Genomic DNA, 72,089 nt, shown 5'->3' with positions numbered 1-72,089 from the left:
AGCCTCTATTGATTTCGGCTCCTGTCATGATCCTCAGGGGCGTGGGACCTGAGCTTGGAGACTGGTTAGGATTCTCCCTCCCTCTCCCTCCGCCCCTCTCCCCTGCTTTTGTCTCTCTAAAATAAAAATAAAAACTAGCCACAAAAGCACACATACTGTGCCAGTCACTTAGGTGAGGTTCTGAAACAGAGACAGCCAATTCTGTGACGATAAAGTCGGGAGGGTAGCTGCCTTTGGGAAGCCCCCCGGGGGGGGTAGAAATGGCTCACATCTTGGATTGGGTGGTGGTTACCACTATGTAAAAAGTCATCAAGCTGCATGCTTCGGACTTGTGCCTTTTATTGTATCTCATTTATACCTCCAGTGGATCAGACAGATGTGAAGAAACCAGAGGGGTTTTGACTGGGGCAAGAGGGGTGGACTCAGTTCTCTGAAAAATAAAAGACGGGATTGGAGGAGGGGGGTGGAGGTGGTGATTGCCTGGCGGCGCCCCCCCCCCCCCCCCCCCATTTGGTCAATTCCCTCTTACAAAGTCTGTAGAGTCCCGCACTTTTCAGGAGTTCCTGAGCGGGGAGGGGGGACACCCTCTGCCCAGGAGAGCAAAGAAGCTTCTGTTGCTCTCTTAATCTATTTAGTCATTCCCTCATTTATCCACTCAGTGTTCACCAGGGGTTCGTGGGGGGCCTGCTATGTGCCAGGCGCTACGTGACATCCCGAGCACCCAGCGGTGAATGAACAGAGCGACAAAAACATCTGCTGTCATGTTGCTGTCTTCCTGGTGGGGTGGAGATGACGGTTACTTTAAAGTAACAGGTGAAGTATATAGTATGTTAGTTGGAGAAAAATAAAACAGGGAAAGAGGTGAGGACTGAAGGGCAGGTGGCATCTTCAAAGAGGGGGATCCAGGAAGCCCTCCCTGAGAGGGGGACATTTCAGCACAGATCAGGAAGACTCTGGGGGACGGCCCCAAGTGCAAATGTCCTGAGACCGGTGGGTGGTCACGTTTGGCAAGAGGGAAGCAGTGAGGGGTCAGGTTGGCCGGAAGGGGCGATTAAGGGAGAGTCACAGAACTGCAGTCTGGGAGGTGATGGGAGGTGGGGGAGGGAATGAGAGTCAGAACTTGTTCAGACCTGGGCGTTACTGGACAAGAGGAGGAGTTTGGGACCTGGCTGCATATTTGTGAAGGATGACTCAGCAAGTCCCGTAGCTCACTCAGGGCACTGCGCCTCTGCTCTCCCACCTGAGCACCTCTGCGCTGGAGAGAAGGGGAAGGGGCCCGGTGCCCTGGGAGAGGGGGAGGCGCAGCCCCGAGCCCCTCTGGACAGGGCGCGCAGGGCCTTTGGAGAATGCAGCTGCAGACAGGGACTGCTTCCTTGCAATGCCTCTGGAGGCTTTCCAAGGAGGCGAAGCCTGCCCAGCCCGGTTCATTAGAAACTCCTGCCCGGAGCCAGGGAGGGAGAGGTGAGGCAGAGACCGGATCATCCCAGGCAGGGCGGTGCCTCCTCTCGCGCTCCCAGAACTGCTGACCTCATCTCCTCTCCCTGACGTGAGAGCCCACATCTTGGGCCTGGGGGAGGTGCACAGGGCCCTGTTGGGGCATGACCGAGGTGTCCCTCCCTGCCACAAGGCCCTTTCTTCAGGGGAAGGGAAGGAGTGAAAGGAGGAGCCCCACCTCCGTAGGCCTGCTCTCTCACCACCTGCCGTGTGGCTTGTGCACATGGAACTCCAGCTCTGGGCTCTTCTCCTCCCTGTGAAATAAGGGGCTGGCCCAGGGGCTCCTGGTTTTCGTTTAAAATTTTATATTTAAGTAATCTCTACACTCAAGCTGGGGCTCCAACCCACACACCCCGAAGATCAAGAGTCACATGTTCCAACGACTGACCTCCTGATTTTTCTTTCATTCTACAACGGGAGCCAGAGCGAGTGCTGCACCCTGACTTCTCTCTACACGGGGGCCTGGGCCTCGAGGAGCTCAGATCAGGGGGCTCCTAGAGCTCTGCCTCGGGTCACTCCCTGGCTCCTGAATTCTCTCAGGGTGAAGCACAAGCGTGTCCCAGGGAGGCTGGCGTTTTGCCTTGTCCTCATTGCCTATGTCACCTCACCGAGGAAACGTGCCAGGCCTTACGCTGGAAGACACGGTATAGCTCTGCATTCCAGAGACCTGAAGTCACCCCTCCTCCCGCAGACACAGTCACAGGCTCCCTGTGACTTATGGAGCCAAAGCCTGCCTCCATAATCTGGTCTTCGTGACCCCCACAGTCGAGGCACCTCCCCCCTTGCCGCTCCCTTCTCCTGCCCGCACTGACTACTCAGCAGCCACCTCAGTCCTCAGAAGGACCTCACTTTCTAGCCCCAGACCCTCCTTTTGGCTCTGGCTAGAGTGCCCTCACCTCCTAAGGTGCCCTCACCTCCGTCAGCTAGGCCTCTGCTGAGTCCTTCATATGGACCTTTGTATTAGGAAACATTGAGGTTTCCCGAAAGCCCCGCCGGGCGGGCACCCTCGCCTCCTCTGGAGTTGAGGGGAGTCATTGGCCTGGAGTCACAGAGCTGGTGAGCGGCCCGGAAGCCACACCCGGATCCTCTGAGACTCCTGTCCCCCGCCCGGCCTCCCCGAGGACCATGGCTATCTGCCGGCGTGGCCTGGGCCTCCTCCCGGCTGTGGGCCGCGGCTGCCTGGTGCAGGCTCTTTCCTTGCTCCCCCGGGAGCCTTTCCTCTTGTCCAGCTCGGGGCTGGGGGAGCCGGCTCCTCCCGGCAGCTGCCACAGGCCAGGGCTGGCCCTCCCAGGTGCCCCAGCACTCCGTCCTCGAGGCAGGTAGGGCCAACTCCTGCCCAGACAGGCAGCTACCATGACTCACCCACAGCCTGGGCGGTGCCCCACTCGCCTTGAGAAGAGCTGTGGAAAGCAGCTGGGTGGCTGCGAGCTGGCAGAACGGCCCTTCCGCCCCCTCCCCCTGCCTGCCCCGGCCCCAGGAAGGCCCTGGCTCTTCCTGCCTGGACTGGGATGGGGGGTGCTTAAGGAGACAACGCTTCAGACCTCCAGATCTGCTCACCGCCTAGCGTTCTGTCTTCCTCCGTCAGAATCTCCCGGATCCACCATGTGCCCTGAGATCACGAGAAAGATTTCCTCCCGAGACAGGCCTCGGATTCTGGGGAATAGCTTCCTCTCGGATATTCACAATGGCCACTAACGGGTTCGTCCACAGCTGACTGTATGCTTGGCACTATCTAGACAGAAAGCTTCTATTGAATTCCCCGTGATCCTGGGTAGGAGGACACGACCGAGAAAACATTCGTATCCAGTCGTTTAGATGCAGGACTGCGTGTCCCTGGTAGAGAACAGAGCTAACCTGGCTCGCTGTCGGTGACAGAGCGAAGCCTAGTGAACTTGGCGTCTGTCGCCACCAGCTTCCGTGCTATTTCCAAGGCATCAAGCTGCCTTCCAGGAGCAGAGAGGATTCTGTTTCCGTTTCAGAGGAAAGGCTAACGATGCAAGAAGTCACCGATCTACACGGCCCTGAGGTGGCGAGTCCATCCTCGTTAGAAACGGGAGCAAGCCGAGGAGAGGGTCCTGGTGAAACCTGAGATAATTAATGTGGTCAGAAAGAGGCAAGGATCCAAGCAGGCCCAGGTCCGAAAGCAAAGTTGATGCCCTGAACTAAAATGCTAACGGAGGCGAGTTGGGGCCAGTGGCACACAATTTTCTTTTTTTTTTTTTTTTTCAACGTTTATTTATTTTTGGGACAGAGAGAGACAGAGCATGAACGGGGGAGGGGCAGAGAGAGAGGGAGATACAGAATCGGAAACAGTCTCCAGGCTCCGAGCCATCAGCCCAGAGCCCGACGCGGGGCTCGAACTCACGGACCACGAGATCGTGACCTGGCTGAAGTCGGACGCTTAACCGACTGCGCCACCCAGGCGCCCCAATTTTCTAGAGTGGTTTAGTGAACTGGGCAGAGCCTGCTCGTTCCCTACGTTGTATAAGAGCTGATTGTAAATGGCCCAAAAACATCATTTTAGATCACTGGATTGATTGGCTGATGACACAGGGTGAGTCTTTGTCCTGCGGAGACAGACAGCTCAAGGAGAGGAGTTGACCGAGTGGGAGGCAGAGAACAATCCCGATTTTCAGCTCGAGAGACTCTCCGGCCGGCACCAGATCCAGAGATTCCAACCTGGAGAGGGAAAGGGATAGGCCCAAGCTGGCAGAGAATGACTGGAGGCTTCCTGAGGGCCTCGGAGCCCGCAGAAGTCGGCTTCTGTTCTCATGGGCCTCCAACCAGGGGTCATACTGTAAACCGCTCTACCTCGTTCTGGAAGCTCCTTCAGGGAAACAGCCTTAGCAAAGAGAGGCTTCCATGGCACAGCACTGAAGGAAGGTCTAATGGAATTGTTCGTTAATTTTTTTTTTTTTTAATTTTGTTTTCCACGTTTATTTATTTTTGGGACAGAGAGAGACAGAGCATGAACGGGGGAGGGGCAGAGAGAGAGGGAGACACAGAATCGGAAACAGGCTCCAGGCTCTGAGCCATCAGCCCAGAGCCCGACGCGGGGCTCAAACTCACGGACCGCGAGATCATGACCTGAGCTGAAGTCGGCCGCAACCGACTGAGCCACCCAGGTGCCCCTGGTTACTCATATTTTTTTTTATTTTAATTTTTTTTTCAACGTTTATTTATTTTTGGGACAGAGAGAGACAGAGCATGAACGGGGGAGGGGCAGAGAGAGAGGGAGACACAGAATCGGAAACAGGCTCCAGGCTCTGAGCCATCAGCCCAGAGCCCGACGCGGGGCTCGAACTCACGGACCGCGAGATCGCGACCTGGCTGAAGTCGGACGCTTAACCGACTGCGCCACCCAGGCGCCCCTGTTCGTTAATTTTTTACAAAAGCTCCCCGAGTAATTCTTGGCATGTATCTTGGAAAGAATTCAGAGAAGCGAGTGGTACTGTAATAACCAAACACCTTCCAGTCCCATATAATTGTGTGAGCAAAAGGCTTCAAAACTCAGACGTGGATGAAAATGAAAAGCAGGGGGCAGGGCTGGTGGCAACGCCTATCTCAGCCCGGGAACAAATAGTGTTGATCAATGTATATATACGCGAGTATGCATTGTAAAAAATCCATCTCATTAAACAAAATTCAACGCTCCATATTCAAATCGCTACCCAAATTTCTAATGCACGTGGGTGGCTCTGATCAAGGAAGTATCATAACCGCAATGGCATCTCTAGCCAGAGGAAATGACACGTCAAGGTTTATAGTCACAAGAAATTGCAAATTAAAATTGGAGGGGCGCCTGGGTGGCTCAGTCGGTTAAGCGTCCGACTTCGGCTCAGGTCATGATCTCACGGTCTGTGGGTTCGAGCCCCGCGTCGGGCTCTGTGCTGACAGCTCAGAGCCTGGAGCCTGTTTCAGATTCTATGTCTCCCTCTTCCTCTGACCCTCCCCTGTTCATGCTCTCTGTCTCAAAAATAAATAAATGTTAAAAAAAAATTTTTTTTTAAATAAAATAAAATAAAATTGGAGGAGGCACCTGGTGGGCCTCCGTCAGTGCAACTTACAGCTCTTGATCTCGGGGTCGTGAGTTTGAGCCCCATGTGGGGCTTAGAGCTTACTTAAAAGACATCAAAATTGGAATTTAAGTGCATATTTTTGTTTCAAAAAAAGCGCAATAGGGCGACCATGAAAAGACAGTAGGGCATAAAAATGAAGAGCGTGTATGATAAAGTTCTGTGATGAAGGTGAAATGGAAAAAGAGGAGTTGGAGGGAGAGAAAAGAATGATGTAAACGTTCTGGCCGGAACGTGTCCGTGAACTTTTTTCAGAGGATGAAGGTGGGCAGGGCTGCCCCCAAAAGGTGCGTCTGTAGTTCCTCAACAAGTGCCCCAACCCAACAGAGCTGCTTGGAAAGAGGCCAGGCTGTAGATGCCTTTTATTGACCGCCTTTGGGGATATAGGTGAAGATCAAAATTTCAAAACTGGATTCTAATGGTGTTCAGAAAAGAGGAGCCAATGTGCTGCACCCTGCCAACACCTTCCAAGCATACCCTTTGCAACTACTTAAGGTTATAGGGGAAAAAAAGGGAAAAAAAATTGATGTCCGCTTAAAAGTATACATTAATATATACCTGAGGGTGGTGCACCACTTTTCAAACGTCTTTTAGCAGACATGGGAGCAAAAGAGTATGAAGATAAAAGTCTAAATCAGCAGTGACAGCCAAGGTGACCATCCACACTTCACTTTTCACAAGAAACTTACCTACAGGGGGCTGTGAGTTTAAGCCCCAGGCTGGGCATACAGATTACTTAAAAAAAAAAAAAAAAAAGAGAGAGAGAGAGAGAAAAGAAAAGAAAAAGAAAAAGAAAAAGGAAAGGAAAGGAAAGGAAAGGAAAGGAAAGGAAAGGAAAGGAAAGGAAAGGAAAGGAAAGGAAAGAAAAGAAGAAAAGAAAAGAAAAAGAAAGAAAGTGGGCACCTGGGTGGCTCAGACTTTTGGTTTCAGCTCAGGTCATGATCTCAGTTTGTGAGTTTGAGCTCCACATTGGGCTCTGTGCTGACAGCAGGAAGTCTGCTTGGGATTCTGTGTGTCCTTCTCTCTCTGCCTCTCTCCCCAAAATAAATACACATAGGCAGAAAGAGGAAGGAAGGAAGGAAGGAAGGAAGGAAGGAAGGAAGGAAGGAAGGAAGGAAGGAAAAGAAAGAAGAAAAGAAAGAAGAAAGAAAGAAAGAAAGAAAGAAAGAAAGAAAGAAAGAAAGAAAGAAAAAGGGGAAATGTGTGTCTGAATAATTGCAGAAATACAACAGCAAACACAGTTAGGAAAGTGCTGCAGTGAGGGCACCGAGGAGGGAATGGTCAACCTTTCTGCTGGAATTGGTGAAACTTTCTAGAAGTACTCGAATTGAATTAGCGGGCAGACTGGAGGGGAAAGTGGAAGTCATCTGGAAGCACAGGGAAAGTACATGGAAACACGATGGGATAATGTGTCCTGGGAAATGCGTTCATATCTGGAGGGTAGAGGGTTGAGAAGGAGATTGGGGCCGGGATCGAAGTCAAGAGATTAGCTGGGTTAGGTTGGGAAGCAGGAGACAGATCCTGGAGCTCGGTCAGCGTCTTGAAAGGAGGGGGAAAAGGGTGTGGCACATTCAGGAAGAATGATGTGGAGAATGGATTGGAGAGGTTAGACCCAAGGCAAGGAGACTAGAGCAGAGTGTAAGGCAGGAGTTCGGATAAGAGGTGACAAAGGCCCAGTGTAGGCAAAACCAGTGAGGACAGTGAGTAATTGGGCTTGATAAGAGAGCCAAGGAGGCTCTCAGGTGTTCTGCTTACAGTTGCCTTCCATTCCCCAAGAGAGAATCAACTATAGGAGGAAAAGCAGGTTTGGGGCAGCAAAATAGTAGATTCATTGGGAGACATGGTGAGTCAACTCTGATATTTGGGTGGCCGTTGTAACGCATGGATCTCAAATCCCGGGGTACACAGCATAACCAGCGTAACTAGCCACCTCAAGCGTGGGCTCTAGAGCCAGCTAGTAAGCAGATTCAAATACGTGTTCAAGTCAGCTTCCATGGGTTTTTAGGAAGCAGAAGGGATGGCAGGTTCTTAGGCACTAGGGAAGTGTAAGAAAGTCCTTCCGCTTCAGTCTTTTTGAAGGGTCAGCACGGAGGAAGAAGAAGAATTAAAATCGTCAGATTTAGGTAGACCTGCAACACTGACCTTTTGAAAGCACGTTGTTTTTTTTTAATGTTTATTTTTATGTTTGAGAGAGAGTGTGAGCAGGAGAGGGGCGGGGGACAGAGGATCTGAAGCGGTAAGGAGAGAATTACAATTTTGTTTTCAAAAAGCTGAAACTGGGGAGCTTTTGCTGATCTCTTTAGGGGGCAGTAACATTTGATGGAGGAGCCATTTAAATGCTCTGAATCTAGGGGCGCCTGGGTGCCTCAGTCTGTTGAGCGTCTGACTCATGTTCTCTCAGTCATGGGATCGAGTCCGCACTGGGCGTGCAGCCTGCTTAAGACTCGCTTTATCTCTCCCTCTGCCCCCCACCCCCTGTAAACAAACAAACAAACAAACACACATTTTGAATCCAAAATCAGCAGGTAGACAGGGCACCCGGCTGGCTCCTTTGGTGGAGCATGTGACTCTTGATCTCTAGGTGTGGGGCTCAAGCCCCAGGCTGGGCGTAAAGCTTACTTAAAAAATACGTGTAAAATCAGCACATATACCCCAAAACGTATTTATTATTTTATTTATTTATTTGCATAGGTTCAAGATAGACGTGGCCCTGGCAACAGACGTCCGATGAATCAACAGCACGCAAACCACTGCTGAAAGAAAGCGAACACTATCCTGGATTCGGATTCTAATGGCAGTTTAACCGGTCACCTTCCTGTGTTAGGCTCCCGTGTACAAAGGACAAAAATAATTATGCCTTCTGCTTGTAAAGAAACTCTGCTCCCAGCAGGAGAGACACACACTCTTCTCTTCCTTATTCCTATGCCAACACACAGATATAGCCCCCCTCGAAGGTCAAGCAGCTGTGGGGCATCGACGGGCGAGTGGCAACGCTAAGGCCTCGGCAGATAGGCAGATTATTTCTTGCCGTGTTTACGGGTTTCCTAGCAACAGCGACTGCGTGGCTTGTTTCCCTATGTGACAAGCCCTGGAAGAGAGGCCAGGAGACTGTGCCAGAGGGCCATGGGAGTTTACTGGCTCCAGCCTTTGCCTTCCTGGAAAACCTAGCCTGGATACGTGAGGGTACAAACAGCCAGGGGCAGTTTTCTGACATCCAGCTTCCTGTACAGCAGCACTTGCCAACAGGCCGTGACCAAGAAAACTAGGTACCTAAATAGCTATCCTCTCCCCTACGTCGGGTGAGCCTCCTTTGCAGATAGAATGGGCCTGACTGGTTCTGGCCGACGGTTTATTTAAAAAAAAAAAAAAAAAAAAGTGATACGTTTGTCCGGCTCAGGCAGTTCATTGCTGACACATTTCCCTGCAGCATCAGCCTGGAAGGCCGAGGTGGAAGGTTAATCCCTCACACTAGGGAGAAATACATGTTGCATAAAGCCATTAGTCTCGAGTTTGGCCATTGCAGCAACTAGCATGAAGCGTCTTGACTCATCAACCACTCAGCTTCCTTCTCGACCTCTCCATATGGTACTGCTGAGTTCCCGGATGTCCTTTGTGACAATTCCCAATCTTCTTCGCTGGTTCATTTTGCTTTGCCCTTGTATGTCCCGGGGTTCTGTGTTCAACCTTCTTCACATCCAGCTGGAAATGCAGTCTGGAAAAACTCCCTTCGTCCTGGGATTTCAACTATCACTCCTATGGTGACAGCTTCCAAATCTACATCTCTGGCTTGGGGGCACGTCTGACCCTAAGCATTAGTTATTCAAAATGTGGAGTTTCACAGGGCTCCTAGAAAAGTGGTTTTGATTGAAAACGGAGTCCTGTTAAGATGTACAAATCGGGTTTCCCCCCCTAAATTTACATTTCTTTTAGAGCTAGTAACTTAGGGGTGCCTGGGTGGCTTCAGTCGGTTAAGTGTCAGACTCTTGGTTTCGGCTCAGGTCACGATCTATTTCATGAGTTTGAGCCCCGCATGGGCGTCTGTGCTGACAGTGTCCTTGGGATTCTCTATGCCCCTCCCCTACTCACCCTCTGTCTCTGTCAAACTAAATAAATAAGCTTTAAAAAAATAAAATAAAAAAAAAAAACTTTGCAACTTAAAGGGACTGTATGTCAATCATTTAATTTTAACTCAAGTTCCGAGGATTACAAACTAGGACAAAGAAACAGGAGTTTTGCAATCTGGAACCACTATATGCTAAAAAACCAATGGGGGTGGTGGTGATGGGAATGGTGTGGGTGTGGGAGGAAAGCCCCAGATGCAAGGTTTTCCCCCTTTCCCACTATAGCTAATTTCTACTCACCAACTACTTTTGGCCTCATTCTCTTTTGCCAGTGTTGCTCAAACTTTAGCGAGCATGAGCAGTATTTGAGGGGTGCTAACACACAGATTGCTGGGCTCCATCCTGAGTTCAATTCAGTAGGTCTGGAGCAGGGCGTGAGTTTGTATCTCTAACAAGTTCTCAGGCTATTGGTGCTGGAACTGTACTTAGAATCATTGCCCTGTGCCTAGAGTAGCAGTTTAGTGGCAAAGGGCTCCAGCTGGATCCTTTCCTAGATCTGCCGCTCATCAGCTCTGTGACCTTGAGCAGGCTATTATTCCAAAGGGAGACCACAGCTTCAAGTTTCAATGATCTTATTGTTTACTTTCACGTAATGCTGTTCTCGTGCTTATCCATCTTAGCCTGCTAACGTGCCATATATAGAATTCAAAGACAAAAAAGCAGAGCATTGGGCACCTCCAGATTCTGCAAGCAGCAAAAACCCCCAATGAGGCTTAATAGTCTCCTGGGTGACAATACACACCCGGAGTAAAATTAATGTATGATATTGTCCTTCCTGATGTTCAATTATTACGATATTTTTATCTAAAGATAGAATGCAGATTGACAAGAGCCATTTAAAAAGACATTGAACACATTTATCCCATAGGGGCACATCATCAGCCTTAAACCCAACAAGACTTGCCTTGATATATGTAATAGAATCCAAGGACTCCTAACTACCGTACCTAATTTATGAGGTTATTGATGCAACTGTTAGCAATCTGTGGACATGCTAGAAAGGGTTGGAATTGGTACCAGATGAGGACATTCTGCTGTCTGCTCTGAAAAGCACCTCTGCCACCACCCAGCCCCACCAAAGGTCCAATACGTTTCATTAGTTTAGGCTTGCTGCTTGGATTTTGTCACACCTTACCATCCTCCCCCCCGCCCCCGCCCCCACCACTTGTCATTTTATCTCATGACCGGTCTCCGATCTCTTCCTAGACTGAAATCCTAGGCCTTGTATTCCAACTAAACTGTCTTTACTTCCAAATTACTTCAGCTTTTTGTAAAAACTTCCGTATGGCTTACATATTACTCACATAATCTCATTATAAGAGGTGTGAACCTCCAGCATTCACTGCCTGAAGCACTCATCTGGCTCTAAGCTGAAGGAGTGGGTATTCTGCCCGATTAAATTCTTCACATGGGTGTGATGTGCTACCATTCTTCCGGGATTAGCATCAAGGTGAGGAGTCTCCTCTGCTCGGTGAAATCTTACTCTTCCTTCAATAGGCAATTCAGAGATTATCTCCTCTGACCTCTGTCTGCTTCACTAGTATTGCACCCATTCTGGTAACATTCCACATTGCATAGTCTCGTACGGTCACTCCTGAATTCCCAGGGAGTAGCACAGGGCCTAGCACTTAAGAGACTCAGTAAATGCTCTTTAGCTACTAATCGACTTAACTATAATCTATTCTAACTACTGAACTTGCACTTTTTGTACACAGTCTTAAAAAAAATCATGCATGCTTGTCATATGAAATTCAAGGCAGAGAAGCAGTAACTTACACATTCTTCATTTTGCAGGGGTTAGGGCGGTCAAGAACATTTTCATAATTTTGGTGTCTTTATTCGCCCTTTTTCTCACACACACACACAATCTAGAGGCTAATTAGTTTTACTGTGTTTCTAAATCTAGACTAAAACGTTATACTCTTAATGGAGTTGCAATGTTACCACAGTGCAAACCAGCTTTGCAATTAATAAAAAATATTTACTTAGCAACTGTTGAGAGCAGCTTCTAAAAATACCCACCTCCCCTTTTCCAAACCTAAATATCTAATGCAACACTTTATCACCACCATGATTTGTGTTAACTGTCCACTGGCAGAAAACCAAAGTGTGCTGCCTGACACCCCCCAGAAATTGTTTCCAATGGTTATTCAAACTATTTACTTCCCTGAATCAGTAACATTGCAGCCTTAATATGGTCATGTTGAGAATGGACTACATTTTTTTCTACCTAACACATTATACTCCTTATATAAATGTCACTCTCGGGCTTGGTATTACAGTACAGGGCGGGGGGGAAGAAAACCCCTTCAGTGAATGTACTAGCATATTAGAATAACCTACACAAACCTGGCCACATGAATATGCTCCGAAACCGTAAATGAAACATTCCCCCCAAGGAAAAATACCTTGACCAACCATCGAACAGAATGCAATTTTATCAATGCATCCCATTCTTGGATTAGGTATGAATAACTTATCTTACAACACTAGTACTGCATCATTCTGATTTCAAAAAACTGATTTCAATTTCTAGTAAGACTGGCTAATAGCAAAATTGGCTGACATTTTCTTTTATTAGCACACAGATGGGTACTTGGTGGTAACTAGGTAAAAGTTGGCTGATAAATGCATTATATAGAAGAATTCCTCTGGCTTAACAGCAAGTAACACTAGGAAAAGAATGTCTTGGTGTGAGTTCTAGTCTTGGTTGTGGTAATTTCAATACATCTGTACGTCTTTTGGGGCTTCATTTCTTTTTTTTTTTTTTTAATTTTTTCAATGTTTTATTTTTGGCAGAGAGACAGAGCATGAGTGGGGAGGCGCAGAGAGAGAGAGAGAGACACAGAATCTGAAGCAGGCTCCAGGCTCTGAGCTGTCAGCACAGAGCCCGACGCGGGGCTCGAACTCACAGACCATGAGATCATGACCTGAGCCGAAGTCGGACGCTCAACCGACTGAGCCACCCGTGTTGAGCCACCCAGGAGGCCCTTTTGGGGCTTCATTTCAATCATCTTCCAAGAGACTAAAAACAAAAACAGAAACACCAAGATGTAGAATTTGGTCCTAAATGCGGGACTCAAGTATACGAACAGCCAAAATTGAGCTATGTTTATGAGGAACCTTTTATGGCACTGTTTTGCACTTTGAAACTCTTAGACTGCCATCCTATTCGATATGCATTTAAAGATACATAGACTAGGGGCACCTGGGTGGCTCAGTTGGTTAAGTGTCCAACTTCGGCTCAGGTCACGATCTTGTGGCTCATGAGTTCGTGCTCCGTGTCGCGCTCTGTGCTGACGGCTCGGAGCCTGGAGCCTGCTTCGGATTCTGTGTCTCCCCCTCTCTCTCTCTGCCCCTACTCCACTTGCACGGTCTTTTTCTCTCAAAAATAAATAAACATTAAAAAAAAAAAAAGATACATTGACTATGTAAATTAAAGGAGGAAAGCGAAGTTCCTGAGAAACTACGAGAACATAAAGTACCTCCTGCAGCCCTGTGCCTCAGGATCTCCAAAAGTAAACAGGAGACAGGACTTACCTCATGGGAAGCTGTGACAACCAGGCAAATTAGTATCAGAAAGGTGCCTGGCATACAACATTCAATAAATGGTTAATATTACTAACCTCTGGGTTTCAAATGGTGATAAAATTTTAAAAGGGCACCAGGTCTAACCATATAAAAACTAAAGGAAACCAGGTTTAGGTCCTGGCTTTATAAAACCTAACAGCTGTCGCATCTTGGGTAGTCCCACCTTTCTAAATTCTTTTCTATCAGGAACAACAGTAACTGTCATGATTAAGGACTGACATGATGTCTGTTGGACAGCTGTTAAGTTCTAGATGGATTCAAATTCTAATTCTGCAAGATACACTATGAAACCTAGAATTTGTCTTTAAAATGGAGATGATCGCACCACCTTTCCAATGGAGGATCCGGGCCAGGTATTTTTTAGAATGCTCCTTGGCAAGTAACGCGTATTTCTACTTGGTAAGTAATACTTTTGACAACGTAAATGTTCGCACTTATCAAACTTGCACTTGCTCCCTTTAGTAAAATGTTGACTTTTCAAATGCAACATTACTCTTATCAGCATTCTTTTAAGAGCTTTCCTTTCTCCTCCTTTTATACAAATATGGAAACCATGGGTATTTAAGTTACATTGTCATCAGCATTTTCATATAACTGATACACTTTTGGCCAATAAGAACCTTTCAAGTGGCTCCAGTGTCCTGACATGTACTCATCATTTTTTTGTGATTTCCTTTCTTTCTGGCACAAGAATATTCCAGGTTCACCTTGTATTTATTTTCTCTACCCCCAGCCCTGAAGTCAGACACTTCTCCAAGAAGCCGTGGTTCCTTAGTATTTAGAAATCAAGACCTGGGCGCCCAGTGTGCTCACTGCTACCTTAGTAGCATGAGTTCCAGACCCTCAGCGAACACAGCTGGAAAATGAAACCATACACATGCACATAAGCACACACAAACACACACACAACATTAAAGTCATGAAAGAGAAGGGTGAGGAACTGTTCCAAACTTAAAAACATAAGTAAGTACGGTAAATGGCTCTTTTGTTGGACAACACAAATTGTCCTGGACAATTTGAAAGAAGGGTTATGAAAGACACTGGGACTACAGACGGAATTGGACTAGAAAACTGGGTCAATCTTAAAATGTTCTGATTTTGATTAACTGTACCATGATTAATAGTTTATCTTTGTTCTCAGAAAAATTAAAATACTTCCGTAACCTACTCTCAAATGGTTAAAAAGTGTATGTTTAAAGAGCGATGTGCAGGGGCACCTGGGTGGCTCAGTCAGTTGAGTGTCCAACTTCAACTCAGGTCATGATCTTGCAGTTTGTGGATTTGAGTCCCGCATTGGGTTCTCTGCCCCTCCCCCGCTCATGCTTGCTCGCTCTCTCAAAAATAAAGATGAAAAGATAAATAGATGTGCAAACAGATTGAATGGGCAAAATGTAAACAACTGTTGAATCTCCTGAGCATAAGGAAGAATCATTGTACCATTCTTGTAATTTAAGGTGAACTAACTCTATGCCTGATGTGGGACTCCAACTCATGACCCTGAGATCAAGACTGACATGTTCCACTGACTCAGCCCACCAGACACTCCTTAAATATCAAAAGAACAAAGCGTAAGAAGCACCTCGCAGACTGAAGGACGTTATTTCCACAGGTATCGGCTCAGTTCAGAGATGACCTAGCTCTGGCCTTGTTAAAGTTTGAACTAGGAGATTTAGTAGATAAACGTGCACAAGTCACTGTGTCATCGATGAAAAGGGGGATAAATTTTTTATCTTAAGAATAAAGCTAAAACAGTCTATGTAACAGATTTTTTAAAGAAGTAAACTATGCGGGGGGGGGGGGGGCACGTGGGTGGCTCAGTAGGTTGAGCATCTGACTTCAGGTCAATTAACTCACAGTTTGTGAGTTCGAGCCTGCTTCGGGCCCTCTGTTGTCAGCAGACAGGCCACTTCAGATCCTGTCCCCCTCTCTGCACTTGCCCTGCTGGTGCTCTTTCTCAAAAATAAACATCAAAAAACAAAAACAAGTTTTATGTCCAGCATGGGACTTAACTTCACAACCCCAAGATCAAGAGCTTCATGTTCTACCAACTGACCTGACCCGCCCAGGCGGCCCTGTATGAACATCTTTAATGGCATCAAAGAAACGTAGATATAAACACCTAAATTTTGCTATAGGCCAAGGGATTTTTGAGGGTTAATAAATGAAAGTAGTTTCATACAGCTGTTAAATTTCATCCTAATATGGAATCTCTCCCCACTTCTTCCAAATAAGATACCATGCTGGAATGGAAGACTGAGATTTGGACCTGAACCATAAATTCCTCTAAAATGTCTCCTTCAGTAAATAAGATGCTTCAGTATTTTTCAGGATTTTGACAAATAGGGCATACTCTGCAGATTCCACAGTCCTTTTCCCACTGCCACTGGATGATCTAATCCTTTCCACAGCTTTTGGGTCTATGCTAAAATGTAAAACTGTAAAGGTCTCTTCAGTTGGGAGCCTCAGTCACAAGTTTTCCACACTTTTTTGCTTTCTTGGAATGGCCCTGGTCTCCCTACAACAGCTTCAATGGGCCGCCCATACTTTGTGATCCTTCCAAAGGGCACCTGAATTTTATCCGTACCTTTAATGGTCCTGCAGCTACTTCCTACCTTCCATAATTAGTCCCATCTTTATTTCAGATTTTTCATGTGCTGCTCTATTTGTCTACATTTCTTTGCTAAACGCCTTAAAACCCTAAGACAGTTCGATGTCTTGATTAGGTGCTCTCATAACACCCAAATGCTTACTCTTTAGCAATGGTTACAGTGATACAAAATTGCTATTTCTTCTCTTATACTGAGCTGTTAAAAAGGGATGGTCTTGGGGCACCAGGGTAGCTCAGTCGTAGCTCAGTCGGTTAAGTGTCTGACTTCGGTTCAGTCATGTTCTCACTGTCCAGAGTTTGAGCCCCACATCAGGCTCCACACGGACAACTTGGAGCCTGGAGCGTGTTTCAGATTCTGTGTCTCCCCCTGTCTCTGCCCCTCCCCTGCTTGCCCGGTCTCTCTCTCCCTAAAATAAATAAACATTTAAAACAAGGCTGGGGGTGGGGGGGGGGGGGGATGGTCTTGGTCACTTCTGAATTCCCTGTAGCTGGCATAGTCCCGGACAGTCTAAAATCGACTTGGAATGTGTGCTACAATGCCAAAACAGTTCATTTTTTCAAACCCTTCTGTATCCAAATATTCACCTATAAAAACAAACATGGCTGGAGTGACAAATGGCCAAGTAGAATAAGAAATCCTGAATTTAAACACAAGATGGATGAGTCACTACAACCCCTACATGTCCTGCTTGGCCTCCTCACTATGAAGGACACTGATCTAATCTACTGGCCACTTCAACACTCTCTCCACCTCCACTTTACTGTTCTTCCCATTTAGGGAGTTCTTTAGGGAGTCAGGTGCTGTGGCTCAGGTCTACGGTGGTACGGACACCAATGAACTCAACACTGCCCCAGCACTTCAAATCGCCATTACAAACATTTCTTCGCGATTTTGATCCAGACGGGTGTACACAGTAGCCAATGGTAGCAGTTCCCCAAAAACACTTCTTTAAGGGATCTGATCTGGTACAGGCAGAGGCAGAATGGACCAAGTCACCGTGCCAGGCTGACAAATAGCAGAGACCAAACAACAGAATGAAGTGTGAAGTCCCAGGAGGGCTCTCCCAACTCACGAGGAGGAGGAGAATCTTCCTTCTCATTGGGGACTTCTAGTCACCATGGGTCCACAGCCTCAAGCAACAGACACAATGCCATCTGACCAACAACGTGACCGCGGCCGTGGACGGCTAGTCTGACAGCTCTCCTATTGTTCAACATTTTCACTACTTTTGCATTATGTCCTCATAACGGGTCTAACAGTCATTTCAGAAATCAAGTCATTTTACTTCAACAAGGTACTGTTTGATGATTCAAAGACCGATGAGATCAACTTACTCTTGATTCATCACCATCTCTGGCCATTTTAAAAGATGAGAAGAGCACGAAAACAACTCTGTCAAGGTACAGCCTCACAAGGTCTCACTTTAAAGGGGACGGCAGATCTGAGATAAATTTTTGTTCATGACGCTTTGCTATATACCTCGTAGAGAGCCACTCACATTTTGATCACATGCTTGTCCGTTGAAAAACTAACAAGAAAACGTAAAACATGGCTACATATCCATTTGGCTCAAGAAGAGCCCTGGTCAGACCACTGAATTTTCGGAAGCTGAGATGAAGAAAGTCCAGGGGCACCCTTCTTAGAAGTCCTACAGTTCATTCTACTCAAGTCAGAAGAACCCATTCTCTGTATTTCAGCAAATGGTAGGGAGAACTAGCTTACTGGCTTGGTTTCTAAAATCTTGATTGCTAGGTTTATTACAATGGAATTCAGTTTATAGCCATTACAGTATTCTCCGCTTGAAACATTTTAATAGCACTGCAAGCACTAATAGAAATAGGAAAATCTCTTGCTATTTGTTGATGGAAAATAATAGAAAACGCAAACCTCCCAAATTCCATTTGTAGGCCATAGGAGCATGAGCACAACCGTATGGGAGGAGATAACCAGTCTCTCCCTTCATATATATTTTTTTATTTTCTTGTTATACCTTCCCAAAACAGAGACATTCAACAGTAGTTAGAATGGCCATCTCCCGACATTTAAAAAAAACTGCACCCCCCAATGGGGTGAACAAAGTAGAGTAGTAACCTAGAGTTCAGCTGAGTAAGCCACTGCGGAGCCTTAAGTGGTGAGGTCTTCCAATTTCAGAGTGATGTGTCTTCAACTTGTATCATCATTTTAGTGGAAAAACATAATTTAATTTTGGTGAAATGAGATTCATCTCCCGACAGGATTAGGAACAGCATTCACTGAATTTCACATTCTTCTTTTGTGAACTGTGAAGAAAATGAATGGTAGCTAGAAGATCAATGGGATTCCAGCTCCAGCTGCAGATGGAATGAAGATATACCAGGACAGAAACACCTATATTTTGATTTACAAAGCTAACAGCAGTTTGAAATCTGCAACTTAATTACAGACCAACTACACCACAACCTTTTCAAATGGCAAAAATACAAAAAAGTTAAGTGTTACAAAAATATTTCAGAAAAAGTGCATAGTCTAAGTGCATAGTAAATAAAAGCACTGAAAAATATCTTGCTAGAGGGAGTTCAGCTCGGAAAAGTTATTACCAAAGCTAAACATTTTTATTTTACACAAACTATACTCAAAAATAGCTTTATGAGACTGATTTCTGGCTAAAAGTATCAAAGGGTTTATTAGTCAAGAAACAAATACCTTAACTCACATGGGTGGATAGAAAAGAAACAAGTAAGTTGCCTACCCCAAAAGTTCGCACTCATTAAGATTTCTGCAGTGGGAGGGTGCTAATATATTCTGTAATAGCAGAATGTGGTGATCATGGAATTAATTATTGCTAAAGTAGATTTAAAAAAGAAAGAGAAAAAAAATAAAACAAATTAAACCTGACACAATCTGAACAAACCTGTCAATTTACAGTTTCAAGGTTATTTTACAAAATACCTACATTTACAACAGGCTCCTGGCAGCATTTTCAGACAAAGGTTCTTTTAATTAATCCTGACATGCTATAAATGAATAAATTACGCTATTTAAAGAATTACTGTCAATAAATTTTTCTTTCTATTGGGTCAGAAAGAGGAAAGAGAAGAGCGCATTTAAGATTAAGAGGAAGCGCACAGAGAACTTAGGGGAAAGAATGGGGGCTTAGGGAGGGTCAGGAATCATAGGAACCTCACCTGGCCACCTGGCGGGATGCTCTCCAAAGTTAAGAATCAATCTGCTCAAAGCCAAATTAACCAGGAATTTAAAGAAAAGCTACAAAATGGTAGTTAAACCCTTTAACGCTTTCATTCTTATGCACAATCAGTCCAGCGGTTAGTGCGAGGCCGCAGGAGTTAGAACACGGAGTCCCGGCTGCCGCGGCACTAGGTACTGTGCCTGTAAGTCATTATATAAGGAAAAATAAAGAATGCCTTTCCCCTTCAGACCAAAAAAAAAAAAAAAAAAAAAAAAAAATTTTTTTTTAAATAAAAAAATCTGAGGAAAAGTTGTAACACTAAATCTAAAATGATTCGCAAAGGAACTGTATGTAACAAATGGCTTGAAGTAGTCTATTAAAAAATTGGGGAGATTTTGATTTCATAGTGAGTCAGCAAGGCATTTTTGTTGTTTAAAAAAAATCTCATTTCCTTACAGAAACAGTTTTTAGTTTTTAATGAACTTGTAAACAAAAAAGCTCCCATTTCAAAATAAAAACAAAATCCCAGATCATATAGATGTTTACAGTGATTACATTTATCTAAGCAACATACATACATGTTCAGTTGTAAGATGTTAACTAAATTTCTGTGACAAATATGCTTTTTTTTTTTTTTTTAATACCAAGAACATTATAGAGTTAATGCAGAGTCCTAAGGATAATCTAGTAGTCACTAAGTTTTTCTTAAGTCTTCACTTTAGATGCTGTTATTTCTAGCACAGGTAAGCAGGCAGTCTTCCGAATGCTCAAACACTGGAATCTTTGGTTGCTACCGTATCAAGCTGGCTTGCAAACAAGAAGCCAACCATTTTAAGAATGTTTTAAGTGAACAACTTGCAAACCCCAGGGGTGGATAAACCCTAAGAACGCACAATTGTGAGCATTTACAACCATCACAACTGTGGCTGAAGACTGTTCATGCCGTTCTTCTGAAATGAGATCTCAAAGCAGTATAGTTCAAAATAAAAGATTTTAACAAAAATTGGCATATGCACAATTTCTCCACCAATTTGTGTGTGTCAACCATTTAGAGTTAACTTTTCCACTTGAAAAAATGCAATAGAAAACTGGACACCATGTTTCACTATCTCAGTTAATATTCACAATTACAGCGGCTACAACTCAGGACACGGCATCACCAATGCTGCCCAGAGCCAGTTTATACTGAAATTAAGTTCTTTACACCAAGTAAATGGTTGTTCACAACCACTGTCTAGTGTACATATGAACTAAAATTCCTAGATTTGGGGAGAAACAAATGCTGCTCCGATCATCTGCTCTGCTTCTTCTGTTCCTTGATTCATGCTTAGAAACCTGTTTAAAAAAAAAAAAATCGAAACAAAAAAAGAATGTTACAATTCCAAGTTACAAAAGATTTTTAAAAACCACACCCAAAACTGGGAAATTGGGTGGAACTGGGCAAATAATTACTTTATTAGAATGGTGACTCAGAATATTTTCATCTATTTGAAAATCACAGCTCATCTTAAAACTACATGCAAAAACTTTTCTGTTCTAGGTGCCTTTACGTAGGAGCGGTACACAGTGAATCAAAGCCTTTCCAGTCAGCATACACTTTTCAGGCCCGAGAATTACTGGGAATTCCAATGAGCCTGTTTTATTTATTTCTTGACTTCTAGTACCTAGAGCATAGAATGTGTTCAAATATTTATCAAACGAATGAAAAGTAAGATGGTTTTGCCTTAAAAATTACAAACTATAGTCTTAATCATACTATATGCAGGAACTTTTCTGCACATTATTTCTGATCCAAATAAGGAGCAATAAGCTTTAATAATAAATGTATTCAAGACATAATTGAGTTATTCCCTAGAACACAAACCTGGTCAGTATGATTTTTATCACAGAAACCTTAAACCTTTAAAAACGTTGTACTTCCACCAATAATACATTTAAAAAGTTTTGCCCTGGATTTGAAAACCTAAACAAGTGAGGCTTTTTTGTTTTGGCTTTATTTACTTTGCAAGCCTTCCCACCCTGTAAACACTACCTCCCTCTGCCACAATTAGACTCTTAAGACTTCCACACATAGGCAGGTTTGAATAGAAACCAGCCTCGGGTAGTAACAGCTGCATGTTCCATCTGTGGCAAAAGACCACTAGAGCAAATGCTTATCTCTATTACCTACAAGCTTTATCTGTGGCTCAAGGCAGAAAGGAAGTATGCCCATTCCTCAGCCAAAACACGAAAACCCCATCAGTACCACCTCTTCTCACCAAAAGCCTTCCCTTGAGGTGACCATGCCCCTTGGTTCACCCCCTTCCAAACCCCTATCGCTAGCCTCATTATAGCTCTTTCTAGCCCACTCTGATCTCTCACTTCTAAATTCAGCATGGAAACCATGTTTTTATTCATCATAAACTTCTCCCTTCTTTGTGCTTCTCAAACATTCGCTGGACCATTTCCAATGGGCTCTGTGGGACAAATAATATGCTTCTAAAATCTGTGCCTCCCCACACACCCCTCCCCTGCCCCCCGGAAAGATAACACCAAACATTTATATATCATTTTTGGGGAAATATGGGCTCACTTGTTAATTAGGAATTTGTTCATTTGAGGGCTGAAAGTCATCTTAATTCGTTTAAAAACATATTGTGCTAACACTCTGAGGACAGTGCTGTACACATTCTTTCGCTCTCTACGCCGACTAACAGAGTAGACACAAAATAAACCTCTGTTAAAAAAAATAAATAAAATAAAGCTCTGTTGCCTGCCCAAGTACTAAATTCATAAAGTAAATGCCAAAATGAAAAATTTTATGAAGAGTTCTGAAAATGAACTTCATCACAAGGAATATTCTATTTGGTATATATTACTAAAGAGAATTAGCAAAGTAAGCACAAAAAGAAAAGGCTGTCAGATCAAACCTGAATTAAAACCCTTAAAATTAAGACCATATTCTGTAACGTAATTCCAATGTTAAAATACAGAATACTGTGAAGCAAATTAAAACTATGAATTAGCTAATTAGAGGTGACCCTTACCCTGATGAGCATTTGATTTCAAGTCCTGCAATTATTCTTAAATATGATAAAGAAAAATGTTTACACAGCTACTAAAACTGTTTACCACACCTTGCTATGTGATTATGTTATACTGAATAATCTAATTACTACGTTGAATATCCAAACAGCTTTAAAATAGAAACCGCTATCACTAACTAAAAACAAAACGTAAGTTACAATGTCAAAATATTAGAACACTCTTGTGTCTTTAATAGGGATAAAAATTAGATCTAGGTAAGAATTGTGTCTGTTCATCTGATATTTGAGAAATTACTGGGTCAGTTAATGATTACAATTGCTTAGGAATCAGACAGAGGCTAGCCTAAAAATATTCCTGGAGGAATAGAGCAGTCAGATCCAGATGTAACTCTTCAGATTGGCCAATGGTAGGATACTCCACCCAGGGATCAATGTTTCTCCAGAGAATTGTCCTAAGATGTTACTCAAGTTTATGTAGCAAAAATCTCAATGGGAGCATTCAAAGTATTCAACATTCAATCTTCAAGTGCATTCCTTTTTCCAGTGTGCATTGATTCCTTGGTTTTTATCTTGTAATTTAGGTGGTGTCTCCTGGCTTCTAAAAGTCCAAACACCCATCTTCACTGCAACAACAGTTAAAATAAGGAAGGGATCCCTTTGCTCCTAAAAACAAAAAAAACAAAACAAAAAAAAGGGAGCAAAAAGCAAAGTCAAAATTGAGTTGGACCATCACTGTAACTACTGAGTTAATAGCTACATTTAAGTTTCTTTTCAAATCTGCAAAAGGAAAAAAATGCTTATGTAACTAGTGAGATTCTACCCCTTAATCCAAAATCTGAAAAGTATACATTGGCTCTTATTTATGAATGCATTTCTGATGTCCCTGATTTTTTTTTTTTTTTTTTAAATAGAACCACAAATTAGTTCAAAGGGATATTTATAATAGTAAGGCTTGAAGTTTGTGATGGGCTTTTTAAATTTCAGTATCCTTTCCTAGTGGAAGACATAACTTTTTAAAAGTAGTCTGAATGCAGTATTCACATTCATGATGTAATGCCATTTATTGTTAGTTAACATGTCTGTGTTTTTTCTTTTTCGTTTTTTTTTTTTTTTTTTTTTTGGCTGCACAGAAATCATAATCAAACTTGGAGAATTTTGAATCAGATTGGCACTATAAAAGCTCAAGAATAAAAACACAAACAGCTACAATAACTTTTCCTATGCTAAACTAAAAAAAAATAAAAGTTGGGAAAGAGATTTTTTATCACTACAAATAAGATAAATGACGACTTAGTACACACATTACCCCTTCAACTGCCTTTAAAAAAAAAAAAAAAACCAGACTGGTATCTCTTTTTTTTTTTTTTTGTCTTCCCTATTACAGAATTCTGAGGTTGTTGAACTTGAAATACCTGTTACAATTGATTCCTTCCCCAACTGGTAGGTGGTCTGTCTGCATTATACACCACTGAGTCACAGCAACACTGTACTCCTCTAGGTCTTCTGACTGTTGTGGTATTGTCCAGATTTTCTGACAAGTTCATGTTTGGTAAGTCCAGCCAGCCTTGGAGATGTGAGATTCATTCAGATGACCACAAATCAATTCTTGCACACTCGTCTTCATTTCCTGTTGGGTTACTGAGCTCTTTTCTCTCCAGTGGTAGTGTCCACAATGAAAAAAGCTGACAAAAATTTCAGCAAGCAGATGCGGCTCCCTGGCACTTCTTTACATTGAGTGTATTCAGAGAAGATCAGTCTCCAGATTATTTCAAGGTCTTCCCCTGTGATTTGGGTTACGTTGCTGAGTGACCAGCCACGTTCCTAGCAGCAATTGGTGAAGTCAGAAAAAGTTAAGCTAGACATAAATGGTAGGTGAATTCCAGTAAACACTGGAAGGTAATGCAAGGAAGACCATGGACATGGTAGGAGAATGTGATAGAAAAAAATTTCTATTTTTTGACTGTCAACAATCTGACATCCACGTATGTGATTATGATAAAACTATGCTTAATATCAATGGCTTGGAGTAGTGAACAGAGGGACTAAGATGATAACAGAATTATGTAAGGATCCAACTTTGGCTTCACTACCTTCTGAAATTCTCCCCATCTCTGACCTCAACTAAAGAAATGGTCAACTCAACTGGATTCTGAATGTCCTAAAAAGATTTCCTTTTCCCTTTAGTACTTCCTAAATGTTCCTGATAATCACATACAGTTGAATAAAAGGAAGCGAAATGAATTTGGAAGTGTCTCAGATGTGAATCTTTTATTTTTCTCTTTAACATGTATAAAAACTAATTATAATCTTGTGGCATAAGAGCACCGAAAATTAGTACATATCATAGTCGGCTTTACAAGAAACAAGAAACACCTTATTTCTTAGTCTTTTGATGGGCCTTGGAATGGAGTACTTCAAAAGATCTTTTCTTTAGAAAAGTAATTAGGATAGAAGTCTATTACACATAATAAACCCATCTTAGCTGAGTAAGTCAGACTTTAAAAGACTTTTTGAACATTCACAGTGAACTGCTGAAACTTATTACACACACACCTTTCCATGGAAGAAACATCCCATATACAATTTTCAAAAACTAAAACTAGTAACGTAAAATATATTAATATGTCAACCAGTTCCGGGGATTTTTCCAGGAATAGATATCCCTGCAGTATACAGTTTCATGTGCTGACGATACATTTAAGAAACCAAATTCTCTGCTTTGGAAAACCTCAGCATATAATTCCGTGAACAAAAACTGATAGGATGTATTAGGTAAGTGCCTTCTAGAAGTTTTAACCAGAAAAATGTATTATATGATGTTATCGTCACTGAAAGGATTTCTTGGAATTAGTGAAGAGTTGAGCTGCAGGGGAGCTCTTCCTTGAATAAAAAAATGACTGTAGTGGACCCTAAGAGAATAACATGCTTTTAAACACCCTAATTACATAGAGATTGAAATAAGGAGTAAGTCACCTAAAGGGACTGTCTTCAAAGTCCAGACTTCATAGGAGATTTCTCAATAGATGGTCTGGATAAATACGGCTGGGGTTAGGGAAGTAGGCTCCCCAAACTTATTTCATGCCACCTTCAAACCTGCCGTACACATTCATGGCTTTATACTGAGGGGATTTCACATGAGATCTGTCTGGGGCACTAAGTTCTAGACCCAAGACAAAACAAACGTTTCGAGAAGCCAAAGATCAAACACAATTTTGTTTGTATTCCAGGGCCTGGCACATTTTAGTAGCAAGCAGTATTTTGCTTGGAATCAAAATATACCACCTGAAAATGTCTCTCTGAAAGCAGTCAATGGTAAATGATGCATTTTATGAAAAATCCAATTTTTCAATATTTTACAAGTTGATGTTTATGTAGTAATTTATATAAACCCTGTGTCTATGATTGCCGTGAAAATTTTATAAGATTTTTTATTTTTTTTAGGTGAACTCTACCCCCAAAGTGGGGCTAAAACTCAGGCCCTGAGATCAAGAGCCATATGCTCTACTGAGCCAGCCAAGTGCCCCGAAAACTGTGTAAGATATTTAAAGTTGCTTTTATGAAAAATAGTTACAATACAAAATTAAGGATTAAACTTAAGTTTAATTACAATTTTTTTTCCAAGGAAACATACTAACTCACTGGATCCAACTTCTCATCTTTAAGACCTAGATGAGGCAGGACAAAAATTCTGCTTGTTTATTGAGAAAGAGACACACAGTAAACTAACAATGGAACTAACTCAAAATAAGGGAATTCTTTCTGAAGGCTGCTGAATGCCTGAAGTGAAATGTTCTAGGTCAGATGAGATTTCAATCTAATTTTAGTTCTAGAAACTGCAACTCGTGATGATCCTATTATCCCAGCTAGCTTTAGGCAAAAATTGGTTTCATTTTATGAAAAAAAGCAAATACCTTAATAGATGTGAGGCATAACAAGTCCTAAGTTTAGAGACGTTACACTGGTAGGACCGTTTCACAGTGATACCAGCTAGCTACCTAGCGCATTAAGAGTTTGGCACTCTGATTAGCTATATCATGATTAAAACACTCAAAAGGGACAATTAGGTCCCAACTGAGATGCAGAGGCAAGCATCAGTGTTTGTTATCCTGAGCGGAAATTTCATCATCTAAGAACCCCCGTTAACGCTAAGCTTTCAGCTGTGAATCCTCCCCCAATACAGAAATGTTGAAGAAAAGAATCTCAACTTCATTCCTAACAGATGAGCTGCTGGGATGAGGATGACACCAGTGAATTCTCCTTCTTGAAAAGTAACCTCAGATCGGAATCTGTTTTTGAATTACCAAATTGTTCAGATACAATACTAAAAATATAGCCCAAAGAAGGCTAGGTTCAGACTAGAGCAGTCATTCAGAAATGAAATAATTAGAAACCACAAAAACCAAACCTTACCTGCCCACCCCTTCCAGAAAGTAGGCAGGTATCAGGAGGTAAGCCCCAGAAAGGGAACAACGGGGGTAAAGAAAAGCAAACAAAAACCATGAAACTCGGGAGTCGAACTGTATGGCAACAGTGACAAGAATGTGCCCCAACAGTTCTACTCCTTAGTAGCACCAAGAGTGCCAGAGACAGAAAGGAAAGAGACTAGCAGTTCAGTGGCATTTGCCCCAATTTTTTCCAATTTGCAAGGCCTAACTGCAGAGTTCAATTCCACAATGAATTCCCAGACCCTGAGTATTTGCAAGGTTCCATAAAGAAAGCCCAAAACAAAACAAGCATTTTAAAATTAAGAACCTAGGTAGTTAAATAGCAACCAAAAGAGAGATCTGGTTCTTCAGTAGGAAAGATGTATCGAGCTTTTCAGTTATTTGAGCATTTAAGAACGTAAATGAGATGCTCTGCAACCGAGAAGATAGACACTTTGGGGGCAATGCCAGACGCACCACCTCTGGAAATCGGACCATGTTCACCATTTTTCATTTTAAATGCTACAGCATTAACATGCAGAAAAATTCTTAACACTGTTAGTCTGAAAGTCAAAATACCATGGCTAACCAGATTCATTATTAAAAATCAACAAGTGTTAGGTCTAGGATTTTGGATTGATTGAGTATACCATATTCCCAACACCAAATGTTTATTTTGGAAAGGGTTAATGAATGAGTAAAAAAGATGCAGTTGTTAAAAATGACCCAAAATCCCAAGAGAAATGATATAATATATACACACATATATGTATATACAAATACATATACATATATATATGAACAAGGACATTTGGGTTTAAAGTTAGTAGTCAAATTTTCCAAGGACGTCTCTTTGTAAAAACACAGAGCCAAATTTTTACTTCTTTCAAAACCACTTCCTCGATCTAACACTGTTAGAAATGAAGGAATTACCCAATTTTGTGTTCAATTTGTTCCCTGTCACGTCACTTGGTTCTTGGCTACTAACCTTTCATGTTACTCTTGGTTTTGTCAGTTTGCTTGCCTGTGGGGGTTTGGGCCTGCTGACCCTGCCCACTTGAAGAGGCTGCCTGCTGTGCTGCTTTCTGCTTTAACATTGTCCAATCAAATGTGTAGTCATACTGGTGGTTCAGAGTCCTGGAAAACAGAAAATGATGTGTTAATCCTTTAATAATAGAGTCTGGCTAAACACTCTACTGAACCTGCAAAACAGGGAGGGCACTTTTTAGAAAAATGGTAGTATTTTCTCTAATTATGGTAGCTCCTAAAAGAATTCTTTCCATATACATGACTTTTTAACTCTTCAGTTTCACTTTTTACAAGTCACAACTGAAGGAAAATGATGTCACCACACTTCAGTCTGATGTATTCAATAAGAATAAATCTTCTCCTTCTTCAAAAAGAAGCTGACTTTTAAACTTTCTTGAAAGAGGCAGGGGAGTGGTAATGAACAGCACTCAAGATGTCAATTATCTAGGGAAACATCCAAATAGGAAGCACCTTCTAAGAACAAATCAGAGTAGGTATGAGAATGTAAGCTTGGTGGGTGGGTGGATGGGTGTGTGTGTGTGTGTGTGTGTGTAGATGTGTATGCTGGTGGCCTGGAAAGTAGACTTTCCTGGACTTACAGAATTACCCCAATTCATCTTCTTTTCCAACTAAGATTTCCAGCCACGTGCACTCTATCTCCCTCCCCCATCCGCTCAAGACCATTTCTGGGTTGCACCAGGGAACCCTAGAGTATGAGGCCTGCTCCCACACCATCATACACCCCATAACTATCTCGTATGTAAATTCCTGTTAATTTTGATATTAAATAGGGTTCCATAGCAAAGTTAGTGTTCCAAGGACCACCAACAGTCACTTGAATTGCAACATGAGTTGCCATTATCATGGAAAGGTTAGATTCTTTGAGTTTGAGTAACTGTTTCTCCATCCCAAGCTAAAATAATTTCAAACACGTTTGCATCACAATGGAAACATGCCAAACGAACTCAAATTTCTTAGTATTTTATTCATATTGGTTAGAGTCACTTTATTTCGCTACTTGTCAGAACAGATGTCTTGGGTGGATTTGACTAATTTCCTTCCCTGGAGTCTCTAGTCTTAAAAACACCTTAAAAACTGACCTGAAAAGAATGCGGAATAGCTGCCTCAGATACATGTAATCCGGGGCTTCCTCAAAGCGCAGCCCACGACAATAGTTTAAGTACATGGCAAATTCTGCAGGAAACCCCTACAAGTTCAAGAGTTAAAACACAAAGTAAAAAAACAAAACAACTTATTTAAGACAGAAAAATAAATGCATTTAAAAATGCAAGTAAAACTTGTTTTTGACGACAGTGCTTTACTACTACTTTGCCATAAGATCTGAGAACGCAACTAATATGACTTGGTATCCTCATAAATTTAATAAAATTTCATTGTTCTGACCACTTCATCATGTACAGAGAAAATATGGTTCCTTTCCCTACAGTATTATGTCCTTAAATAACTTGGAGAACCCACTTGTTAATTTATTACTTTATCAACGTCTAACAACTCAATGGGAAAACAATGAACAAATGACAAAATCGAGGCCGGTAATGTTATTTGCCACAAAGGCACAGTGAACAGGCACTTTCTCTCAGACTCTGAAATTACTTTCTTTTTTGTAGTAGAATATACTTACATAAACAGAAAAGTAAAATCACCAAGAGTGCAATCATACAAAGCAACCACTATTGTGATACGGATCAATCCAATGCTTTGTCCTACAAAGACTGGGATTGCCTTTTCTTTTTTCCACAACTGTTATTTTATTTACATATTACTGTTTTGCCACCAACATTATATTCCAAGCATCTTTCTGTGTCATTTTCCAACCTCTTCATAAGCTTCTGAATGGCTGTACAACATCCAAACGAGTGAATACATCATACTTAACTAGTTCCTTGTAACTGGCCATTTAGGCAATTAAAATCTTTCTCTTTTCTAAACAATACTAGTAAGAACACCTGTGGGCATAAACTTTTTCCATTTTCAGTTTCTTAGGAAAGATTCTCAAAAATGTATATAAACATCTCTAAGCCTGTATTTTTTGTTGTTGTTGTTGTTTACTGATTTTTGAGAGGGAGGGAGGGGCAGAGAGGCAGAGAGAGAGAGAGAGAGAGAGAGAGAGAGAGAGAGAGGGGGGGGGGGGGGGGGAGGGAGATGCAATCAGAAACAGCTCCAGGCTGTGAGCTATCTGCAGAGCCCAAGGTGGGTCTTGAAGCCACGAACCAAGAGATTGTGACCTGGGCTGTAGTCTGATGCTTAACCGACAGAGCCACCCAGGCGTCCCTGAGCCTATAGATATTAATCACCAAAAAGATTTTGCCATCACCAATGCAGAAATGCAAAATATTAAAACAAAAATCCCTGCATCCTTCCCCTCAAATATATGTGAAGAGCTTTACATTAAAAGAGACAGTCTCTTCCCACAACCTTCCAATTTTGAGAAATTTCTCGTATCCAGAAAACTAAGGTAGGATAAAATGGATATACTTGTAACATTCATCTTTATTGACTGCATTTATGTAAACAGCTTTCATTCTTATATTATTTCACTGTTTGACAATGGACAGCTGAAACTAATCAGTATATTATACATTTTATTTAAATTCTTAACAAGACATTAAACAGCACATACCAGATGAACCTGCATTTATGTATTCCAAATAGAGCTAAACAACCAGAAGTAAAAGTCAAATAGTATACTTCATGCATTGCTGACAGGCAAAACCTTCACAAAAGAAAACTACCAATGCTGTAACTAATACAGATATGAAGTAGTTACCACTGTAACGAGACTGAAAACAATCTCACTACTTTTTAATAATACTAATACTCTGTGTTCACTGCACCCTGACAATTATATGTGGCTAATCCAGAAAGTGAGACCTAGTTCACAATTTCTAGATCAAAATTATACGTAACCCAGAAGCAGATGATGTGCTAACACTCCCTTTCTCTTCCTGAAAAATGGCTGACTTTCCCAGTAAGCCAAGTGAATCATTCTGTTGCATAGAAATAGTAGTGTACAGAAAATATGTTTTGCTTCCTGAAGTATACAGATTTTAAAGTTGGGAGGGGGGAGGGGAGAGTGCGCCTGGGTGACTCAGTAGGTTAAGCATCCATCTGACTCTTGATCTTGGCTTAGGTCATGATCTCATGGTTCGTGAGATCGAGCCCTGCATCAGGCTCTGCCCTGACAGCACGGAGCCTACTTGGGATTCTTTGTCTCCCTCTCAAAAACAAACTTAAAACAAAAAAAAGTTATCTGGGGGCACCATTAAGACAAGAACATTTTATTCATGGACCTACAATGTATTTATTAATTTAAAACAAATCCCGAATCTCAGAAAAGAACATAGTCTCTTACCCACCCCAATCCCTCCTTTAACTGTAGATCTGGAGAAGGAAAAAGGAAATTTGCGGATAGGGAGACATAAAAACACCACTTTCCCCCTTCCACAAAGTACTATTTCAACTCCATGTTGACTTCCCAACACCCAACTATATAATTATATACGGTCTTCTAATTATGTCGGTATGCCACTGTTGTCTCAAAGATGACCAGGTGGTTTTCTATGTAAGAGACCAAGGTTATCCAACATGAAACCGACAGCTCTCCATTCTCAACTCCTAGGCTTCTCTACAAAGCTTGAGATTTAAGAGAAACGAGCCTGATTCCAACTGTCGCCTATATTGTCCACCATTGGCTATTTTTGGAATACTGTGATATGCCTTTGTCTCCCTACTCCTCGATATGCCTGCCAACTGCCGATATCCATTATTTTCTGGCACCAGTTTAGGGATGAGAATATTTATTTTCTCATGAACTAGTGAGGTTCCACTAGACAACTTTACATGCCCTTTTTTCCCCCTCTAGTTTTTAACAGATTACAGAACCCAAACAAATGAGAAGCATAAAATACTTATTTGAAATGATTCCTAAAGGGATGCCTGGATGGCTTAGCTAGTTAAGCTTGGGTATCAGCTTGGGTTGTGATCTTGAGGTTGCGGGATGGAGTCCCGCATAGGGCTCTGTACTTCGTGTGGAGCTTGCATGGGATTCTCCCTCTTCCAATCTCTCAAAATAAGTAGACATTTTTAAAAAATAAAATGGCTCATATATTCAAGCTACTCTTAAAGATACTTAGAATCATCAAAAAGTAAATTAAAAATGGTAGTGGCTAGCTACCTCATAGGATGTTTAAGTTCCAGGACAGGCAAATAAAATGCTCCCTCTTCTTGGATTATTTATTATTTAAAAAAAAAAAAAAAAAAAAAGGCCTCAAGCACACTTGCCTTACATAAAACTTCAACAGGAGTGGACATCTTCTTTTCACTTATCTTTTCATATTTTTGCTTTTTTGTCGCAGCCTGTGGAAAATAAGAATCAAACCACATAGACATAGTCAATACTGTCGAGAAGAACCATGTTAGTTTAACCCACTAGACATAAATGTCAACATGAGATTCAAGAGAAATGATACCTTAGAATTAAAACCAAATCAAAGTAAATAAAACACACCCAACCCCCACCCAAACTGATAGCTCTTTACCGGTGTTTCTACCTCAAGAACATTTTTAGCTATTAGGAAAGGGTAAGTCTAATAGGAACATGATTTAAGTAAAAATGGGTGAAGTCAAATCTGAAATGTGTTTTCATAATCAATACTCAACACAAGGGCAAAAGTAAAGGCAGCTCAATACCAACAAAAGTGCTCATCATTTAGTAACATTAGTAAGTTACGTTACATCAAAATACTTTTCCAGTGTAAAAATTACTCATTTTTGATAGGGCTATCCACACAAGCACTGAGCAATTTATCTAATTCACAGATGCTAAATAAACACAGGACCATTTTCCTTTAAAGGAACAATAAAGTATCAGAATAGCCATTAAATTCTAGGACACAGTTGATTTTATCATTAACAGACACTCACAAAAATCAAGGTGAAACTCCTAATTAATAGGAGCAAATGTTAGGATAATTAAATAATATAGCTAGTAGTACTACTAGACGAACCAGTTTTACTACACATAAAAGTCTTCCTTTTCAACACACTGGCAACACATCAAAATCAGAAAGCCTCCACCTTTAATTAGCCCACGTCAATTTCCATTCAGATAAAGCCACTGGTTACCAGTGGGTATCTGCTTACCGTCCCAAAGGAAATTGTTCTTCAGGCCTGACAATGGGATTCTATTAATTCTTGCTGAAGCGATCAGATTTTATTTTCCCAATAAAAGGTTAAAATAAAGTTAATTCACTCTCAGAAAGCTTTAGGTTTCAAAGGGACCTTAAAGTTCATCTCCAATGTGTATTTTTATTCTTAAAACAAAACAAAAAGACTGGTAATGGAAGTCTGGTTTACCTTTAGTCCTTGCCAGGGCAGGCTGGTTCTATTAAAATACATCAAAACATATCCTAATGATTCCATGTCATCTCGGCGACTAGAAAAGAAAATGTAAATTTACGAGCTGGAATTATTATGGAAAGCATCTGGAAAAAAAAAGCCAGGTACACAAGAAGTTTTCCCAAGCGAAGAGAAAGCAATTTGGTGGCTTGTGAAAGAAGGTACTTAAAGTAATAAGAAAGTTCGTAACGAGTTACTTCTAAACAAAATTTTCTCACAGAATACAAAATTATAAAATCCAACACAGTCCTGCAATTTAATTTCTAAAGAGCAAAAAGGATTTAGCGAGACATCTTTCTAAATGAGGTTAATGAAGAAGATAGAACAAAGTACAAAGTAGCAGGACACTTTTAAGTTTTGCAGAAGCTCCTAAAAACTAACTTGAGGGATGCTGAAATAAATTAGCATTTCATTTTTTTTAAGTTTGTTTATTTTTGAGAGAGAGAGAGAGAGAGAGAGAGAGAGAGAGAGAGAACACAGCAGAGTAGGGGCAAAGAGAGAGGGAATCCCAAACAGGTTCCTTGCGCACCAACAGCGTGGTGATGGGGCTCAAACTTATGAACCATGAGATCATGACCGGGGCCAAAATCAAGAGTCAGATGCTTAAGTGACTGAGCCACCCAAGCTCCCCAATTAACATTTTAAAGCCAATTAATGATGCATGTGAATATATATACACATACACACTGAACATTTCCTAAGCTTAAGATCCTTCTCTTGAGGTTCCCGAACCTAGAAGCATATCATTTATCATTTCTATGCTTGTTTTAAGGAATAAAAATTGATCGATAAAAGAGGAAGGGAAGATGAAAGACCAGAAAAAAATAGAAGATAGAAGAAATAGAAAGAGCACCGAGATCATGACAATGTTTACTTCAAATCAGATCCTATTAATTTATGTAGGACTGAAGAGCAGAACATGAGATGGCCCACCAACCCCCTCTTAGTTCATTAGGACTCAGGTAACATTTTCCTTGTAAAACTAAATAACTAAAACATTATTTTCCAAACTCAACTTGCATCACTAAAATATAAAAATTCAAGATCAGCGTGAAGAAAATAAGTACTACTGTCTTCAGTTGCAAGTAAACAAACAAACATCAAGATAAAATTACATTTATGCTTCTAATTTTCCATCACGGAGTATTTTCTCCCCAAGAGACAACCTTCAACAAAGAAACAAAAGGTCTCTCGTTTAACTGGCATCACAGCACTGACTAAAGCTCAACAGGTAAAAGAATTAATAAGCGTCCTTCAAATCTTCAGCCAAGAGACATCTTTAGGCATCATAAGAAACTAGTTAAAATATTTCCAAAACCCATTAGTGGCTTTTGCTATGGATCTGAGAAACACATTCATTTTTCAAACTTACCTCTGTTCAATACCGAGATGTGCATTGATGCTAGCATATCGGGCGGTGCCAGTGAGATTTTTATCTTCTCTGTATGGTATGTGTTGCCTTGTCCTGTTGTCTCTGTACTTTTTGGCCAAACCAAAATCAATAAGGAATAACTTTAAAAGAAAATAAAGGGATATTAGGTTTCCAACCTTGCTCAGTTGAACTGCTGCTTACTCATTCAACAGCATCTATTCTATCTTGTTCAACTATATCAAAATAAAGTATCGTAAGCGAAACAGATAATGAACAAACTTAACATTCCAGTAAGTTTTTACTAGTTCTCATCAATAAATCAAGTTAAAGCAAATACAGTTAAATGGTTGATCCTTGTCAGCTGAACCAACTTCACAGGCCCAGTTTATTACACACTCGGGAGCCTGTCTTTAGAAAAGTAGTGAAGAAATATATACATGCTTCATAGAGTTGAAAAGCGTGCTGTGTGCCATAATGAAACCTGACATCCTGTTACTGTTGGTAAACAAGCATGAGGTTTCAAAAACTGAACGTAAGCTATCTGGAATTCTTCCATTTTGCAAAGGCTATTCTTCCTTCAGTATAGCAACAGAATGTTCATTATCTAAAATAAGACAACTTGGAAAAGTTTGATATTGACAACAAAACCAAGATTTTTATTAACAAAAAAAAATAAGCATTTTTAAAACAAGCATGCATTACATTCTACTGCTTCCCACTGATATTTATCCATTCATCAGGTTAAACTTCTGGGAAATATAAATATGGATCTAAAATCTTAAAAAAAGCACTTAGTATCTATTTACACCAAGATAACTTACAATTAGCAGTTTAAAGGAGCTAACTAAAAACAAGACTAGTATTTTAGAACAAAATAATGTTTAGTGCTATCATGTTTATATGGGACACATGGGAGTAAGATATATTTCTAATGTAGCTGATTTTTGAAGGAAAAAAAAACCCCTATTTTTGACAAAAAAGAAAAAAAATCCAGTATTTATTTACGTACCTTCTAAAGCAAAATAATCTTTATTTCAAATTTTAGTCTTTATCATAAATTCTCTTATTAAAGTTATGTCTACAAAGATTATCCAACAGGCAGGTCTAGGTGCCCTTTTAGTACCTAGCCCCAGACCTTTTTTCCCTAGTTGTGCCTACGTTTTCTAGTTTTTCTTTCCATTAGGCAGACTTTGGGTCCCTTCTGTCCAGTTTATAATCTATGATATCCTAAGAAACCCATCACCTAGCCTCTTAGGGTGTGTGTAAGAATAAAGTAATTGAGGGGGGCCTGCGTGGCTCAGTTGGTTAAACATCTCACTTCAGCTCAGGTCATGATCTCATGGTTTGTGAGTTGGAGCCCCACGTTGGGCTCTGGGTTGACAGCTCAGAGCCTGGAGCCTGCTTCAGATTAGATTCTGTCTCCCTCTCTCTTTGCCCCTCTCCCACTCATGCTCTGTCTCTCTCTCTCAAAAATAAATAAACATTAAAAAAAATTAAAAACAAACAAAAAATAAAGTGATTGATTTGGGTGAAAAAAAAATCTGATCAAGTGCCTCTCTTAGGAGGGTAAAAAACACTTCTATGGAAGGGCACCTGGCTGGCTCAGTCGGTGGAGCATGCAACTCGTAACCTTGGGGTTTTGAGTTCGAGTCCCACGTTGGGGGTAGATATTACTTTAAGAAAAATCTTTAAAAAAAAAAAAAAAAGGCAGGCCTTTTTTATACACTGGATGGGAAAAGACATTGAGGTTTGAGCTTACTGTCACCAAGGTAACAAGGACATACCTATTTTCCCCTGGTCTACTATGAAAGAATGAAGAGCAAATTTTTAGTAAAATTTAACTGGATAATGAGACCTATCTAGTAAGATTAAATTCACTTCCTCGGCAATTGCATTATTATACGACCAAGAGAAAGTCTTAGAACACACAAAGAGAAATAAAGCTCACACTCCTACTTTTCTCTTGATGTGAAAATGGGTTCAGTACACAAATATTAAAATAAGCAAAATACATTTCTGTTAAGCAAACCAAAAAGCATGACTTAAGTTCTGCAGATTCACACTGAAAAGAAAACAAGGCAAAAACAAACACAAAAAGACATCCAGCTCCACAGTATTTTTTTAAATGCCCGTAAGAATTACGTGAGTTTTAAACAAAAGGCAATTAAGACAAAGACTCTCCTCTAAAGGACATTTCCTGGGATTGCTTCTTTTAGTACTTCAAAATGGAAGAGAAAATAAGAATAACACTGACAAATTAGATCTGATAGTGTCCTTCATGTCCAAGTCTACATTCAGTTGCTCCATTTGCAACTCAATGACCAGACATTTTCTCACAACTTTTTAAAAGATTGTTCCATGAAAGCTCAATGTTCTCTAGTGTTCTTTGTTTCCACAATGCTAAAGGATGAAATGTAGTTTTAGAAAACAAAAAATAAATACAAACACTGTCTTCTCAAATATTTCAATCTTTAATGTCAAAACAAAAAACTACAAAGGAAATAAAACAACTTAAAATTTCTCCTCTTATAAAAACTGAAAGTCAGGAAAAATAATTTCACTGCTAAGCAAAGGTGAAAATAAGAACAAATAACTGAAAAAGAAAGCTACTTAACATAAAAAAATTTTTTTAATCTCTTGGTAGTTCATGATCTTCTGGTACCTATCAAGCTTCTTTAGTAGTTCTCTGCTTTGAATTTAAAAATGAATATACACAAAATGGAAGTGTTTACATGACACCATGTTTCCAAGGATACAACCAAACAGCCGCAAATATGTAAAGGGAGAACCAAACAAGGAGAAGTCAATGTTCAGTAAGTCATAATATATTTTTATACATTTGCATATGCAAAAGAAGTCTAATTTCTCTGGTGGGTCAAGCTGCTTTTCTGTGAATTTTTATTTTGTGTTCTAAGTAAAATGTGTGCCTTTTTAAAGAATGCAGTCTATTCTTCAAAGGCATGTGGGAGTGAATTAATGTTGGGCATAGTGGGATAACTTCATTCAGCAGAGGTGTATTTTATTTTAGCAGAGGTGTTTTTAGAAACACTATCGATAATTTTAGTTTTTAGCTTAATCTGGCAATTTTTCACCTAACAAGGGTCACATTTCCTTGCCCTTTCAAAACATTCACAGGATCACTTTTCCTCACAACCCAGCTAATCTGTATGTAGAAAATATAATCGATTCAATGTCATTTTATGGAAGTTACTAAATGATTATGTTACAAAGTAGAAGTTGTGTGAATGAATGGATAAGCAAAAATGGGGAACTAGATGCTTTACAAAGTGCCTAATTACCCACCATCCTCTTTCTCTCCCCACCTCAGATCTAGTCACAACAATTACTATTTCTCCTTGAATAAAAATAAGTTTGAGTTTCAGAAACCAGTAACAGCAGAAGATGATCCCTGGAATAATGCTGGGCAGTACAGAAAAGGATTAAATGATTACTCAGATGATGCATGTGGTACAAAGTATGGAACATACTTTGAAACTATACCAAATTCAACTTATCTTTTTTGATTACTCTTGCCAATACTTCCTTCTCAGTGTATACTAAATTGAATGATTAACATTCACTTCTTTGCTCAAGAGCTTAACAAAGTTGGCCAACTTCTATGAAAAAAAGTGGAGACTTCCACTTACATAAAAAAAATTTTTTAAGAAAAGTAATGGGGTGTTTATTACTTAGCCTGCCAAACACTAAATCATCAGGTTATGCATTAATTTATCTTGCATGTTATTAATGGTAATTGTTTGCTAAGTGCTTCAATTATGTTACTGTTACATTGTTAGACTGCAATGTCTCCTAGTTCCAGAGCACATGATGCTCTTTGAGCATTTTATGCCATTTGGCTAAAGTCGGAGAATTCACATATTGAGGTAAAATCAATTCTAGACACACTAGATCTGAAATCTGGTCTACACTTACCTGAAGTTCACTAGGGAAGGGGAAGAGAATTGAGGCAGAATATATTCATCATACAGCACTGATGCAACTGAATTTAGATATATTTCATGCATTAAAAGTTCTGCAACTCCAAATACATTCTTAAAAACTAAAGTCTAGCTCAAGTTTACCATTAGATAAAGAATTTCAATACTAGACCAACATATCATTTCCTCATGTGATGTTACAGATCTAAACATAATCCTGTTTTCATTTAGGTTTTCTCTACACTTTACAAGCTTTAAGCAAAAGCCACAAAAAAACATCTTAGTAATGTTATATGTTTGCCAAGTATGTCTGAATAATGCCAACGTAAGAGATGCTTGAGCAAGATCTACATTCTCCAGAATTAAAACAAAACAAAAATAATCAAAAGAAAACAATAAAAAAGAAAAGCACATGAATTTGGGATTGAGGTTGGAATAGGAGACAGTTTCAGACCTGGTTTAATCCTGAGAAAGATGGGTCCTGAGAAGTACTAACAGTCATGCTTCTTTTCCTCTTCCCCACTGGAGATTCTAAACACTAAACAGACAATAGAGGGTGGCAGTGCATCAAACAGTATTGCTTACATTGCAACAATGGCCGGCGCAGACAGGCAACACCGAGGCATTAGAGAAAGAACAGGGTAGCCAAATGCCATCCTTCTTCCACCAAGCACTGTAGCTTCTCAGTTTTCCAAATAAGAATCACATGCTCGAGAACATTTGAATTCTGGAAAATACTCAAGTTTTTAATGCCACTATATTGTGTCACTGCCTGAATCAGGGATAGCAATGGTGACATTTGGCTCTTTAATATTTTCATCAAAAATGGGGAATTTGGCTCTGTAATATTTGGTACCACAATCTGCCCTTCCCCCAAAAAAGATTGTACAGGGGAAAAAAATCTTCAGTAAGGAAGAGGTAGAAGGCATTTAGTCACCTCAAAATTGGTTTTCATAAGCATGCAGGGCTGATTACTGGAAGAGATGAATAAATTCACTAAGATCGGAGTGGTCACTCCTAAATATCAAATTCAGAACAATTTTCCAAGTAAGAAATTTGACTTTAAAAAAAAAAAATCAACCTCAAAAGCCCCCCATTTGTTCCCACGAATAGAAAACTACTAGAACAAACTAACCAAAGACTCCAGTCTCATAAAACTGGCATGTTTTTCAAACTACAATACAGAAAGAAAACACTAAAAACCAACTACAGAAACAAAACACTAATCTAAAATGTTCAAGAACAACATTTAAAATTTGAATCTTAGTTAAGTGAAACACTGCACTTCTACCCTAGGGACTCTCTAAATCTATTAACAGCAAGCAGCTCCACAATATTTTTTAGTATCTCTAAAGAGGACACAAGAGCCTAAAAAGGTTTTCATCATGGGGCAAACTGGACATCCTAACACAACTATGTAATTAACAAAGCTATTTTTAAAAGGGGGGCAGGGAGCAAAGAGTTATTATCTAGGTCATCATTTAATTTTAAGACAAAAACCATGTACTGCAATGTCAACATGCAGACAATGCAGAACACAGATCACATGAGGATAGTGGGTCTTTATCAGGAAGAAAATAGGGAACGGGGGGGCTGGGAAATGGCCAAAGATCAGGGTCAAACTAACAGAAATGCCCCAAAAATTAAGACCAGTAAAATTTTTTCAATTAAACCACCAGGTTTTACGGTAACAATTAAGAACCTGGATGCTTCAGAGAGAGAAGCTACATAATATTTAAAAATAAACAAAGATGCAATTTGGGAATGGCAAGGTAAGTTATATGTAGATATACACACCTTTCATTATTTAAAGGTTAGCTTACAAAAAAATTTAAATTCCTAAAACTTGGTCAGACCAACATCAATGTCTCACGCATTAGCAAATAACACCAGTTCTAATGGTAATGGCTACAAGTTGGCATTCATACAGGCAAACAAAGGTAAACATTTATAGCCAGACCTAAAAAACACCAAACACTTCCTAATGACTTAATAAAACAAATGGGAATCTTCCTTCCAAAAACAAAACAAAAAACCCCACAAAAACCAAAAAGCCCCATGTTGTCCTGAAGTTGAGAATTTCTATCAGATCATCAGATCATAACATGCTTAGTGCATTGCCAATGCTGCCTGTCTGCCCGAGCTCAACATTGAATCGATAAATAAAGCAATTCACTCAATAAAACTAATCATTGCAGAAAAATTTCAACACAATTAGTTTCTAACTGCAATCATGCGTCACTAGCTCAAACCCAATCACCCCATACGTTCAACCATTCTGAGACCCCAATGAATACTAATTTTGTTGTATGAACATTCATTTCACTTGACTATATTTTCCTTTAAAAGGGGGAGAAAGGGGTAGAGAATCCACCCAACTTGGCACCCAAGTAAGAAACTGTCAACTACTTTTGAAGCAGGCCCAAAAGTTAACCTTTTGAATACACAAATCCAAGGACTGAAGAATTCTCATTATGATCATGCTCAGTCAGCAAATGTTAACACCATGGTGACAGATGGGTCAGTGGTCCCCACGCTGGCACAAGCACATATATTGCAAAAACCCACGCTTCAGTGACAAAGGTTAAAATCTGATTTTAGCATTCAGGAAAAAATGTATATGGGGTTTTTTACTATTTCAACGAATGAAAAATAGATACAACTTTTGAATAGTTAAGTAACAGATGATTACATTTCATTAGAAAGCCCTTGGGAATTTTATATTTCCATACAGATAATTAACCTGGGTTGGGTAAGTTGGAAGAAAATTTATTTCAAGTTACTAAGTTAATAAGAGTTAGCTGATTATCCTTTAGCACAATCTTTTAAAGCAATCATCAACAGCAAATACAATTTCCTATGACTTTTTAAAGATTCAAAGTTTACCAAAGCAATTCTTGGAGTTTTTACTCTTTGCTCTTTCATGCAGAGAACATTTGACTAACCTTATTACAGTGACGCCCAATACCCATTAGGAAGTTATCTGGTTTAATGTCTCTGTGTATAAAATTCTTTGTATGCACATATTCAATTCTACTGATCATCTGGAAAAAAGGAGGGGGGGGGAGAGATAATCATGTGATTTGAATTGTGAAAAAAGAAAGCAACACATTATTTCTCAATTATTTCAGTATCTCAATTATTTTTCAAGATCCCAGGTATTAAATTCACAAAAACAGTGCTAGACAAAATTAAATGTAAAGGGTAACCAGGCTCCCCATTTATCTCTAGACTGATGAATATCTAAGCATAAACCCACCCCATTCTTTGGCATGTTCTAGTATTAATGATTATAAATATGACAATCATCTAACCTGACAGAAAGAACTGATGTTTGCAATTTTTAAATTATAAAATAGTAAGTTTAGAATTGTTTCAGTTAGGAAAAGCTAAATCATCAACTTTCCACCCCAATTCTATGCCACCTGAGGTAACCTGTGTTAGAATAGCCTGGCATTATCCATTTCTGTGCTCTTACATACATACATTCACGAACTCAAGACACACATATAATTGGGAACAGAAGGTGTTGACCAACTGAAAGATAGAAGTTGCTACTGTTTTAAATTGGAATGGAAACATCCTGTTCATTTTATTCTTGTTGGCTTGTTTTTAACTAAACAACCCAAACATTCCCAGAAGTCAGCAGCATATACAACATAAACATAACACATGGGGACATATACATGCTGGGTTTTACTTCTTGGATGCTTTTTGAACTCTCCCATGTTTTTTCTCCACACTTCAGTAATAACATTCAAATCACATTCAAAAACTGAATAGGAAGCCTGTCATTCCAACAACCTCTTCTTAATTGCTTGGACATTCTGCCAAGTTGAATGGTATAGGTCTTTGGCATTAGGTTCTCCCCGATCATCCCAACTTAAATTATTTCCATTGTTCCCAGTATCTTCCCACTGTAAACAGTAATGCTATTAATATATTTAAATATATCCTTATCTGGGCATCTGGGTGCCTCTGTCAGTTAAGCACCCGACTTCGGCTCAGGTCATGATCTCATGGTTTTTGAGTAGGAGCCCTGCATCGGGGTCACTGCTGTCAGCATGCAGAGCCTGCTTTGGATCCTCTGTCCCCGTCTCTCTCTGCCCCTCCTCTGCTCATTCTCTCTCTCAAACCAATTGATTAAACCAATTGATTTAAACCAATCAATCAATTCTTATCTACTACTGCTCCCATACAATTAATTGTAGGGAGAGTCGGTTGAAGCAGCTATCATTTTGATAGGTGGCATCAGAATGTCTTTCAACACAGGCTCTAACAATTCATTTCCCAGCAGTACTTAAGAATATTCTTCTTCCCACTGGCAAACTTTAATTCTTTCTAAATTCTGTCAATGGCAGGTATGGACCTCACTTCTACTTCCCTAACACTTGGTTTAAAAGTCTTCTCATTTACTACCTTATGAAGTATCAATCTATACTCTGTCCATTATTTTTTTGGCTTGTCCTAGTCTTGTCGATTTTAAGAATTCTTTGCACATAACAATCTTTTTATTTACGTTTGTTATGTAAATACATTTTAATTTAAAAAAACTGTCTTGTAACTTTATGGCATCACTTTTAATCCCTTCTGTGTTTTAATTTTCAAATTATCAAATATGTCTAAGTGTCTATAAGATACTTAGAAGCATGTGAAAATGTTTTCAATATCCAAAGACTATTACCTTTCTACCCATATGTTCTTGCTCTTCTCAGCAGTATGTGTCAGGATTCTATTTTTTATTTGTCCCCATTTTCCCTAGAGCTTTTATTACCATACAGATTGTGAACCTTGACAAGTGTCTCTTGAAGCCAAATTTGTAATCTCTAGCTTAAACTATTTATACTCAAGGAAGTAGCTGTATACAATGTCCAAACAGTACTTTTAGTTATAGCAGCAACTTGTACTTTATTAACGGAACTAAAACAAAACATTCAGCCCACTTAATGTACTTATTTGTCCTAACTAAGTGATACCCATCATTAAATCAGGATTATTAACTTGTTGGGAAATGGTTCGGCAAAGATAATAAATGGCACCAACTACTTACCTTCAAGTGTTATTAATGTATCATATACACAGCAAGACTTAGCAGTTACCTCCTTAAACCACTGCTTTCTCGCGACACCCTTCCTTGAACTACTTTTTTTCTATGTTAACAGTGTACCCCATATAGACTTCTATCACAGAAATCTTGAACATCGTATTTTTTCTGTTTCTCTAACTTCTACACTCCTAGAAGAAAGGGACTAGAGTTCTTATTCTTCTTTGCACCCTCCAGTGCTAAGTAAAGCAGCAGCCTCGAATAAATGTTCTCTGTATGAATACCTCTGTGTTACTGAACCTACAGCATATAAACTCTTTTACTAGGATTCACTCATGTTACTTAAAACATAGAAGGATTTTTACCTTTCAATGTTTGAATTCTTATCGTACCACAAATAAAACAATGTAATTTGCTAATATTGGTTGAGCCCCTCAGTTTTTATGTTAACCTTACTGGAAATGTCTGTGCTGATTACAGAGACTGAACACTATTTTCTAATCCTTTGGTTTTATACTCTTACCATCTCATTTTACTTCAACATCCAATCTAAATTTTAAAAATATTCTCTTCCACAGCACTGAGTTTAACCTGAAACATTTCCATCATTTCCCTGCCCTTGTTTCTTGACCAAAATTTAAAATCATAAATTCCTTGGGGCGCCTGGGTGGCTCAGTCGGTTGAGCGTCCAACTCTTGATTTCGGCTCAGACCATGATCTTACGGTTCCGTTGAGACTGAGCCCCATGTCGGGCTTTCCCCTGACAGCCTGAAGCCTGCTTTTGGATTCTCTCCCTCTCCCCGCCCCACCCCCACCCCTCCTCTACTTACATGTGTACACACGCTCTCTCTCTCAAAAAGATAAACTTAAAAAAATACTTAAAATTACAAATTCCTTGACATTTACCTATCATCTTTAACCATATTATCCACTACCTGAAGGCTTGTTCCTGGTATCATTCCCCCATCTTAAAACTCTTTAAAATCATTTTTCTTATTTTGTTAAGACAAAAAAATAGAAGTTCTGGCTTTATATATATTATATATATATTACACATACATTATATATACAATATGTAATACATATAATATATATGTATATATATATTATATATATATATATATTTTTTAACAAAGTTTATGTATTTTGAGAGAAGAGAGAACCAGAGTGGAGGGGCAAACAGAGTGGGAGACAAAGGATCCAAAGCAGGCTCTGTGCTGACAGCAGAGAGCCCATTTGGGGGCTCAAACTCCCAGACCATGAGATCATTCATGACCTGAGCTGAAGTCGGATGCTTAATCTACTGAGCTACCCAGGCACCCTGGCTTTAAAACAATTTAACCTTCAGCCAGTGCATGAATTTAATTCATGACATTTTCAAAATTTCCCCGGTTTTGCTTAAATACTAGCAATGGCTGAGAATTCATTACTTCAAGAAACATTTACTTGGTCAAAAATTCTTCCTTAAATTATTTCAGTACTGTTTTCCTCAAAACTATAGCTTTCAGGGGGCGCCTGGGTGGCTCAGTCGGTTAAGTGTCCAACTTCGGCTTAGGTCATGATCTCACAGGTTTGTGAACTCGAGCCCTTGTCAGCAGAGCCTGTTTCAGATCCTGTCCCCCCCTCTCTGTGTCCCTCCCCTGCTCATACTCACTCTCAAAAATAAACATTAAAAAAAAGTATTAAAAATTAAAAAAATATATATGTAGCTTTCCTAAGGGCCCCACACATAATGTACAACATCCAATTCACTTATCCAAAACTTCTACATATTTATATTTCCCTCCATATATACCGAGCCCTTTCAAAAATCTTATAAAGAAACCTGCTATATTCTACACTGAAACAGACTGCATCTGATGTAACAGCTTGAAAAGTACTTTTCTACAGGTGAATAACAAATGAATATAATCCATTTCTATCCTATGACCACAGGAAAACATCTTTAAGTTGTGTTAGAGAAAAGTACACTTGAGTGAGCACAACCTATATATATATACACATATATATACATATATATACACATATATACATATATATATATATATATATATTTTGCTGAACACAAGATTGACACACAGGATTATACACACTCTGGTTTATGAAAATTTACATTACAGTTAAATAGTAGTATTCTCAATTTTTATTTTCATCCACATTTCACATACCTGGTCAGCTAACATAAGTACAGTTTTCATTGTGAACCTTCTTGAACAGAAATTGAAGAGGTCTTCAAGGCTGGGTCCGAGAAGATCCATGACTAGCACATTGTAGTCTTTTTCCTGACCATACCACCTAACAAAAGGGGAAAAGAGAGGGCTTTATGAAAAGCTGATTATCATTTAATATCACTAAATTTTCAAAATTCTTAAGCCCTAGTAATAGGATAGTTTTTTACTTCTCCGGATGCCCGGGTGACTGATTATGGCTCAGGTCATGATCTTGCAGTTCATGGTTAGAGCCCCACATTGGGGCTGCAGTGCAGAGCCTGCTTGGGTTTCTCTCTCTCCTTCTCTCTCTCTCTCTCTCTGCCCCTCCCCTTCATGTGCATGCTATCTCTCTCAAAAATAAGTAAACATTAAAAAAAAAAAAAAAAGATGGCTTTACTTTTCTAGTTAGGTTCCTCAAAAAGTTAAAAATAGAACTGCCCTATGACCCAACAATTGCACAACTAGGTATTTACCCAAAGGACACAAAAATACTGATTCATGGGGGAAACACCTGCACCCCAATGTTTATAGCACCATTATCAACAATAGCCAAATTATGGAAAGAGCCCAAATGTCCACTGACTGATAAAGAAGATGTGTGTGTGTGTTATGTACATATACACACATGCACACTCTCTCTCACACACGATGGAATATTACTCAGCCATCAAAAAGAATGAAAGCTTGCCACCTGCAATGATGTGGACGGAGTTAGAGTGTACTGTGCTAATAATAAGCAAATGACTCAGAGAAAGACAAGTATGATTTCATTCATATGCAGAATTTAAGAAATAAAACAGATGAACATGGGGGAAGGGGGCAAAGAGGGGAGAGGGGAAGACAAGCCATAAGAAACCCTTAACTACAGATAACTGAGGTTGGATGGGATAAACGGATGATGGGTATTACTGGAGGTCACTTGTAATGAGCACTGGGTATTACATGTAAGTGATGAATCATTAAATTCTACTCCTGAAACCAGTATTATACTATATGTTAACTGAGATTTAATAAAAACTTTGGGAAAAAAAGAATTTGCAGGTAACCTTAACCATTTGAATTCTATACCTATCTGCCACTGATTCCTATGACCTTTAGCAAATTCCTTAATCTCATCTGATACTACTTCCTATTTGAAGAAATGAAGGAAACTATACTGGTCTTACAAAGCAAAGATCTCTTTTATTTTAGAACTCCTGTCCCATTTACTACCATGTTGTATTTAATCAACAATTACTTGCTCTTTTTTTAAAAAAGTAGTCACATTTTTGCTTAATTACAGAAAATAACCAGTATTACAACAAAGATGACATTTGCTTTTAATTGGAGCCCTGTTTTAATTATCCAATGCTTTATTACTGTGGATAAATATACAATTTGTCTCCAAAAACTCCAGGAATATCTACTTTTAATTTTAGAGATTCCAAGGGCTAGGAATCACTATAATAAATGATTTCAAGTTCCTATATGCCTGTATTTCTGGTAAGGGTACCTTCCTAAAAATAAGCACTACCATTTAAATTTTAGAACAAGTTATTTTACAACTACACTGGAATAATTTCTTCGTTAACTCCAATAAAAACTGATACCACACAGATTAGGAGCCCGGAACAGTCTACTACTTATCTAAAAGCTACTTACTCAGTTCCTACCGTCACCTCCATGTTTCCCACTTCTATCTTTTTTTAATGTTTGTTTATTTTTGAAAGAAAGAGAGGTGGGGGGGAGGGGCAGAGAGAGGGAGACAAAGAATCCAAGCAGGCTCCATGCTGTCAGCACAAAGCTTGATGCTGAGCTCAAACTCACAAACCAAATCGAACCATGAGATCATGACCTGAATGGAAGTCGGGACGCTTAACCAACTGAGCCACCCAGGCGCCCCTCCACTTCTATTCTAAACTAGCTTCTAACTCTCTACTTTCAATTTCAAAATCTTAATACCCAGATACCAAAGAAGTCTTCCTTAAGTAGTCTGTTCCACACTGGTCTCCTATTTCACAGAATTCCCATAGCCACTGGGATACTACTTATATCCACAATCAAACCCTTCGACAATACAATATCCTGGTGCCTTTTTTATGTGAGTATAATATACGTTGCTAGTAAGTACACTATGATAAAAAAAAAAATCTACCTTAACGTCTGAAGAAGATGCTTAGAGAAGGCAAAGTCCACCTCTTTGCTCTCATGTCCCTTCCTCCAAAACCAATATCTAAACTAAACCTAGTTAAAAAATTAAGACAATAAAAAGCAGAAATGTAAGAAAATACATGCACAAGTCACTGAGGCTGACAAAAAAAAAAAATGCCTAAATAATTCAGAAAACCAAAAAATCAATAAGAATTAAATCCTTCCAAAGAAATCTTGTGAAATAGTCTGTTACCAGTTAGATCCTGACAAAGGGATAATATATTGATAGGGAAGGTAGAAAAGGGCATCCTAGGCATGGGCAAGAAGAGAGACAAGGACATGGCGACCAGTTAGAAGTGTTATAGTTGGAGGGTTGAAGCTAGGGTTTTCTTTTCTCTGAGAAATCTCTTTATGAAAATAAAAAAACCCTTAGAAAATAAAATGATGAACTTTTTTTTTTAAGTTTATTTAGAGAGAGAGAGAGAGAGAGGAAGAGAGGGAGAGAGGGAGAGAGAGGGGGGGGGAGAGAGAGAGAGAGAGAGAGAGAGAGAGAGAGAGAGAGAGAATCCTAAGCAGGCTCTGCACTGTCAGCATGGAACCTGACATGGGGCTCAAACCCACTCGAACCATGAGATCATTACCTGAGCTAAAGTCAAGAGTCTGACGCTTTAACCAACTGAGCCACCCAGGCGCCCCATGAAATAGGTATTGCTACAATACCTAAGGACTTCCAAGAACTATAAATCAGTATAACTATCATAAGTATTCAGTTGGCTTAAAGCAACCAAATACGTTCTATCTCTACGCCTAGGATAGTTAATAACAGAAAACTTGTTTCATGTAGGTCTTCCCCTTTAGACAATTAGTTTGATTGGTGTGATGGTTAATCTTATGCATCAAATTGACTGGACTAAGGGATGCTGGGATAGCTGGTAAAACATTATTTTGGGGTGTCTGTGAGGGTGTCTCCAGAGATTAGCATCTGAATCAAGATTAGCATTTGAATAATAGAATAAGTAGAGATCACCTTTCCTAAAGTGGAAGGCTTGAATAAAAAAGGGAATAGAACTAAGGCAGAGGAAGGGAAAATTCACTCTGTCAGAGCTGGGACTTCTACCCTTGGATGTCCATGCCTCTGGTTCTTGGGCCTTTAGGCTTGGGACCAAACTACACCGCTGGTTTTCCTAGGCCTCCCAGCTTGCACACCGCAAACTATGGTACTTCTTTGCTTCCACAGGTGTGAGCCAGTGCCTCATAATAAATATTTCTGTATATCTATATATAATCCAGTGGTTCTCTTTTCTGGAGAATCCAGACTAATACAACAGGGGCAGCCACTGTATTTGTCCTGTTCAGAACTCTGCATTTCCAGTATCCAGCACAATGCCTTGCCCGCAGGGAATGCTCAGTAACATTTGCTGAACTAAAGAATGAAAAGCCATATTACAGGCTCTAACAGGCTAAGGAGTGCTTGATGTGGCAGATGAGGAAAACAAAACAAGGAATACAAAAACACTCTGTACTGCAAGTATAAAATCATCAGGAAGACTCTACTCATCTTTGATTCAAATTAACCAAGTAATTACAAAAGTTTAAAAGTTACATTCAGGGCGCCTGGGTGGCTCAGTCAGTTAAGCGTCCAACTCTTGGTCCAACTCTTGATTCCAGCTCAGGTCATGAACTCAGTTTGGGAGTTCTAGCCCCATTTCAGCTGAGTGTGGAGCCTGCTTGGAATTCTCGCTCTCAGGCTTTCTTCGCCCCTCTTCTTCCCCCACTTGGAGGCGGGTCTCTTGCGCACACGTTCTCTCTCCCCACCCCCCCCCCAAAATAAATAGGGGCCCTGGTGTGGCTCAGTTAAGTTTCCGACTCTTGGTTTCGACCCAGGTCATGATCTCATGGTTCAGGAGTTCAAGCCCCACGTCGGGCTCCACACTAAGAATGTTGAAACCTGCATCTCTCTCCCCTTCTCTCCAGCTCTCGCTCTCTATCCCTCTCTCTCTCAAAATAAATAAACTTAAAAAATAAAAATTAAAAAAAAAAAAAATATATATATATATACACACATAAATAGATATTTAAAGGTGATATTCTTAACCGGTACAGGTCTGTTCCTGTGCCTTTTACCTTCCCATCTTCAGGTCAATAATCTCAAGGTCTCAAAGTCTTTACTGAACACTAAAAAGTATGAGTGTCAAATCAGTGCTGTAAGATAGCATCTCCAGTCTCAAGATATGGTCTATCAAACTTATTTTGTTGCCAACTTACCATCATCCAATCTTTATGTTCCTTTTTGTGAGGGTAGAAAGTAAGATCTAATCTACAGATGGTATACCTGGGTGCTTGCTCAGTTGGTTAAGCATCCGACTTTGGCTCAGGTCATATTTCACGGTTCATGGGTTCCAGCCCCGCATCAGGTTCTGTGCTGACAGCTCAGAGCCCGGTGCCTGCATCAGATTCTGTGTTTCCCTCTCTCTCTGCCCCTTCCCTGCTCATACTCTCTCTCTCCAAAATAAACAAACATTAAAAAAGTTAAGAGAGAGAGAAAGAAAAGAAAAGAAAAGAAAAGAAAAGAAAAGAAAAGAAAAGAAAAGAAAGGGAGGGAGGGAGGGAGGGAGGGAGGGAGGAAAGAAGGAAGGATGGATGGATCTGGTCTAGTACAATCTTTCTGATTCCCCTCCCCACAACCCTAAATTACCAGACTCTAACAGAGGGGCACTCTCAACCACAACACAACCCCGCTATTCTCCATTTAAATACAAGAGTCTCAAATCCTTCTGGTAGTGTGTTCATTTGATTACTTCTGGAAGCTGCAGGCATCTGTGAACTTGAGTCAGAAGCTGTAACTTCTAACCTAAAGCTGTCAGTACTTATTAAGCTCCATCTTATTAATGGCATTCATCATGAAAACAGAACCAATAATGCAAGACAGGTTCGACTACATTCTCATTCATGGTAACTCTTCAGCCCTTTCTGAAACAGAACTAGACACAGAACTAAATACGGGTTACCTCTTGGTTTTCTATTAATTCTCAATAAACAAGATTGCTGTATAATTCTCATTCTCCTTAAGCTTCCCTGGCCATAAATGCTCTGTAGATTTGTAGCCTTTATTTTATTTTTAATACAAGACACCTAGAATTTAATGACCTGCCACCAAAAATGTAAGAGCATCCATCTATTCCTTCTCTCGCAATTTCACATTTAAAATGCAATCCAGATTTTAAAAGGCTAGCAACACGTAATTTTTATCCATAATCCTTTGGATTTATAACTTGCAGAAATACCTCTAAAATGGTTTGAGATCCAGGGCATTTTCACTAGAGAAAAGACACTCAATACCATTTGGCTACTGTAGGAAACTGAAGAATCAGGTTTAAGAAAGAAAACACTCGGAATACACAGAACTACAAACACACACACAGATTAGATGGATTTCTCCATACTGGCAACTTACTTAGACATGAAGTAACTAAAGTTTTAGCTGTAGGGATGGCAATCAAAGTAGTAACTGATAATATGATGATCTCAAGAAATTTTAGATATTAATTCAATCTTTCAATTCTTTCTTAGAACTGTTCAACCTTTTTTAACTGGCTGATTTTCCCACCTTTACAGTCTCACAAGCCTGGGGAGGGCATTAATAAACATGGAACTAACTGGGAATTAAACAAGGCTAAAAAGGGAAAAGAAAATAAATATCGGGGGGAAAAAAAGGAAATACTGGAAATCTACCGAATGAATGACCAACCTTGCATTAAATGTTATTCAGCCACAATGACAAAGAACTTGTCCAAACAAGTTGGAGAATGGAGGTGGAACAACTCGTTCTATACCAAAGTTTTTAAAACTTTTTGGTGCTGCGGAGCTCCCACCTTTGCTCGTCTGACAGTCTATGGACTCCTCAGAATATTTTAAATGCAGAAAATACACAGCATTAAAAAGGAAAATTACGGGAAAATTTCACTACAATGAAAGTACTTAAATTTGATACAGTAATGTATCTTTATTAATGCATTAAATAATGATATATGGGCAAAGCTAATTAATACTGTAATTCTGAAGCAGCAATGACTGTAAACAATATTCTGAGATTTCTGCAACAATAATGCGTTATGGAAATATGGTGATAAAGCCGTAAGGCACTGCTAAAGATAGTGGAGATTTCTTGCCTACATTTATAATAGAAATAGATCTTCCCCAATTTACCATGGGGTTATGTCCTGATAAACCCATCACAAGTTGAAAATATCCTACGTCAAAAATACACCTAATACACATAATATACCGAATACCATAACTTAGCCTAGCCTACCTTAAACGTACTTAGAATGCTTAAGTTTAGCCTAGAGCGGGCAAAATCCTCTAACACAAAACCTATTTTACAATAAAGTATTCAGCAGCTCATGTAATTTGTTAAGTACTGTATGGAAAGGGGAAACAGAACGGTTGCAGGAGTATAAACAGTTGTAAACGTACCAGGTGTTTATCCTCATGAGCACCTAGCTGACTTGGAGCTACCTCATTGCTGCTGCCCAGCAACCTCCCTAGAGAGTCATACCACATACTGCGAGCTTGGGGAAAGATCAAAACTCAAAAATTCAAAGTATGGTTTCTATTGAATGCGTATCACTCTCACACTACCGTAAAGTCTAAAAATCGTAAGTCGGTCAAACGATCTGAAGTCTGGGACCATCTTACTAGATTCGGTTAGAAGTTCATGAGAATAAAGATGTCATTGTTTCCCCTAGCTACCACTTGAGAGGGTAGAATGAGGAATATCTGTACCAGATTAAGAATCCCTGTTTCAAAACCATTTTGGGTTCTTTTAAATTTTATTAGGTTTTTTATTTTAATTCTCGTATAGTTAACATGCAGTGTTTTAGTTGGCTCAGGTGTACAATACAGTGATTCAACAATTCTATACACTGTCAATGCTCATCGTAAGTGTACTCTTTAATTCCCATCACTTGTTTCACCTGTTCCCCTCTTCCTCAAAACCCAATTTTTAAGGTAAAGACACCGCAGAGTAAGAACTGAAAAGTTGGGCATGAAATGTATGTTGTGCTCAGCAATACTACTGTCAACTAAGACGCTTTTGTTCTCCATCCTAACCCTTCTAACTGCTACTACTAATCCCTTGCAGACAATATCGTCCCCAAGATCCTTGAATTAATGCTATAAAATTTTCGTATTTCTCAGTCTCCTTGTTCCCTGCCCTTTGCCTTCAAAGATGCATAAATGTTCCTTAACCCAAAAAATTATAAAAACACAAAACCAAAAAATGTGCTTTGGTACATATCATTCATTACCCAGTACTAAAGGTACCATTTACTGATACAAGCAGTATTTATGGTATCTAACAAGACAAAACCAAATATAATTCCTGCTTTCATAGCTTACAGCAGTGTGTGTATGCAAATAAATAAGTAACACATTTGATGGAGAGCCCAGTGCTGAGAGGGCCCCAAGTATGGCAACCCAATCTATCTTTTCTGACAAGCATTTTCCGACAAGCATGGTTGATCCCTGAAGTGTAAAATGGCTGATGGCCAGGTAAAGAGATGGATGGGAGTTAGGAGGGTGCCTGAAGTTTGGTATTCACAACAAACTGGAAGTAGCCAGCATGGTTGGGACACAGTGAAACAAGGTCACCTTTTTTCTTGCTTACCAGTTAACTTGTTGAAAACCTAGTTTCCATCTGCCATCTCACTCTCATTTTTTTTCTCGATTCCCAGCAAAATAGTTATCATTCTCACCATACTACCCAGAATTATATTTCAAAGATCACAAATGGGGGTGGCCTGGGTGGCTCAGTTGGTTTGATATCTGACTCTTGGTTTTGGCTCAGGTCATGATCTCATGGGTTCATGGGTTGAAGCCCCACGCTGGGTTCTAGGCTGGCAGAGCCTGCTTGGGATTCTTTCTCTCCCTCTCTCTCTGCCCCTCCCCTACTCATACTTGCTCACTCTCTCTCTCTAAATAAATGAGCTTAAAGAAAAAAAAAAAGATCACAAATGATCTGATTTCTGTCAGTCCTTACTGTCACTGCTCTAATATCGGTAGTAGTATTACTGGAAGACAGCATGTGGAGAAGTGGACAATATACCTACAGCTTTCATACTACCAATTATAAAGGCTTTATCAAATTTTTAAAAGAGCATTCTAAGTAGAAACAAAGTGGATCAGTGGTTGTCTAGGGCTGACAGGATATGGCCAGTGATTGTTAGTTAATGGGTTCAAGTTTCTTTTGGGGATGATGAAAATATTCTAAAATCAGGTTATGGTGATGGTTGCACAACTCTGTACATACACTAAAAACCAATCGACTGTACACTTGAAATAGGTGGTTTATGTATGTAAATTACCTCCTTAAAGGTTCTTTCTCCAGGGGTATCTGGCTGGCTCAGTCAGTAGAGCATGAGACTCTTGATCTCCAGGCTGTGGGTTCAGGTCCCCACACTGGGTGTAGAAATTACTTAAAATCTTAAAAAAAAAAAAGTTTTTCCCCCAAATCTGTTCCTCCAATGTCTGATTCAATACTTATTAAGCACCTACTATGTATCTGAAACTGCAGGCATCTTTAACAAGCTCTGTAAGTAATAATTATGTATGGCTCAGGGTACTATTGTGGGCTAATACTCAAGATACCATCCCTTTGATGTTAAGGAAACATATCCACACTGAGATTTATACATTTCCTCTTAATTTTCAGCAAGAGAGACAAATTCACAACTATATGCCAAATGCATGGCATATGCTCAAAATAATGGAAGTCTCACAAAATTTGTCTCTAACTGAAATGTGCCCAGTATTTTAAACTATGCCTGGCACATAGTAGGTACTCATATGTTTCTTGACTGAAAGAAATTCTTGCTTATCCTCTAGAAAATACTGCAGGAGGTGTTGTGAAATTTATTCAGTTCACCAAGACACTTTTGAACATTTGAGCTTTCATTAGAAGAGTAGAAAGAAGCTAACCTTACTCTGTTCTTTAAGAGGGATACAACGTTACTCTGTTCTTTAAGAGGGATACAAAGTATTAATATCATGGAGGTCCGAAATGGGAACACCAGGATTTCAGTAAGTGGGACTCTCTAGTAAGAATAATTATAACTGGGTGCCTGGGTGACTGAGTCAGTTAAGAGCTGGACTCCTGATTTGGGCTCAGGTCATGATCTCATGGTTCGTGGGTTCGAGCCCCACCATCGGGCTCTGCACTTACCGATGCGGAGCTTGCCTGGGATTCTCTCCCCCCTCCCCCCCCACCCCCCTCTCAAAATAAATAAACTAGATTCTCTCTCTCTCTCCCTCTGCCCCCCCCCACTTGCTCTTAAACAAACAACAACAAAAAAGAATAATTGTAATCAAGTGCAAACAGCCAAAAAGGAAACAATCTGACCTCGATACATAACGAACAGCAGAGTAAAGGAAAGGAAAAGAAGGGTATTTATGTAAAGGTATAAACTCCAGTCTGCTTAGGAGAATTTCATTAATTTAGTTGTTACCAAGAACAATGTATTAGATACTTCTAATACAACTAAAAGACCTGGAAATTGACACTTAAAACTTACAATAATTTCATGCTATTACCTTCCAACAAGCAGCTTATAATCAGATCTTACACTCTCCTTTCTGTGAAAGTCACATTAAGGACAGAATAGTCTGGCAGTCTAGGCAAATACAACAGATTAAATACTTAGAGTAGCTTCCAGGTGAGGTGAAATATAGTAAACCTCAATTTCAGGTTAATTTGCACATCTCTCCACTATACACTTAATGAAGGCACAAATGAACAAATGAAACGTATGGATGACCTATACGATGTGTGCTTAGCCACTGTCACCATCTTGTCCCCCTTAAAAATCCTCCAGTACAAAAGTTGCAAAGTCCTTACGTTGATCTAGAACCAAAAGAAACTGCAAAAGGCCAACACCACTAAGAAATACTAAGAGATGTTAATAGATACTTAACTTGATAAATGTCCACAACAGCAAGACTTCACTGTGAAATTCACGGACATTAGCATTTAATAACATGGTAGTAGTTTTACACACCATTCAAAGCTGAAGGAACTAGTACAATCACATTTCCATTTGTAAATTGGCAGCCAGCTGCGGAGTTCAGCTGAATACTTAAGAAATACTAAGTACTACAGAGATGATAAATACTCCCACTAGGAGCTATGCATGCATCAGGTATTCCTGAAGTTTTATAAATGTGTAGAAGCAAACTTTCTACAGGGTTCCATTAAAAAAGGAAATGCACATAAATAAAATAAAAGCAGAATTTCATTATTATGAATCATTAGTGCCTTTTTTACCCAACACTATTCTAAGAAACGTAAAAGATACCTCAGTCAGCGAGACATGGTTCTTTCCCTCCAGAAATTTCTAGAATGCTTTCTTGTAGAATGTATCTGAGACATGTGAGTACAAAAATGATTTCAAATACTGGTGTTAGATACTTTTCAGAAATCAAAGCATTTGATTGTATGGGATTACAGTGTATTTTCCAGTGCCATGTTTCTTAGTATAGGATTTCCTGAATTAACCCAATTCACAGGAGGAGGTAAATAAGTCTTATCAAATTGTAGTTCTAGAAAGATGGGACTTGGTGGGTTGTGAGCAGGGAAGCACTATAACCTTGAAATATGGTGCAGTAAAATGGTTCCAAAAACTCTGTTACACATCAGAATCACCTGGGGAGCTTTTATAACTCTTGATGCTTAAGGCATACTCCCAAACCCAATAAATCAAAACATGTAAGTGGTGCCTGGGTGGCTCAGTCCACTAAGCATCGGACTTTTAAGATTTCAGCTCAGGTCATGATTTCACAGTTCAAGAGTGTGAGCCCCGCATTAGGCTCTGCACTGGTAGTATACAGCCCGCTTGGGATTCTCTCTCTCTCAAAATAAATAAACTTAAAAAAAATTTAAAAATAAAGAAATAAAACAAAATATGTAAGGTTAGGAGCCAAGTGTCAATTTTTTTTTTTTAAAGCTCTCCATGTAACTCCAATGTGCAGCAAAGTTTGGGAACCAATGGCACAGTCTGAAGAGGCAGTAAGATCTATTTAAACAACACATTAGCTGTGTGACTTTAGGCAAATTAACCCCTCACTCTCACACTTTGTACGAAACCCCCATTACAGGACTGTTGTAATGACACAGACCATGTACAATGTCCAAACAGTTGATTCTACTTTTCTTTCTTGCACACAGATGGAAAAGGAATGTTTAGCCAAACCGAATTCAACAAACTACCCAGTTGTTTCAATAGTATGTATCAACATCATAAGTTAAGACAACTACATATTAAAGTTAGAGAAAATTATTGCATCAGAGAATAGAAGAGCCGTATTTTAGCCTACTAATCCCATCAATTTATACAATGCATTAGAAAACTTCTTAAGACCTAGTTAATCCTACAAAATCCCTTTTATAAATGAAAGCTGACATTACAAATTTTAGAATTCATTCTAGGTTTAAACCTAGATGACATCACAGACAGATCTCTAACTCTTGACTCTCATCTAGTGCTCTTTCCATTTCCCTTTACATTGAGGATCAGAATGTACTCTACAGCTAAATCTTTTTGTACAATACTTCCAAGGTCCCCATTAAAACATATCCCACCGAGGACTTTCAGAAAAGGAAGAGGCAGTATTCTGGTTCCTCTAAGGAGAATAAGGCTAAGATCTCAATTGCCACTCAGTGTTCATCACTCCCACCTGATTATTTCATTAGACAAGTTGTACAGCATCCTTCGTGGTGCTAAAGATTACTAACCTGTAGTCTTGCATGTGGACAAATCAACATCATATTCAGAAAAAAACTATGTAAAAATAATCCAAAAGACCAACTTAAAAAAAAAAAAAAAACCTACCGTCACAAAATGTAGTTTACCAAGGATTAGCAGTATTAAAAAAAAAAAAAAAAAATCAGGGGTGTCTAGGTGGCTCAGTGGGTTACGTGTCCAACTCTTGGTTTTGTTGGCTCAAGTCATGATCTCATGGTTTGTGGGATCAAGCCCCGGCTCAGGCTCCGTGCTGTCAGCACGGAGCCTGCTTGGGATTCTCTCTCTCCTCTCTCTGCCCTTCCCCCCACTCTCCCTCTCTCAAAATAAATAAACATTAAACAAATGTTTTTAAAAAATCAAATATGCTTTATCTCAATAGAGAGTGTGGGTTATACCAGCATTTGTCAAAACTCATTTGATGGCACATTAAAAGCTATGCATTTTACTGTATATAAATTACATTTCATTTTCTTAAGTTACATCTCAGTTTTTAAAAAAATCATTAAAACATTCATTAGTCCATGTTATGTGATTACTGATCATTTAAATTTCAAGCCACCTGACATTGTTTTGGAAACAAAAACAGTGACAAAACCCATCATTTTAACTAGTCATTTTCAGTTTGAAAGCTACTCACCTAACCTCAGAAAAACTGTTAAAGTTAAGGACGGATAATAACATACCAAAATAAGCTTAAATGATTCCATTTGTAACATTTGTTTCAAATTCAATTTATAACATTTATAGACTTCTGGACATTAAAGCTTTTTATGGGGCGGGGCACCTGAGTGGCTCAGTCGGCTAAGCGTCCAACTTCAGCTCAGGTCATGATCTTGAGGTTCATGAGTTCGAGCCCCACATTGGGCTCTGTGCTGACAACTCAGAGCCGCTTCCGCCTGCTTCCGATTCTGTGACTCCCTCTCTCTCTGCCCCTCCCCTGCTTGCTCGCGCTCTCTCTCTCTCTCTCTCTCTCTCTCTCTCAAAAATGAATAAACATTAAAAAAAAAATTTAAGTTCCTTACTAAACACTGACAAATCAGGAGAAAAACCTCATTAACTGATACTTTAGGTACTCTGAAACAAAATGATCTAGCTCTAAAAATGATTAAAGCCAAGGTAAAGTACATATTCTATACATGGGCTCACAAGTATTTACTTCTATTTAAGCTACAAATCAATACTGTCCAACAAAAGTTCTCATCCTGCAATCCATGGAGCCAAAGAGGGCAATAAAAATTATTAACATCTAGTTAAATAATACAAACAATAAGTAACTTGTATTTACAGAACAGATTTTCAGTTTCTCTGAGACCAAATGCCATAAACTGAAGGAGGCAGAGTATGGCTCTGTAGCATCACATGAAAAGGTGTGAATGAAGTATGTGAACAGGCATGATTTGACCTTGACATAAAGGTAAAAATGGCTCAGAAAAATTAGGAGTTAGGAGACTCTAGTAACCTTTCTGAGAATCAGTAGTCTAATTTGCATTGAGGTATCAGGCTGTATCTCTCAGGTTTCATGCAGCTCACAAATGCTGCTACTTAATGCTACTTAAGCATCATTACATTATTCCATAACTAGAAACCCATTATAAGCCACCATAAATTATGTTTAGTATATTGTGGATTCAGTTACCCTGAGTTAAAAATCACATTTTTCATGCATCCAGTGATCTGTAACAAATAAAGAACCTATCCAGTACAGATGGCATCTTTGTTCTCGGATAACAGCATTAGAACTTATTTGCAAGATATATGCTCAGTGCCAAAAAAGCTAAGATTAAAATTTAAGCTGCTTTTAACACTGAAGAGTAAGGATTAACTAGTACTTTATAAATATCTTCTATAATTCTTAAGATTCAGAGAGAGCAAAAAAACAAAATGGTTAAAAAAATAAGGCAACAATTCTCCCATGCCCCTTCCCAGCTTATTTTCCAATAAAAAAAAATATATTCCATTAATTTACTTCCTTCTAAATGGTACTGATAGTTTATCTGATGCAGATAGCATTTTTAATAGTCTTGAGTTGGGTTTCTATACTAAATTAAGATTCAAAGGTAAAACCTACATGACTGAAAAGTCATCCTAAAATTTCAGAGCTGGAAGTTCTGAGATCAACTAGGTCAACAACTTCTATTTAGGTTGGGTACCTTGTTCAAATAAAATCCTACCCAAAAGCTCAATTTGCAAAATTGTTTTTCTAGAAGAGTAGGAAACCCTAAACCTTTCTGTCCACTATTTTCCTTTCCTATTCCAACAGAATTAGAAAATTACTAACTTGGTAAAATCCTCTTTGCATGCCCTAGATGAGGAAACTAACTGGTAGGCCCAAAGAGGTTAAAGGATTGACTGACCCCAGACGACTCGGTCAACATCCCATGACAAATCTAGAGCTTGATAGCATAAATCCTTCTTTAAAGATCATGTTAATTCAATTCAAATTGAGGGGCACAAACAGAAGGTTGTAAAAGAAATGCAGTAATTGTTAAATAATGTTTTAGATGTTTGTTTATTTTGAGAGAGGGAGGGGCAGAGACGGAGGGAGAGAAAAACACAGTAATTTTTAACGAGCTTCCAGAAGTCAATTAACGATTTTAGTTTCTCAACTAAAGAATGACCCTAGTTTCTTAAAAATATGGAGAGTGAACACCACCCTCATTCCTGGTCTTTACACCAGCACTGGATGCTATGCTTCGGTAGAACAACAGTTCCCTTACTATTTTTTTAATTAGGTCTGCTATGTGGGCCAGGTAATTTTGAGCCCTTGTTTTAGGATATCCCGAAGTATCTTAAAATAAATTGGTGGGGAGGCTGGGAAGAAAATGAGTTAAATGTAATTGCAGCAAATTCCAAATTTTTTAAAAGTAAGCTCTATGTGCAACATGGGACTTGAACTCATGACCTCGAGATCAAGAGTCACATGCTCTACTGACTGAGCCAGCCAGGCACCCAAAATCTAAATGTTTTATATTTATATCCATCTAAAACATAGGATAACACACAGACTACTTTATTTCATCTCAATAAACTAACGTCAATTTACTTTAATATTTACCAAGTAAATATTTATTGTATATATGCTATATATAGATAACATGGAAACAGTGGGGAACAAAATGAAGGGGTGGGAAGTTATAACCACCCAAAAAAAGAATTTATGTAAGTCTTTCTTACCCTTTTCACTTCAGCAGAAAAACAGTTCTCTCACACTTTATAGCTAATGAACCACTACTGTTCCTATGTACCAGAGTCTACCACTCCCTAAAACAAATTTACTCTTTCCCCACCCTCATCCAATTACTACTTTCTGCATTAGAGACTACTCCCAGAAGCCACCCGGTATTCTTGGATGCCCTCCCCAACCAGTTCAACCAAGCTTTCTTCCTTAAAGCCAGATCCTGAAATATCATCACCTCTCCCAGGAAGCGTTAATTTGAAAGCCAGGTTAATCTCTCTTTAGCTCCACCCAGTTTATAACTACAACTCTCTCTGCACTCAACATCTTATAATAGATGCCTATTATTTTGCTCACAATTTCATTTATTCATGTGCTTATTCAGTGTATTAAGCATTGCTCTTGTTGGTCTAGATCAGTACTGTTCTTAAAAAAATTTTTTTTACATTTTATTTATTTTTGAGAGAGAGAGAAAGAGAAACAGAGACAGAGCACACGTGGGGGAGGGGCAGACAGAGGGAGACACAGAATCCAAAGCAGGCTCCAGGCTCAGCTGTCAGCACAGAGCCCAAAGCAGGGGCTCGAACCCATGAACCCTGAGATCATGACCTGAGCCGAAGTCGGACGTTCAGCCGACTGAGCCACCCAGGTGCCCCAGCACTGTTCTTAAATAAAGGCTACCAGATAAAAGGGTTTAGCACTGAAAATGCCAGATGCTTAATGCTTTTTGAAAATTATTTTGAATATGTTAAATCCAACCTGATTTGTGAAATTTCTAAAACCTCCCAGCATGGATGAATCTGAAGAGCATTATGCTAAATGAGAGATGTCAGACACAAACGACCTCATACTACTGTATGACTACGTGTATGTGAAATTCTAGGTTAAACTACAGGGATGGAAAGCAAATCAGTGGGGGCCAGGAGTGGAGAGGTGTGTTTAAAGGCAAAAGGAAAGGGGTTTAAAACTTTGGGGCTAATGCAATTGACTTTTTATTTTGAGGGAGAAAAAAACTAGACAATGTAATAAAATTCTTTAAAAAAAGGGAGGGAGGGTGGGGAATAGGAATCACTTAAAATCTTCCATCATGTTGGATTTCACATTATCTACCTTATAAAATAAATGATTTATCACTTACAACCAAAAATATCTACCAGCATTGGAGATTTTTAAGGATATAATACTATCCTTATTACTCTGATTGTTTCCACATCTGAATTAATGTATGCAATCCAGTCCTTAATTCATAAGAAATATAAAGTGGAATAGAAAAAGAGGTTACAGTGACTATGATTCCACTCAGTTTTTAGCTCTCTCTGTTTCTTTTTGCAATGTTATTTTTGAGTAATTGCTGAAAAATGGCTTGGCTTTAAACAATCTGGCCTCTGTTCTAGGTAGATACTCTTTAATCTCAAAGTCAAATTAACCTTTAAAGTTAACCATTTAAAAAAACCCCAATGCCTGGTCATCTCGTATCCTGATCACTATTACCATTTGCCTTCGCCAGTATCCTATCCCCCAAAAGACTACAATTTCCTCGATGTGAGGAGTTACCGACCAAGTAACTCAACAGGTTAAAGCTACTTACCGCACTGTGGTTATGTGATTAATCTTCCTTTTAATACAACTGATCTGAGTCAATTTCAATACAGTAGTGCTCAAACTGCCTTTGCCATTACTCATAAAAATTTAGTGCACAAACTGAAACGCGGCTAACATTATCCTTCGTGAAAGAATAATTAACACTTTTAAAGGGACTATGAGGGATTCCGCATAGTATAATTGAACAATTTCACGTCGCATCTGCTGCAGAGATCACAAACAGACTGTCATTATGCCATCCCCTTCCTTGGACCCCACCGCCTCCTGCAGCTTTATTCTTGGCTTTTCAAAGGTTTAATCCACTCAGGGCTGCTAAAGGGGGAATCAAGGAAGGGTCACTTGTGAACCCCAGCATAGAAAAGGGCAGGAATATGTGGTTGAGTCACGTCGTTCCGCCATTTTCTAAGCGGAGGAGGAAGACATGTTGGAACAAAAACACAACAAAAGAGCAGCCATTTCCCAAGCCAGCTCCAATAGCAACCCGAACTGGCCGAACCCGGTCACTTGGCAGCTTCAAATCCACTTCCCTGGATAAACCTAAGAACATCAGAGGTGCCGGCGCAAAGAAAGCAGCAGACAACCCTTCCGCGTAGGGATCAAAGACGACCCGCACACTTAACTGCAAATGAAAGCCTCGGGAAGAATGACGGAAGCTAAATGGAGCACAGTGTAACGAAGTGAAATTCTACGCGAAGTTGGCAAACTGAAAATTTACTCAGTGATTGTGGCGTCTCACGGTTCACAGGAAACCACCGGCTATAGTAAACCCAGGAAACTCAAACACCAAGGCCCGGATCCAGCCGGTGCTCCTACCTGCCTCTACCCATTTCCCCCATTTCCATACTTCCCTCCGTGCGCCGCCTGTTTGCTTATGGGTTCTTACCGTATGTGGGGGATGCCCACCCCACCTTGAAGGATCTTATAGAGTTTGCTCTCGTACAGCAACTGGGGATGCCTGGCCTTCTGAGATTCTAGCTTCACTGCCACTTCCTGCAGGGGAGAGAGGGGACGATGGCATCAACATCCCTAAGGATTCAATGTCACTTGGGAAAGGAGGGGAGACGTTAGGAAAGCTCCGACTCGAGACTACAAGGGGAAGTACGAGGCCCAGAGAGAGAGCTCTCTTTCAAATTATAAAACGAGGCAACCGGCCTCAAAGGCCTCTTCAGGGGATAGTGACGAAATCGGCACGTCCTCGAAGGTGCAGGAAAATGATTCATCCAGAAAACGTAATGAAAGGTTTAGAAGGAAACTGACGATCGCAAGCAAGAACCCCAACAAAATAAATCCATATAGAGAGAAAAACACGGGGATCCCAGAAATACGGTTTTGCCGTTCTCACCTTAAACGACAGCTTAAAAAAGTTCGATTAAGGTGCATTTTCAACAAGCTGGGAAACTTCATAGTTCTCCCAACCTCTCTATCGGGTTCTTTGCCTTTTAGGGAAAGAGAGCGGGGGAGGTTCCTAAGCCGGGAAAACTGGCTCCCTCTGGACTCCCCTCCCCAGTACGTGCGTGCGGTGGGGAAAGGCCTGAGCACTTTGGGGGTTGGGGTGGGGAGTGAGGGCTGGCGCAGCGTGGTCGTGAACCCCACCCCAGGTGATTACCTCGCCGTTGGTAATGTTGATCGCCAGATAAATGTCCCCGAAGGAGCCAGACCCGATCTTCCGTACCAGTTTATATTTCCCTCCGACAATGAATTCGGCCTTGGAGCCGCTGCTGCTCGCCATCCTGAGAGACGAAGATGGAGGCTGGGGCCAAGCCCCGACACCTCTGAGGGGAGAACAGAGGCCTCTGGGGCTCGTCCACTGAGCAGGCTGCGGAGGAGGGCGGCAGGAAACGGCAAGCGCTGACTCTTTCCAGGCGTTACAGGGCCCAGACTCGGTCAAGGGGAACCTGATCACCGCCGCTCAGTCCGGCTTCTTTTTGCCAGGCCGCAGTTTATGAGGGGGTTCTCGCGGTTACCAGGCTGGGCCACTTGTTCCTGGGCGGCCGCCGCTGCCTCGCTTTCACGGCGACGTCGCGGGCTGGAAAAGGGGAGCGGTGGTTTAGGGCGGCGATACCGCTGCCACCACTGCCGCCGGCTCCCGCCCGGAGGGACTCCTGTCACTCCGCCGACGCCGCCATCTTGTTACTCCGGCTCCAGCCAACACAAAATGCCCCCAGTCCCCGGGAGCCGCTTCTTCACAGCGCAGAGCACTCTGGGAAAGGGATCTCAGGCGCTAGCCCCGGAGGGTCGGCAACCAGAGGGAGGGCGGAACCGGATCCGTGAGAGTCGCGGCCCACGCTTCGAGCGTCACCCCGTCACCGCCCAACTGCGCCTGCGTAATGCAATCCTGCTGCTTGCGCAGGCGTGCAACGGGCTCTCCTCACCCCCGCCCAGGGCTCACTTCCACTTCCGGTTGTTGGCTCGTCCAACCTTGCTACCTGTTAAACAGTCACGTCGAACCCGCCTGGTGTCTGAAAGGTCCCGTGGCCCGCGGCCTCGGGAGCTTGTTAGGGAGGAGTCACCTTCGTTTTTCGTGGAAGATGGGAACTTCTGGCCTCCTTAGGAGTTGGGTACTGACCTTTGCTCCTTATCTGAGGCCCTTTTTTAACCTTCGATCTTTCCTCGGGCCACTCCCTCAGACCGGCTTATTCCAGCCCAGTTCTGTTTTGCGAGAGGCTGTCACCTCTGGTGGAGAAGAAGAGCAAAGCAGACGTAGCTGGGCTGCGTTTGTTCAGGGTTCCCGGTTTTGGCTGAGTCTATCTAGCTCTTTAGTCTTAAGAATTAGAGTTCTGCGCTTTATGGAGTGTTGGAGAAGCTCATATTACAGGAAGGGAAAAGAAGGAAGCAGGAGTTATCCTGCCGCCCTATGTCTTTGTGTTGTTTCTCCACTGATACAGTTGGTCCCAGGGAAAAAACCAATACCCGACTGAATTTTAGTGGCAGATCAGTCAACAGAATAAAATTTACAACTGTGGGAAAACTGCACGTAGAAGTTATTATTCCACCGCCCCCACGCGCCTCCAAAACAACTCCGTAGTGACTGGTCATATTCAAAACTGTAGTACTGATCCAAAAAACATAGGGTGGAAATAACTATCACAAAAATAAAATTGATAACGTTTAAAACAGCAAACTGTAATGTTACTGTTAACGTGTATAGAGGAAAACTTTTTACTATAAGTTGATTTTAAAAAATGTTGACCACGTTTTGGTTTATAAAATTTGACCCGAGAAAACGGCTTAGTAGTGATGATCACAAAAGAAAGCTCCGCAAGCTGATGCTATCAACTGTAATAGGAATCAAACCCTGATGAATGAATCCAACCCCAGTTGTAGAAGTTTAAGCGAAATCTCTCAAAATAGTTTCATTAAAATGGAAATGGAAAAAAAAATGTAGACCCGACTGCAACCTTGAAAGCTGATTAAGTAATTAGTAATGGGGTTCATCCTGAAAGATAACTAAAATTCCTCCATGTGATTTCTGATTCCTACTTAAATACTTGTATTCATAAAGCTCTAGTCCAAATATGTTGAATGTGAAAACAGATCCCCTAAGGTTTAGAATGAAGTTTTGATGCGCTACCTAAACTCACGCTGTCTGTCTCCCAAATCAGCACTATTAGACATTTTCCTTTAGTGACTCTAAAGCGCGGTTGGCCTACTTAAAATTCCTTGCTATTAGATTCTGGTCTTTAAAAAAAAAGAAAAGCCAGGTGTAAGCATCTTGAAGTTTCCAGAGATAGCTACTATTCTGCTGATTTTCTACCACAGACCATCCAAAATTTAATGGATTCCACACCTTGAGGAGATCCCCACAGGGCAGATGGGGCATACATTTAGAGGGATTTTTTTTTTTTTGGAGGGGGGAGGGGGTCTGGTGAGGATACAACTCCATTGTGGAATGGGAGATGGGATGGGATGGAGGCAGAGGTGTGCATGGAATGGACTAGATTAGGGATTTCCAAAGGTCGGTGTAGGGACAAGGGCAAGTCTAACAGTTTTCCATAAAGATACTAGGAACATAAGAGCAGTATAACTCATTTTTCTTTGATTTTAATTAATTTCAAGTTGTACTTTATTCTTAGATATTTGTCTTCCTACACATGTCATTAAAGTGCCCTGTTAGGTGCCTGGATGGCTCAGTTGGTTAAGTATCTGGCTTCGGCTCAGGTCGTGATCTCACCATTCATGGGTTTGAGCCCCACATCAGGCTCTGTGCTGACAGCTCAGAGCCTGGAGCCTGCTTGTGTCTCCCTCTCTGCCCCTCCTCAGCTTGCGCTCTGTCTCTCTCTTTCTCAAAGACAAATAAACGTTAAAAATAAATTTTAAAAAAGTGAAGTGCCCTTTTATAGGAGCACCTGGCTGGCTCAGTCATAAGAGCATGCAACTCTTGATCTTGAGGTGGTGAGTTTGAGCCCCACATGGGGTGTAAATAGATAAAATGAATAAAACATTAAGAAAAAAAAAAAAGCTAACAGTTTTTAAAAAATAAAGTGACCTTTTATAAAATGGCCCTAATAGGGGATGGTTGTTTTGTTCTTTTGTTCATACCCTTACTTATCAAAGTTAAAAGTCGACCTGTTTATGCTTGCCCTCCTTTTTTGTTGTTGCTATTTATTTTGAATTTTTATAGGCTTTCAAAATCAAACACTCTAGTACTCACTAGTCTAAATGACTTTTAGACGACCTTCCAACTCTGAGATGTGATGATGATTTTATGTATATATTTGGTGAGCCTCCTGATTTGTCTCCTGCCTGTCATAGTCACTATTCCAGCACTGACAATTTCCAGCAAAATGCTCTAAAATGCCGTATGAGTAGCTGTAGCCTTTTCAAATGTGATTTCAGTTGATTCCATCTAAAGATTTAAATGTGTCAGATTTAAGAAGGCAAAAGCTGGGGAGGGGGTGTTTAATGTAGAAAATAAAAGTTTTTAGGTGTTGGCTATGACTCAGCCTTTTCCTTAAAATCATGCATCATTTGTGGTAATTTTCAACCTCAGCAATTGAAGAATTACCTGTTTTTAGTGCTACTATTAGAGTTACAAATCATTCTGTACTTACTGAATCAGCAGCAGCTCTGGTATAATGGAGGGAGACTTCCAAAATGTGCCAAAATGCAATTCCTGGATCACATGAATTCACTAAAAATACAACGAAAAATATAGACTAAAAAAAAATTTGAGAGCTTCAGAGAAATTTAGAGATCATCTAGTTCAGTAATCATATTGTTAAATGCTTTGCCATGGACTGTAGCTTCACACGTATCACTTGTGTCGCACTAGGACAAAAGTGGCTTGTCCAAGATCACACAGCTCTCAATGGCAAAGAAAGCACTAGAACCCGAACGTCTAACCAAAGGAAAGAGAAAAAGGAGGGGTAGAATGAAAATTGGAACAGTTATGCCCCAGTGATTACTTTTATGTTCATGGGTCAAGATGAATTGAAAACCTTTTTTTGTAAAGCCCCAGTGTTTACCCAAGGAAAGGGCACTGGTAACCAGAGTGCATTTTGAGTAAAATGTTAAAGACAAGCACAACAATTATAGATGGATGTCGTAGGGAGGAAATTAAAAACAAGAGTGGTCTGCCTATCTCCGGGGTGTTTGGTACAAATAAACAGAAAAAAAAAAAAAATGAAATGTCTTAGAAGACGTCAAACACTGTCTCAGGTGTTGTTTAACTGTTACACTGCCTTGTGCACAATCAGTATCAGATGAGTAGTGGAGTGATTGAAAAAGAGACCATCAGAAACGTCCTGTTGGGTCAGAGTGATAATCCATTTAGTCTCTTTTCCACTCTTTGACAGTGACAGCAATTTCTGTGTCCCTTTCTTATCTCAGGTCCCGTTTCCCCCCTCTGCATTGTTCAGGAGGCTTTGTAAAAATGGATTGCTGCCTCTATGGTAGCTACTTCAAACACATTTGACACATTCTTATCGTGAACATTTCTTACTTTCTATGGAGTCATTAGCCATAATTTCAATTAATTTCATTCTTTGAGCTCATTTATGCTTTTGACCCATATGGCTTCAAGATTCTGAAGATTGATAAGTTCCTATGTACGCTACCCAATGACTTTTTAATAATCATATACACCTATGTAAGTATTTTTGTTTGTTTATTTTTGAGAGAGAGGGAGAGACAGAGCATGAGCAGGGGAGGGGCAGAGAGAGGGGGAGACACGGAATCCAAAGCAGGCTCCAGGCTCTGAGCTGTCAGCACAGAGCCCGACAAGGGACTCGAACTCATGAACTGCGAGATCATGCCCTGAGCCGAAGTCGGACGCTCAGCCGACTGAGTCACCCAGGCGCCCCTAATCACATACACCTATAAATGTTCACTGTTCTTCTTCTTATGTCAATTTTATTTGAAAATTTTAGAAAATTTGGATAAATCAGAAAAAAAAGAAAACAAAAATCTCTTAAGAGACAATCACCAAATGTTAACATGTTGCTGTGTATAAATGTCTGGTCTTTTTCTCTGCATATTGTGTGTTTGTGTGTGTGTGTGTTAGGTGTATGTATAGCTATCAAATATGTGCATATATACGTATATTTAATTTTATTTTTTTGTAAATTTTATCTCTTAATATTTACAAGTAACCATAGTGCACATTCAGTTTTGACACCTATTTTTTTTCACTTCATAATTTATTGGAGACATGTTTCCTGAGGTTAAAAAGAAAACCACAGGCCCAAAGTAGCCTCACTTGAGTTAAGGCCCCAAGTCAGTAGACCAGGGCTTAATACCTAATCTAATTGTAGTTTCAACCTCCCTCAGAAATGTAAGTCTTAACCCGTCAGTCAGGAATTTTCTGATAAGCGCCAATGAGATCATTTGTCTCTTGGACCTCCTCTACCTCCCAAAGGAAGATGAGGTAATCTGTATAATAAGACCCCTTGCCCTTCTCCCTCGGGGAAGGTGATGTTCGTGGAGACAGTCCTTTCCTTGCTTTTGCTTGTAATTTTCTTGCCCCACCCTCCTTCCTATAAAAAACTTCCGTTTTGTACAACTCCTCAGAGCTGCCCTCTACTTGCCACGTGAGATGCTGCCCAATTTATGAATCATTTAATAAAGCCAATTAGATCTTCAAATTTACTGGGTGGAATTTTTTTTTTTTTAACACATAACTAAGTCATCTTCCAAAGAATCATTAAAAAAAATTTTTCTTAATGTTTTTATTTATTTTTGAGACACAGAGAGACAGAGCATGAGCAGGGGAGGGGCAGAGAGAGAGGGAGACACAGAATCGGAAGCAGGCTCCAGGCTCTGAGCTGTCAGCACAGAGCCCGACGCGGGGCTCGAACTCACAGACTGCGAGATCGTGACCTGAGCTGAAGTTGGACGCTTAACCAACTGAGCCACCCAGGTGCCCCCAAAGAATCATTTTCATTGTCTACCTATAAATATGTGTTGTGTTGATGCAACAGCACTTGACCAGACCCAACTGAGTATTTTGGTTATTTCCAAATTTTTGCTAGTATAAACAATGTTTTAATGAGCATTTGTACAGCTATATCTTTGCTCACATCCAAAATTAATTGGTTAGGGTATATTTCCAGAAACGCTACGAGTTTTAAAACCTCTTGAATGAGGGCACCTGGGTAGCTCAGTCGGTTGAGTGTCTGACTCTTGATTTTAGCTCAGGTCATGATCTCGTGATTCGTGGGATCAAGTCCTGTGTCGGGCCCTGTGCTGTTAGGGCAGAGCCTGCTTGGGAATTCTTTCTCTCTCTCCCTCTCTCTCTGCCCGTCTCCTGCTCTCGCGCTCTCTCTCTCTCTCTCAAAATAAATAAATAAACTTGAAAAAAAAACTGTGTCATGAATAACCACTTCTAATTGTTTCAGTACAGTCTGTCATGATTAAACCCATATTCATGGGCTATCCTCTCATTTCTTAAATTTATCTACAATCAAATCTTAATTTTTTTCTGTCTACCTTAAGAAAGCTTGTTAGGGTTTTATTTTTCCTGACGACCTGTTGTTGTAAAGCCTAATAAACTTAATTAGAAGATTTCTTTGCAGCTGTCCTATTCGCTTCCCCACCCCTTTCAAAATCTCAAGAATGTTGCAAGTCTGTGGTTTACAAGGATGTACTCATGCAATTGAAAATGACCCTATTATGGACGCAGCTAGCAAGACACTTCTGTTGGCCATTAGTGAAGCAATTGCGTTCTACAGATATTTAGATTTAGTTGAAGGAGAGGAGGGGACAATTAATTTCCGGTAAGAAAGAATGAGGTCAAAGGCGTCTCAAAACCAAGACTGCCTGCAGTAAACAAAAGAGGAAAAACAGGATAATCTCACATGTGTTCAAGTCTCTCATATTTTGCACGAGCTCAAGTATTCCCACAAAACTAAGTGTGCAAAGTCTTAGGGATGGGGGAGAATTCGACTTATCAGCGTTCTAAAACTTAGATTGACCCAGAGTTTACTACAGACATTTTTGAATGCTTGAATTAGACATCTCAGGGTATTTTGTTAAATGAGAACATGTCCTTTTTCACCTATGTGGGTAAATTGTTGCCACCTACATTTAGAGTAGCCGAGGACCTGGAAGTTTTCCTAACTTTAAGCAAAAACCCGTGGAAACAATAATAGAGTAATGGAAATTAATTTTATTCTTAAGAAGCAGTTGAGGCTCCTGGGTGGCTCAGTTGGTTGAGCATCCCACTCTGGATTTCCCTTCAGGCCACGATACCCGTGTCGTGGGATTGAGCCCCGCGTCAGGCTCTGAGCTCAGCACAGAGATCCTGTCCCTCCCTCTCCCCCATTCACACTTGCTGGCTTGCTCGCTCTCTCTCTCTCTCTCTAAATAAATAAATAAAAAAAAAAGTTTTAAAGAATTTTAAGAAATAGATAACAAACAAAATATGTTGTCAAAAACCTTGGGGTGGGAGAGGAGAAACAAAGTGCCCTTTTACTTGGGTATTTGAGGACTAGGTTAAATGATGCAGGGAAATGTATCCGGACCTCAGTAGTCATTAAAATCTGAATTTTTGTTGTAACTCTACCTTAAATATTTTCTAGGCTTCAAGGTTGTAATCTTTTAAAAGAGAAGTCAGATTCTAAGGTTTTTTTTCTAGCTTTGAGCACTGTGCTATGTACTGAAAATGCCTTCTATATTTTGAAGTAGAAAAAGGAAATAAACATGCTGTTTCTCTTTTACAGCTTCTTAAAATTCAGATAATAGATCAAATTCTCACGGGAAGGTCCTTACCCGTGCCCCTTAACACTTGTCAGGAAAAGCAGACTCTTTTAACAGTGAAACACAGCAATCAATATATACAGTAGCTAGAAATTAGAGGAGACTCCCAAATCACGGACTGGGAAATATCTTTTTTTTTTTAAAGTATTTTAAGAAAGGCAATAATTGAATCTTGGTTTTAGGTATGGCTCTTCCTAGAGGTGGGGGCGGGGCCTCAGTGAAATGACCTCTGGCAGTTTTTCTTTTTCTCATCTGAAAAAATCCTTGCTTAGATTCTCATAGGAGGAAACCATGAAATGATTTGACTCTTCAACATAGTCTTATTCTTGGCAAGGAATGAGATTCACCAGTGAAAATCAAGCAAAGCTTGCTTCCTGTCTTCTTAAAAATACTGTTTCCACTAGCCCCTCCCCTTCCTCTCAGAGTTGCTTTGAAATAATGCCTGAGGCTTTAACTCATTTGTCTGCAACGAACATTCTGCAGTGTCATATTTAAATGTTAGAGATATGTCCTGACAGGGAGGAAATTCAAATCAGTGATGTTCCCTGATACTCATTGAAAACCATACTAACAGCAGAACTTGAAAAGATGAAATGTCTGAATTTCTGCTGGGTTCCTCCTTATACACGGGTTATATTGTTTGGGTCAGTTGGTCTGACCTGTCGATATTTT

At 40.2% G+C, this 72,089-nt stretch overlaps 1 protein-coding gene across 8 annotated transcripts; it reads right to left on the bottom strand.

The window, feature by feature from the left end:
- Positions 1 to 17,852: 17,852 nt before the first annotated feature.
- On the bottom strand, positions 17,853 to 64,548 carry CSNK1A1 (casein kinase 1 alpha 1). Of its 8 annotated transcripts, XR_001431900.3 has the most exons (12): positions 63,829 to 64,548; positions 63,106 to 63,212; positions 45,477 to 45,603; positions 41,210 to 41,308; positions 38,719 to 38,802; positions 34,327 to 34,466; positions 32,913 to 32,991; positions 31,839 to 31,913; positions 28,637 to 28,743; positions 27,532 to 27,644; positions 23,496 to 25,748; positions 22,286 to 22,746 (listed from the first exon to the last, which is right to left on the bottom strand). XR_001431900.3 is itself a non-coding variant. In XM_015083576.3 (11 exons), exons 1-11 carry the CDS (start codon positions 63,949 to 63,951, stop codon positions 20,385 to 20,387), a joined length of 1,062 nt encoding a protein of 353 aa, XP_014939062.1. In that variant the 5' UTR covers positions 63,952 to 64,545; the 3' UTR covers positions 17,853 to 20,384. The 8 variants fall into 8 exon arrangements, 6 of the variants coding, with proteins under 6 accessions (XP_014939062.1, XP_014939060.1, XP_053056439.1 ...); XM_015083576.3 differs by lacking the exons at positions 22,286 to 22,746; positions 23,496 to 25,748 and adding an exon at positions 17,853 to 20,392 and having other exon boundaries at positions 63,829 to 64,545; XM_015083574.3 differs by lacking the exons at positions 22,286 to 22,746; positions 23,496 to 25,748 and adding an exon at positions 17,853 to 20,392 and having other exon boundaries at positions 27,496 to 27,644; positions 63,829 to 64,543.
- Positions 64,549 to 72,089: the final 7,541 nt, after the last annotated feature.

The sequence above is a fragment of the Acinonyx jubatus genome, chromosome A1, assembly GCF_027475565.1.
Source record: "Acinonyx jubatus isolate Ajub_Pintada_27869175 chromosome A1, VMU_Ajub_asm_v1.0, whole genome shotgun sequence".
NCBI classification, from domain to species: Eukaryota; Metazoa; Chordata; class Mammalia; order Carnivora; family Felidae; genus Acinonyx; species Acinonyx jubatus.
This window is presented reverse-complemented; position numbering and strand designations above follow the sequence as displayed.

Coding starts and splice junctions, on each gene's coding strand:
- CSNK1A1 (XM_015083574.3), bottom strand. CDS start 63,951: ATGGCGAGCAGCAGCGGCTCCAAGGCCGAATTCATTGTCGGAGGGAAA. Junction 45,604..63,105: donor GTGGGCATCCCCCACATACG/GTAAGAACCCAT, acceptor CCCTTTTGTTAG/GTGGTATGGTCAGGAAAAAG. Junction 41,309..45,476: donor TACTTATGTTAGCTGACCAG/GTATGTGAAATG, acceptor CCTTTTTTCCAG/ATGATCAGTAGAATTGAATA.